This window comes from Mirounga leonina, unplaced genomic scaffold (genome assembly GCF_011800145.1).
Source record: "Mirounga leonina isolate KUSES-001 unplaced genomic scaffold, KU_Mleo_1.0 Mir_53, whole genome shotgun sequence".
Lineage (NCBI taxonomy): Eukaryota > Metazoa > Chordata > Mammalia > Carnivora > Phocidae > Mirounga > Mirounga leonina.
In genome coordinates, this window is record NW_023270807.1 from 8970930 (window position 1) to 9040881 (window position 69952).

Genomic DNA, 69952 nt, shown 5'->3' on the forward strand with positions numbered 1-69952 from the left:
TTTTTCTGTTCCCAGTTCCTCTGTGTCACGTGGAAATAATCCCACCCCACAGGGCCGTTGTAAGCCTCTTCTGCAAGCTTAGCATGGTGCCCTGAACACAGGAGATGTTGGATGGTAGATCCATCCTACTCTAGCCTTCTTTAATTCTTCCTTCAATCAAGCCCACACGCATGCACTCACTCACCATTTTACTGCACTCAAGCCTCTGTCAGCCAGGTGTTACCCTCAGAAAGGTAATTGAAGAGTGTTTAATGAGGGGAGTGTTTGCAGAGAAGGGGGTATCGCTGAGGGACTGGTGACATGCCCAGAGAGTGGCCACAGAGGGCAGCCCATTTGCTTCCAAGCCTGAGCGGTAAAGGGAGGTGGCTTTGCCACAGGAGGCCAGGGAAAGTTTTCCTAGGAGCTATGGTTGAAGGTAGAAGAAACCAATGAGGGCCCCAACTGGGACCCAGTAGGGATGGCAGGGAACAGGTACCCAGCCTTCTCTGTCCTACTCCCAGCCAGTCTCCTTCCACTGCTTCCCAGTGGATGGACCACTGGGAGCCAGAGGGCAGGGGAGCCCGAGTGATCCAGTCCGCAGGGGTCAGCCTCCTGGAGCTCAGAGCACACAGAGAAAGCTGGAGAATGAGTAGGGAGGGGGCCAACAGGATAACCAGCAACACGACCGTGTGGAATTCCCGGTACTGGGTACAGTTTGGGTACAAGAGGTGAATAACACAGTGGCCTCTACCCTGAGTTCCCAAGGACAGGCTGACAATACACAGCTGCTTATAATGCAAGAAAAAAATGAACATTATGTATGTTATCATAGAAGTGTGGACGTTGTCATAGATGTGAAGGTGATCCCCGGGACTTCCATCTCCTGCTGTTCCTGCCTTGGCACAATCCTCTTCCTCTGAGGCTCAGGGAGACCCGTGACTCGCACCTCACTCACAGAACGTGGCAAAGGTAACGGGATGGCATATTGCCTTGGTTAGTGACCCTATAAACTTCCATTGTAGCAGATTGGAGAGAGATTCTCCTTGCTGGCTTGATGAAATAAGCAGCCACATTGAGGAGCCCCTGTAACAAGGAAATTTGGACAGCTTCTAGAAACTGTGGGCAGCCTCTAGGACCTGAGAGTGGCCTCCAGACAGTATCTAGCAAGAAGCCAGGGCCCTCAATCCGATAGCCAGGAAATGAATTCTCCCAACCACCTAAAGGAGGTGGATGTGGATTCTTCCCCAGTCAAGCCTCCAGATGCACACACGGCCCAGATGACACCTTGATCACAGCCCTTTGAGACGCGGGGCAGAGGACCCAGGGAAGCTATGCCCAGACTCCTGGCCCACAGCAACCGCGGGATAATGAAGGTGTAGAGTTGGCAGCTACTGACTTTGTGGTAATAGTTAAGCAGTGTAGGAAGCTAATATAACACGTAAGCAAACAGTGTGCTGAGGCAAGAAAAATGAATTCTGCCGAGATCGGAAGGGCTCACGGGGGAGGGTGTGTCTGTGCTCACACAGGAAGGGTGGGGGAGGATGTAAACTGGGAGCGATGGAAAGATGAGCTGTTACCTCATCCTCGAGCCCTTCAGCCCAAACCCCAAAGCCGAGAGGACTCCAAGGACAAGGATGTTAGCCTGGAGGAGAGCCCCCCACCCGGGTTCACTGGAGGAGTGCTGCCCTGCCCCGGCCCCAGACCCAAGACACTCACCAGACAGCTCGATGGAAGCAGGCAGGCCCCGGCTCCCTCCCACCCTGGCCCAGTGTGCCCCGTGTTCATCACTTTAGGCAGAGGAGAAGCAAAGCAGTCTTATTTGGTATCTTTTTCAAAAACAGCTGTCCTCTGTTCTTGTGAGCCATATGTGTTCATTATAAACCACTTAAAAAATACAGGTAGTTTTTCAAAAGCCAAGATTAAAATTTCACTGATGATGTCATGACCCAGATTTGAGCCTTGTTAACATTTTGGCTGCTTCCTTCTAGTTACAGGTCTCATGAACACAACAGTGTTGTGTGGGAGGGACAACCCTCATCCTAGGCGGGCCCCTAGGCGGGCCCCTAGGCTTAGCCTGGGAACATTCCAGGACGAGAAGTAGCAGCTCACCATGCACCTGTGTGCTGGTGCCCTCATTCACACGCGCACACACACACACACACACACGTTCCCCAGGCCACTAGGCACACACTCAATGTCCCCCATCCCCATGGCCCTGGGCGGGGATGGTATCAAGTGTGGATCAAATGGAAGGTTGAATTCAGGCCTCCTGGGATGAGTCTCGGGGAATGTAAGAGTGTGGTCAGAAGAGGACCAGTGAGTGTGCGTGCCCATGCCTGTGAGTACCTGTATAGTGTTATGTAGGAGATTTCCCCTAGCTGCTCGGGACTCGTCTTGGAAGTCCACAAACTCTGCATCAGTCAGGTGCTCTCATATATTAACTATCCGTGGTGTGACCAGAACCCCTTAGTTGTGCTGGCCAGGTGCAGAGTGCACAGCCTGGATAACTGGACACAGCAGCCCTGTCAGGAGTCCACACCTGGCCCACCTGTGGAAAAGGAACCAGCTCTATCTCATATGTACCTCAATTCCATGTCTGAGGGCAGGAACCAAAAACATTGAGAACCCACTCAAAGCAGGAGAGGGGAGTGGAGGTAACGGGATCAGAACAGTCACTGGCTGACTGGCTGGCCACCCATTCCGTCCTGGTAAGAAGGAATAAGGAGATTGCAAAATGGGTAAGAAAATCCTCTCACCTATCAGCTCAAGGCCATAATCCTGGGCCTCTGCTTCCCTAAGCTTTGTTCTATTTTCACTCCTCTTTCCTAGGAGCAGTCCCCATTGGCTGCAAGGGTTTAGTGGGGACTTAACGCCGGTTCTCCGACATCTCCTGGATTTGGCCGTGGGCTTGCGCAGCCCCCCATTACCTTCGTCCCTCTGCTCACCACTTCCTGACATTTCCCTGCGCTGTCTGATTCATCAGACCCTCTTTGCTCAGCTTGGGAGGACTCTGGCCTGTGAGCGAGGAGGGCCCAGGGTTAGAAAGCCAAGCCGCCCTGGGGCAGGGGCCGCGGGGAGCAGGATCCATCCACCTCGGGCGCCGGCCCCGCGCAGGCCTGGGAGATGGGCAATGTGATGGACGGGAAGTCGGTGGAGGAGCTGAGCAGCACCGAGTGCCACCAGTGGTACAAGAAGTTCATGACCGAGTGCCCCTCTGGCCAGCTCACCCTCTACGAGTTCCGTCAGTTCTTCGGCCTCAAGAACCTGAGCCCGTCCGCCAGCCAGTATGTGGAGCAGATGTTTGAGACTTTTGACTTCAACAAAGTGAGCGGAGGCCTGGGTGGGGGGCGCTGGAGGCCTGGGCAGTGCAGGGCTGGGGGGCGCCAGGTGCCGGAACATGGCGTCTGCCACAGGAGGGGGGTGTGCTTCTCTGTGTATCCGGGGCTACGTTAGGGAGTCAACTGATCTCATGTTCATTGAGCACCTACTGTGAGTCAGGCACCGGGGGTTCAGAAACAAACCAGGCCCCATCTGTGCCCTCACCTTCCGGGGGAAGACAGAGGGGTCCATAGGTTAGTATACATAGCCCACAGACCCAATCTAATGGCTTCCTCTGCCTCGTCCACACACACGTCTCGGTTTACTCCAAGAACAAGTGTGAACACTTAGAAGACAGTCGTTGAGCACCTACTAAGTGCTGGGTGCTATGCCTGGAGCTTTTGCCCAGGCCCTTAGAGGCTCACAGGGTACAGGAGGAGAGGGAGTGGAGAGGAGAGAGCAGGGTGATAAGCCTCTGGCCCCGGCTGGCCTGGCTCAGGCAGGCCCATGTTACGTGGGTCGTCCCTGATGCTCTGTGGTCACCCGTGATGCTCTGGGGACAGGCCAGGCTGCCTGGTTGCTGGGACCTCCGGGCTACTCCCGACTCCAAAGTGCCCAGTGACCTCAGCTCACCTTCTCTCAAGTGGGTCTGAATGAAGGTCTGCACGGTGGTCAAATGGTACTCTCCCTGAGTCATCACTGGGACACGGGCTGAGGACTTCCTGATCAGCTAGAGGGGTACGGGGGCAGGGGCTGGGCACAGTGAGTTAGGGCCCTTAGTTTTCATCAGCTGGGTGGCCGTTCACCCAGCATTTCCCCCCCCACCATCCTCAGCTCAGTACCCGCATCTGCCATGGATGTTGAGAGCATGAGTCAAGATGTTTGTTGGTTTTAAGAGCAAATCTTCCATTTATTTGGAGCAATTCAGTCAAGATGCAGTGGCAGAAGGACCCAAATCTACACACCTGTCTCCCCACCCCACTGGGCCCCACTCAGGATGTGATGATGCTCTACCATGCATCCACTTCAAGCTGGGGACAGGCTGCCCAGAGCTTTCTCGGCCCCCTTCACTGCCCAGAGGGTCCAAACACCACTGTGGGCAGGGCTTCTAAGGACAGCTGGGGCTCAGAGGCTATTTAAAACTCACTAATATTTAGGGCCAAGGGGCCAAAGCAGATTATGGGCTTTGAATCCCAACCTCAAGGGCAGCATTCTGGTGCCCAGTGGCTTTCCTTGGGGGGGGCGTTGCTGGGGAGCAGAATACTGGCGCCCACGGCTTGGAGACCAGAAGGGTTGGCATCAGCATGCTGGGCCCTCCAAGTGCTCCACAAGAAGGAATAATTCCTGAACAGCAGGGAGGAAAGTAATGGTTGAGCCTCAATGCCTTATACCCAAACACGCAGCTTCTCACCTGCTAAGGAAACTCTTGGGATCAAGACACATCTCCAGAAGGACCCCCTAAAATCACATGTATGACAGCAGGGAGGGACAACCCAAAACCCTGTATTTGCAAGCATCACCTCCACTGCCCCAAAGTTCCTTGATGACACCATGCACACCTTCACCTTATGGCCTTTGTGATGCTTGGGACCCTCTTCCTCCAGAATTCTGCTTGGCTCACACCTTCCCCCGCTACAAGTCTCTGCCCCAAATTCTCCTTCCCGCTGACACCTGCCGTGATTTCCTGGTTGAAACCTTGTTTAACTGGGGCTAGCCCCTGCCCCTGCATTTCCTGTCCTACCTTCCCCCAACCAGAGCACGTCTCATCTTCCAAGACGTGCTGAATTACACTTAGCCACTATGTTTGTTGTCTGTCTCCCCCGCTGGAATGTGAGCTCCACGAGGACAGAGATTTTTGTCTGTCTGGTTCAGTGCTGTATCCCCAGGACCTAGAACGATGCCTGGACCACGGTAGGTGCTTAACAAGTATTTGTTATATGAGAAATCATGAGTTGTTCTATGGGCGAATTCTGTGTTTTATAATGCACATTAATTTAAATACATAATTATTAAAATGAAGAGTGTCTTTGTAACTCTAAAAGGCCTCACATACACCAACGGTGTCAATCCCCTTTGGGCAATATTGCCTTCTACCCATTGTCCCGAGCAGAGAGCAGCGCGGCAGATCGGCAGAGAGATGGGACACCGGAGCGGGAAGTTAAGCGGGGCTGTGCAAACGATGGCCCGTGGGCCCATTTTTGTGAATGAAGCTTTATTAGAACACACCACGCGCACTTGTTTGCACATCACCCAAACGGAAATATTTGCTATCTGGCCCTTTTCAGAAGACGTTGGCCAGCCTGCCCCTGAGTTAGCGGAACAGTTGCATCCCGGTGGACTGTGCCAGGAGGGCAAGGTTGGGGGGTGCAGCAGCGTGATCGGGGAGTGTGCCCCAGGGGATAAGCACGTACTTTGCTTACTTCAAGGTTTTGCCTGGGCTTGGCCGTGCCCGGCACTCACACAGGTGCACACAAATCGATGTAAACCTTAGCCCTGCCTCTGAGCGCCGGGTAGGATTTGGGCCACCTAGTTTCTAGCCAAGGCTTGCTCATTCATTGGTTACGGCGTCTAACTCCTCTCAGCTTCAGCTTTCATCTGAAAATGAGGATGAAAAATCCCCCCTCCCGGGGGGTCGTGAGATTAAATGAGGAAAGCAAATAACACACTCAGCAGGAGGCACTAGAAAGAAGTGAGTATCGCTGTGTATCCTTACTGAATTTCACCCAAACGACAGTCTTGAAAAGCGGGCACTATCATTCCCAGTGTCCAGCTGAGGGAGCGAGGCTCAGAGAGGCTGACTTGTTCAAGGCCATATTCTCCTAAGATGTCAGTTAGCTCTTTCTGGCACAAAAGCCCATACTTTTCCATTGCCCCCTTTTAGCCATTTAAAAAAAAAAAATCATGAAAGTAATTTTGTACAGCTCACTGTAAACATTTCCCACAATAGAGAGAAAAAATGAAAAACAAAAGTGTCCTCGCTCTGTGTCCTCTTGCCCAGGAGAAACCTCCTTGCTGTTTTTCTTGCTTCTCTGAGCATTGTGGCACGGGGGGCTTTGCTCTGTTCTGAGGACAACCCCGGGCAGGGGTCGGGCAAGGATCGAATGAGCTAAGGTGTATGTGAAAGCCTATGAGCACAGGGAAGCACCACACAAATGTTCAGTATGATACGACACCCAGTGTGGGGTTCCAGCTCATCGAGGCCTCACCTGAGGCCTAGGGCGGGCACAGAGCCAGATCTCAGAGGCTATCCTGCCCAGCCTCTGCCACATCTTTAATGACAGTGCTCCAGCCTCTGCTTGTATGCTTTCAGTGACAGGCAGCTCATTACTGCACGAGCCTGGCCCATCCACCAGCGGCAAATCTGCCCGTTAGAGGTCTTCCTTCTGACCCCAAATGTGCCTCTGGGTAACTTCCCAGTTCCGGAGCCGGGGTTGTAAGTGGAGGAACAGGGGCTGGACTCCAAGTTCACACGCTCTGAGTGCAGGGCTCCTTTAGAGTGCTCAGCTTTTCTGCAAAACACAGGCTTCCCTCCTCCAGCCTCACTCAGCTTGGGGGCGAGATGGGCAGAGGCAGGCCTATGTTCCCCACTTCCCTGACCCCACTGGTGGGGCTGGCAGGGGCGGACAGCGGGTCAGCCTGTGAAATTTGGGGGACCCTGGAGAAATACCCCCTAAGCATGTCTTGTGCCACCCTCTCGCATGGTCAATCCCTCCCAGACTCAAGAGGCCATCACCGTTCCCAGGAAGCCTCCCTGAGCCTCTCCTCTGGCCTCTGTCCTGGCAGAGTTGTGCGATCTTGTTCTGTGATTCCATAATGTCCTGTCCAGACGTGCTGTCACTGCATTACATCGTGAAGGCATACTGATCTCGCTCTCTCTCTTTTTTTTAAGATTTTTATTTTATTTATTTGACAGAGAGAGACAGAGCCCAAGTAGGCAGAGCTGCAGGCAGAGGGAGAGGGAAAAGCAGGCTCCCCGCTGAGCAGGGAGTCCGATGCAGGGCTCAGTCCCAGGACCCCAGGATCATGATCTGAACTGAAGGCAGATGCTTAACTGACTGAGCCACCCAGGCGCCTTAGTGATCTCTTTATAGAAACGATCATAGTAAGTGTAGTAACAATAAGAGTTAACATTTCCTCAGTGTTTACTAGATGTCAGGCAGTGTTGAGTACTTCAGATACATAAACTCGCTTAATCCCACCACAGTCCCACAGAGGTAGGTACTACTATGACTGTTACAGATGAGGAAATCGAGGGCCAGAGACATTGAGTCCTTTGTCCCAGATCCCACAGCTTTGAGAGGGTGAAGGCAGGATTCAACCCTGCATCCCAGCAGGGTGCATCAGGACGGGGCTCATATCTTACTGAGTTCTGAAGCCTCTGTCTATCCCCGACCGAACAAGGTGCTCAGTAAAGTTTGAAGAATAACGGGAAGAATAAGACAGGTGTTCCTTCCTCCCTTTCTACCCCCTGCCCTCTCCCCAGCTCGAAAAACCACGCCTTTCCCCAGGGGTTCCGTTCCTCTTCCTCCACCTACACACACCTTCTTGCAACTGGAAGGGCTCCAGCTGGAGGCTCACATGGGAGAAGCCAGTGACCCTTAGCACCAAAATGCCAGTGAAGAGAGAGCACACCCTGGGGGCGGGGTTTACCAGAGATGCTGGCAGCCTCTGGGGCAGGCCAGGCGGGCTGCCTGGAGGCGGGGACAGAAGCGGAGGGACCCCGGCAGGAAGAGCGCGGGGCGCGGCTCAGCCTCTCCTGGGGCCTCTGGGGAGCGGGCTCAAGGCGGCTGCGCCTCTCGCCCAGGACGGCTACATCGATTTCATGGAGTACGTGGCTGCGCTCAGCCTGGTCCTCAAAGGGAAGGTGGAACAGAAACTGCGCTGGTATTTCAAGCTCTACGACGTCGATGGCAATGGATGTATCGACCGCGACGAGCTGCTCACCATCATCCGGGTAACTCCAGGTGCCGAGGGCCGGGCCGGGGCGGGGGCAGCGGCCCGGGCGGACCCGGAGCTGACAGCCCGAGGGCGGCCGGGCGGGGCGGCTCTTCAGCCGGCAGAATTGCAGTGTCAGAAGGGGACACGATTGGGACTGAGGGCCGGGCGCGGGGTGGGGGTGGGGGGCAGCTACGTGACCCAGGCCACGGGCCGTCCACTCTCTGGGCCTCTGTTGTTCCATCTGTACCGAGACAAGCTCTTAAACCTCAGCGCGGCCTCTAGTGCCCAGTCTGTTGTTTGGGCACCACTGAGGCCGAGCTAGGATGGGTCCTTCCCTTCTTCTCCCCAGGCCATCCGGGCCATTAACCCCTGCAGCGACTCGACCATGAGTGCCGAAGAGTTCACCAATACAGTGTTCTCCAAGATTGATGTCAATGGGGACGGTGAGGAGGGCGGGATGGGGGCCGCCAGGGGAGAGGGGCGGGGGCGGGGGGGGGGGGGGCAGGTAAAGAGGGGCCTCTGCTGGCCACATTCTCCATCTGCCCCTGCCCCAGCCACAAGAGTTGGATTTTAGGGACCCCTGGACCAGACTTTGGGCTCTGGCTCCTTTGCCTGCTCCCCCCACAGCCTCACTTTCCCCAGCGCTGGCTCTGTCCCCTTTGCAAGACTCTGGCTCTGGGCCCCAGTACAGTGCTCCCGGGGAGACGGGGGCACCCTCCTCCCCCTGACTCCCTTTCTCTCTGTCCCAGGGGAACTCTCCCTGGAGGAGTTCATCGAGGGCGTCCAGAAGGACCAGATGCTCCTGGACACACTGACACGGAGCCTGGACCTCACCCGCATCGTTCGCAGGCTCCAGAGCAGCGAGCAAGAGGAGGAGGGCGGAGAGGGGGCCAGCGGCAGGGAGACTGAGGCAGCCAGCTGAGCCCACCCGGGCTGCTTCTGCATTGGGGAGGGGATGTGTGTTGGTGCCTGGGGTCCTCATTGTAATACTAGATGCAGTCTACTGAACTCAAAGGCTCAGCTCGCCTCTTTGGGGTGCAGGGCCGGGTCAGAAGGGCAGGGGTGGGAGTACAGAGGATGGTTCCTGAACCCTGTGCATGACTCAGCACGTGGTGACTGCCTCCAGCTGGGGGGCCCTCAGGGCCCTCCCCGAGCTTTTCCCACTGAACTGCTCCAGTCCCCCTCTTTCCCAGTCCAGGGAGCTCCGCCGCAGGGCTGGGCTTTCCCGGACGCCGATGGAATCCTACAGCTCAGGTGCTGCCATCACGCACCCAACCTGCACCCCAGCATGACGAGCCTACTTGTGTGGTGCGTTGATTTGTTCCTCCCTCCCAGAAGCATTTATTGCACACCTCCTTCGTATGAACGCAGGATATTGGACATGCCGAGAAGAGGATAGATCTCATCCCTAAGGAACTAACCGGCTAAGCATCATTATAATAAAATATGGGAAGAGAAGCTATGGTACTGTAGAAAGTCCTCATTTATCCCGAGGAAATCCGTCTTCAGTTAGAAGTGACGGCAAAGCACGCTGACTTTCCCTGCTGGCCCTGCAGTGGCCTGGGGTGCCCTGGGGTTTCCCACAGCTCTGCGACTCATTGCCTGTGGCAAGTGTCCGGACTATCCATCCCTGGTCTAACCTAAATCCCTCTTGCTGCAGTGACACCTGACACCAGTTGGGAAGTGGGCCAGGCTGTTACAGGTGGGCCCCATTCCCATTCTTTGCACACGCCAGCTTTAGGAAGACCTGTCTGAGAACCTGGGGAGAGACACAGGCTGGAGCAGTTGTGATCATTTTTGCAAAGATGCTTCTTCTTCTGGGCTTTGAGTCTTCACTTCAGCTGGGTGTGGGGAAAGGACAAGGAGTGAATAAAAATATAAGGCGAGGAGAGAGAAAACAAGGGGCAAGAGGAATGAAGCCCCCACCCCGGGGGGGGGTGGGGAAGAGAGGGTCCTACAGATCACCGGGACCACCCCAGCCTGGGAAGTCAGCCAGGGCCTGTGCACAGACCTGGCAGGAAGGTGGAGATCAATGCCAGGGGCAGCCTGGGACAAAATGCAATTGACATTTCTGCGCCTTCTCTTGGTGGCTGCCTCTTGGGAAATCCTGAAGGTGGGAGGTGGGAGGGTATTTGAACGGAGTTAGGACATTTCCCCATTGTCAAGCACACACCACCTTCCTGACTCGGGGGCGGATCTGTGTCTCACCTGGATTACTAGTCTTTTTAAATCGACCGTTTTTTACCTAAAATTTATTTCTAAAGGAAACTTTGTATGAATATCATGCCTGTGAAATTGCAGTTCAGTAGGTGAGTTTTATTTTTCATCCATCAACGTAAAGACATCTCTTCAAACAACTCCCTTTATTTAAATCTAGTTTGTACACTGGGGCTGCACATAGAGTTTGTACGACAAAATAATTCCACATCTAAAAAAATAATAATCAGAAAACCCCCTGCTTTCTCCAACTTGCTCAGTGCGCAGGGAAGATACCTGAGGTTAGGAAGAGAGAAATGGCCACCTTGGGTCACTTGGCAGCTGGAGGCAAAGCCGGGCCTCGAACCAATTCTCCCCAGAGACAGAGGTTTCCCCATCCTTCAAGGAGACTCCTCCGGCTTGTGGTTGGGAATCGGGCAGGTCCATGGGGGGCGGGGGGGGGGCGGTGGAGAGGCCGGTGTGGGATGAGGGGTAGGGAGGGGGAGAGGAGGGTTGTGTGGGGATGTGGGTTGGCAGCAGGGGCTGGGGGAGCAGCACCAGGGCAGAGCTGAAACAGCTCCTTTAAGCACAGCTGAGGGCCGGAAGACCAGAGCTTTACTGGCTGCAATTTTCCCTTGCGGACACCCCTGGTGAAGACAAGTTGGGGAGGGGGAGGCAAGACTCCTCCCCATGAACTCTTCAGGATCCTGGGAGGATGTAATTATGATCACATTCACCCCCCAACTTCTATTTTTTCTTCAGTCTCGACACCTTCCAGCCCCTGGCCTTCACAGTGTGTGTGCAGTCTCATTGCTAATTTGGTCTATGGGACCCCCCAATCCCTCAGTATTCCCCTGCTTCCAGCTAAGAACCAGGTAGGAAACTGTGGGCGCCCCACACCCACCCAGCCAAAGCATACTTTTCTCAGAAGCAGCTGAAAGGAGAGAGGAAGCCAGTTCCCTTCACCACCCCAGTAAATCCTCCCAGTGGACTGTGTCCTGTTGGCCACTCAAGACCGACAGCCCCGATCCACCCCCCTCAGCCCCAACCCCTTTCATAGGGGGTGCCAGAGAAGAGTGGGCACAAGCAGGCTGGGCCAGGGACCCTCTCACTATTCTGGAAACCTGGAGAGCCTGGAGTCTTGGAGGGGCCTGTGGACTCGAACTGGGCTCCCAGGACCCCAGACCCCTCAGAACATGGCACTTTTCCGCCTCTGCTGAGAGATCCAGCTACCGGGATTCCCGTCCATCTGCAGCATCTTCATCACCCACTTGTCACGGCGGGCACCTTCGATGAGCTCATTCAGAGACAGCTGGCCTGAGCAAGGGGTGGGAGTGATGGTCGCATGGGAGCATGAAGACATGGGGCTGGGGGCAAGAGGAGAGGCCTCCTCTCCCAGGGGACATCCTCTTAGACAAGCCTACACCTCTTACACAAAGGAATCTGCAGTCCCGGGGCCCAAGCCTGGGGGCTGGTCAATTCTCCCCATTCTCCAGGAGTCTCCTGGAAGCTTCAAGAGTTTCTTAAAGGCACTTGCAAATGAATTTAAGTTTACTTTGGCCCATGGTACCTTCAAAATGTTCCTGAGGGCTCTTCTGGGTGTGTTCCCAGCCAGCTCCCTCCCTCCGCAGCCTTGGGGCTGCTGTGCTAAGCTACAGGGCAGGAGGCCTCAGTAGCCTGAATGGGGGCCTACCCTATGCCCGTCTCTCCAATACCCCACCCCATTGATTCCTCGGAATTACTCTCATCCCTTTTTCCAGATGAGGAAACTGAGTCCGGGCAGAGCGGTGAAACGGTCTGCCTGACTCTAACGCTCCTACTCTTTCACTGCGCTTGCCCTCGGCAGCTCCAGTGGGAGCTTAATTCGCTCTGGCCAACATCACGTGCCAGCGACACCCCGGTTAGGTTATGTCCTCCTCTCCGCCCCCAGCACCCAGCTGAGGGGAACAGTGGCTGGGAGATGGAGGGCCTGGGGGTGCTGTGGAGTGGGCCACCCCCCATCGCTGGCCCCCATTACCATCTCCATTCTCATCCACCAGAAGGAAGATCCTGTCCACCACCTCCTCGGGTGTGAGCAGCTGTCCGTGCTGCTCAGACTCCATCTCCATCCTGCAGGCTTTCTTCAGCCTGTAGATCGCCTACGGGATAAAACCCGAGCGAGGGCCCTCAGCGAGAGCTTGCGCGCTCCCTCCCTCCTCCCGCTGGCAGGACCCCAGGCCCTCAGCCCTGCGTCCCCAGCACTGCCCCCCCCACCCAAGCTGGTGCGTCTTAGGACCACAGGACCCAGACCCTAATAAAAAGTGACCCGTCCTAAGGCTGTTCTCTCAGGGTCCAACTGCATGTCAGGCCTCACAGGCCACATCACCCTGATGCTAGCTAGTGGCTTTTCCCCTGTGAGCTTCAGAGTGAGCCCCAAACCCTTCAGTGAGGGAGGTACCCGGCTCTGTGGTGGTCTCAGCTCCACTTTACGCAGGGAGAGATGGAGATCCAGAGAGGAGAGCATGAAGTGTACTTATGGGCGTATGTGTAACATTGGATGATGGGAGATACTGGGGTTTGGACTGGAGGGAAAAACAGGTTTCTCCTTTGCCCTGTGTCCCCTCCCTGTGAGGCACTGTTGGTGAAGGGCAGTGGGGAAGAGACAGAGAACTGTGAGGGTTTTCCTTAGTTTCTCGACGGGGCGCTCTGAGGACAGAGGCCTCTCTTGTCGATCCCGGGGCCTGACGGCCTAGCGCGGTGCCTGGGACACAGTGGGCCCCGCTGACAGGGTCTGGGAGCCCTGGAGCTACAGCCCTGGCACCTCCTGGGATGGATAAACTTGGGCAGACCACAGAACTGCCCCAAGGCGACTTCTTGATCTGTGACCTGGGTGGACAACCCCCACTTGGAAGTACAGGTCTGGGGAGGAACAGGCTGACGCGGGTCAGGGGTCAGTCCGAGCTATACTAGGGACGTTTGCCTCCTTGCTCATTCTTGCTAATCGTCTATCAGCGTGGTCAGTCCTGCAAAGAACCAGCTTTCAGTTTTGTTGACTTTTCTTCTCTGTGTGCTTCTTTTCTACTTCATTAATTTCTGCTCTTTAGTATTTCCCTTCTTCTATTCTCTGGGTTTAATTTACTCTTCTTTTTTTTTTTAGATTTTATTTATTCATTTGTCAGAGAGAGAGAGAGCACAAGCAGGGGGAGGGGCGGGGAGGGGGGAGAAGCAGACCCCCCACTGAGCAGGGAGCCAGACTCAGGGCTGGATCCCAGGATCCCGCCATCATGACCTGAGCCGAAGGCAGGCGCTTAACCGCTTAACGACTCAGCCCCCAGGCGCCCCTGTTTTTTTCTAATTTCTTGAGATGACTTGTAAGGTCATTGATCTTCAGTCTCTCATTTTCTAGCATATACATTTTAGGGCTAAAAAGCCTCTGCCAGCCCAGCGTTGGCTACATTCCCCCATTTTGTTATGTTACGCATGCATTAATATCCAGTTCAAAATACTTGGTGCGCCTATGTGTGTGGTATAATTTCTATGATGTCTGGAATATTTAGGAGTGTGTTGCCTTATTTCCAAACTGATGGGAATTTTTTAGGTAACTTTTTGTGATCACTTTCTAGCCTAATTCTGACTGGGGTCGGAAAGCACCCTCTGAATGATTCCAATGCCGCCCCCAGCCGCAGGGGGCCCCCGGCAGCCGCTCACCCCCACGATGTCCAACAGCTCCACGCGGTCGATGCAGCCGTTGCGGTCCTTGTCGTAGATCTTGAAGGTCCACTTGAGCTTGTGCTCCAGGGTGCCCCTCAGCACGAGGTTCAGAGCTGCCACATACTCCAGGAAGTCGATGGTGTTGTCCTGCGGTGAGGACGCGAGCTGTGAGGCCCGCCCCGGCTTCCCCGGGGCGCAGAGGCGGGCGGATTCTGGCCCATCCATCCCCGCACGCCCCGGGGCTTCCCCTCCGGCCATCCTCGTGGCCTCTACAGCTTCTCTCATGGCTGGGCTTCAGCCCAGCATCCTTACCCAGTCTGGGATCACCCCATCCTACCTGCCCTTCCAGGCCCAGCTCAAGGATCGCCTCCTCCAGGAAGCCTTCCTTCTCCAACCACTTCAGCTTACGGTGGTCTCTCTCGCTCCCTCTCCTAGCATTCAGGGCCCCTATACTCTGTTCCGCGCAGTTTGGGTCTTACTCTGGCGGCCTCACTTAGCCGTTCCGTGCCTATGTCTCATTCTTTACCTGTATCACATGCTCCCCGAGAAACGAGGGGCTTCCACTGCCTTTGTCTCTCCTTTGTGCTTCGCACAGCGCTGCTGCTGTGTGTCAGGTCTCATAAATATGTATGAATCTATGGATCCGTGATTGACTTCATTTGAATCTGGCACTAAGGCAGTTCTGGAAGATTGGAAAGCTGCGCTCACACTAAAAATGTCCTTTGCCCTCTCATTCACTCTGAGCCCGAGGGAAGGCAGACAGGCCGTGGCTCCAGCCCGGCTCACGGCTCACATCTAGGCTCAGGTGGGCATCACCTTCCCCGCAGGACAGGCCTCCTCCACCCCCACCCAGGAAGGGGCTGGGGAGACCGAACTCGGGGGCTAACCGCCCAGGGGGAGGAGGGAGGTGCAGTCCTCCTCCGTGGTGACTCTGACCAAGTAACCAGAATGTGACAGCAATGATCAAAAGCAGTACACGAGAGGCAGAGGGAGCCCTTGCTTCTTGTCCTTCCACACCAGTTGAGTTGGAGGTGAGAGGCTGCTGGTGGTGTCTGCAGTGGGCTGGTCAGGCTGAGCCTCACAAGGAGCTCCCACTTCTAGGAGCTCCTGCTTCTGAGGGCGGGGACCTCAGCTCTCCAAAGCCAGAACCCGAGTCATCACTCTCCCCAGAGTGGCTGTCATGCATGGGGCTTTGTAACCGGAAATGACATTGCAGGCCCAGAGCATCTCTGGCCCGTTGGGTCATGCTGCTCGGGAGTCCCACCCCCAGATCAAGGGCTGGTGAGCAAGGTGTGAGCCACGGAACAGGACAGACAATGAAGCAAATAGCAAAAAGCCTATGGACAAACCAAGAAGGACACAAAACAAGCCCACCTCAACACCCAAAGTGTCTTATTCAACACCTTTTATGTGATTACTTCTGGTCCTCCACACCCCCCACCATGAATTCATCTAATTGAGGCCAGACTGTAGCTATGGTTTTATCTCCTGGATTTTTATCTTAGAATGCCCCATGTCTTTAAAATTATTTGAAATCATTTTATTTTTTTGAGGGGGTACTCTGCAGTCCTTCTTGCTGAACATGGTTTTAATATTTTACGTTACACAGGGAACATCTTTATGTATAGATATGTTTTCTTATATCTCTGGTAATTTTTTTAGGGTAGGTTCTTAGCAATGGTTGTTTTTTTCCTCTCTCTTTTTTCCCTAGTCTTTACTGCACTGTGTAAGTCTACCGTTCTGAGAAATTTTGTCACATGTGTAGATGGGAGTAAATCTCAATGCAAGGACATTCTCTTGTGTTAATAGTCACATCCCTCTTCTGACCATAACCCTCGGCAGCCACTGATCTGTTCTCCAGGACTATAGTATATCCACTTGGAGAATGGTATACACATGGGATCACACAGTGTGTCGCTTTAAGATAGGCTGGTTTCACTCAGCATGATGCCCTGGAGACCCATCCAAGCTGCTGAGTGTATCAACACTTCCTTCCTTGCTTTTGCTGAGTGGTCCTCCACTGCACGAATAGCCCCTCGCTGTTCTCCTCACTCACTGAAGTTTATCTGGCTTGTTTCCAACCACCCTCCCCGAGCTTTACTGAGATATAATTGCAGACTAGCCTTTTAAAGAACACTGTGTGAGTTTAAGGTGTACAATGTGATGATTGGTTGGTTGTTCTTTAAAAGGCTATTTTCATTAGTAATTGTTTATTAAGCTTACTAAAAATCAATCTTATGTTTCTTTTTTAACAAGAGTAGAAAAATGTATGCTAAATGGTTGGTAGGAACCATCTATGTCACATATGCCATCTCCCTCGGGTTTGTTATACCCACTTTATGGATGAGGAAGCTGAGGCTCAGAGGTTAAATAAGTTGCCCAAGGAAAACCCACCCAGGAAGTGGCAGAGCCTTTCAAGCTACATGTCTTCTCTAGTTCAAGTTGGAGAACTTTCCTTCTCCTCTCAAGGTCTATTACTGTCTGAAAAATGAGCCTCGTATCTAGCACCACAGAGAGAAAAACAAAAAAAAACAAAACCACTGACAAATCCTTACTCTCCAGACCTATAGATTCTCCCACATTCTTTGTCTAGAACATTCTGTTCTCACAACATCCTCCCTCAGCATGATACGGTCACCAATGAGCCCTTGCCTCCCAAGAGGCACACTGTAGAGTAGCCCTTCCTGAGGAGTGACCTCACCTGTAAGGTTGTTCAACCCCAGGACGAATCCTGGAAGCTCCCAGCTGAGACTAATCTCATCCTCTGTTCCTGGCCCTCATCAGCTTCAATTACCCACGGGGGCAACAGGAAGATGATGGAAATGCGTCTGTCGACTCAAGAGCAGGAGTGGAAGTGACAGGCGTGGGATTTGCTCTGTTGGATTATCTGCCCCATTTCTCTCTGAATTGGCTGCGTTTCTGCACCAGCCCTGACCCTACCTCAGGTTACATAAGGATCCCAGACAACATTTGATTTCACCCTCCCTTTTCTTCCATCCCAGTGCATCACAGGGCAACCGCTGGAGAGCAGAGTGTTAGAAGGGAGAGGAGCGGCAGAGACGGGCACTCCGACCTCCTCGCCTCCTCCAAACCCCCATTCCTATCCCCCCAGAATTGACGTGTGAACTAGATCTATGACGTCTTGATCTTATTTGCCTCAGAAAGTTCAGACCAATTGCCCAGAAATGAGATTCACTAATGTAAGGATTGTGCCGACGTGGGGAGTGGAGATGGGTGTGGGTTTGGAGAGAGAAACTAAGTGGGCAAAGGAAAGGAGGAGGGGCTCAGTCCCCAAAAGAGGAACTTAACACACCTCTAGGAAAGCTCTTCCTTTGTAGTAGAATTCCAATTAATAAACAAAGAAGGGATGGTAGAATTAGAAAATTATCAATGGATGTCAAACCTAGCAAATGAAAATCTGAGGAGCAAGAGGATATTTACTTAGTCTCAAAGTATCTCCCCATAAGATGCTTGTTAATTACAAAGGAAAAATGGTAACTTTACAGTAAGTGGAGGAAACCGGCAAACACCATGGAACCAAGTGATGGAAGTTAACCACTCAGCAATGGGACAGACCAACATGATGTGCCCCCGACAGGAGGCCCTGAGAAGGACATGACATCACCTCTGGGGCATGTGTGTCAGAAACGGAAAACCTGAAAACTAATCACAAAGCTACACTGAACAAACCCAAACTGTGAGACGTTCTACAAAATTAACTGGCCTGCAATCTTCAAAAATGTCAGGGTCAAATAAGACAAAGAAAAGCTGAGATTAAAGATTCCGAATTAAAGGCTAAAAAGACAGGACAAGTAAATGCAATGTGTGATCAGACCAAAAAAAGAAAGAAAGGAAAGCAAGCAAGCAAGCTATAAAGAACACATTACATGTCAATTTGACAAAACTTGAATATGGATTAGGTAATGGAATTGGGTCAGTGTTGAATTTCCTGATTTTTTTTAAAAAAAGGTTTATTTATTTATTTGAGAGAGAGAGCATGAGCAGAGGGAGAGGGAGAGAGAAACTGAAGCAGCTCTCAGCATGGAGCCTGACACAGGGCTCGATCTCATAACCCTGAGATCACAACCTGAGCAGAAACCAAGAGTTGGATGCTTAACTGACTGCACCACCCAGGTGCCCCTGAATTTCCTGACTTTGATCTTTGTATTAGGTTATTTAAGAGAACCTCCTTGTTCTTAGGAAAAACACACTGAAATACATGGTGGTAAAAGGGCATGACGTCTCCAACTTTCTCCAAAAGAGAGGGACACACACACACACACACACAGAGCAAATGAGGGAAAATGTAAACAGCTGGATAAAGTGTACATGGGAGTCACTTATTCTTTCAACTTGGTATAGGTTTGAAATCCTATCAAAATAAAAGTTATAGGGGCACCTGCGTGGCTCAGTCAGTTAAGTGTCTGCCTTCGGCTCAGGTCATGATCTCAGGGTCCTGGGATCGAGCCCCAAGTCGGGCTGCCAGCTCCGCTGTGAGTCTGCTTCTCCCTCTGCCTGCCCCTCCCCCTGCTTGTGCTCTCTCTCTGTCTCTAAGATAAATCAATAAAATCTTTTTAAAAAGTTATGAAGAGGGGCGCCTGGGTGGCTCAGTTGGTTAAGCAACTGCCTTCGGCTCAGGTCATGATCCTGGAGTCCCAGGATCGAGTCCCGCATCGGGCTCCCTGCTCGGCAGGGAGTCTGCTTCTCCCTCTGACCCTCCTCCCTCTCATGCTCTCTGTCTCTCATTCTCTCTGTCTCAAATAAATAAATAAAATCTTAAAAAAAAAAAAAGTTATGAAGAAAGGAAGAAAGCAGTCGATGCCTATCACATGCTAATTTGTAAGAAGAGATGAGGGAGGTATAAGGGCTTCAGCTATATTATGCCCAGTAGCTTGACAATCCCTTTGGGATCTTGAGTTGTTATACTGAATTTTTAGACGAATATGGAGAAGACTGACATATTTATGATAGTAAGCCTTGTGTGATGTAGGACATGTTTTGTTAAAAATCATTTTCTCTTTCTCAAAAACAAAACAAAACAACAAAACCAGAAACAAACTGCCTTCCCAGCAGGCACACTTGACTGGGAGTCAGGACCCTTCAGTATATGATCTTGGCCAATTAGTTCACTTCCTTTTGTCCTGGTTGTTTCGTCATTTCATTTGGGTAATGAAGTGGGCTGCGGTGGGCTTGGAGAAGGAGCTTGGAGAAGTCTGAAGCTCAGTCTGTGCCCTTTGAGGGAGTTCATACGGTTCATCTCCAGGGAGGTTTCTGCTGCCCTGAGGACGCTGACCCCACCCTCTCATCCCCCCTGACAGGTGCTGAGGAGATGTGCACTGACTGGTACTCAGGCCAAGGTCAGCCCTGAAGGGCATTCCCAGTGATTCAGCCTAGAGAGTGAAGCTCTCCACGCATGGAGAAGTGGGGTATGGAGGCTTTCTCCAGATCAGTTATCTAGGCCCAACACCCTCCCCTCAATTTGGGGGGCGGAAATAGTACTTGAGGCAAATCTAATGATCTGAAGGATCATGGAGGCACTGGATGGATGACCTTAAAGAATGAAGGGGTTTCCATTTCTAAAATCAATCTCCAGGTTCGCACTTAACAAAATATAGCATCTTCTCAGCTGCAGGTACCATTGGAGGGCTTAAAGAAATCCTGTGGTTGAATGATTTCATGGAATCTTCCATGACTAGGAGACTTGAAAGGGACGTTTGCATCATCCGTCCAGTTGCCCCATCAGCACAGGAGGCCCCTCCAGCATGTGGGTGGGAAGACTGGTCTCAACTCCAAGGACCCCAACGAGGGGGAGCTCAGCCCTTTGGGGCAGCTCTTTAGCTCCTTATCTTTAGAGTGACAGGGGCTCTGGTGGGTGTGAAAAACCAAGCCCTTAGGTTGTAGAGCCTTGGCCCAAAATACACAGACTGCGGACTGACCTGTGTGCCCTTCTGCCCAGCCTACCTTCAGCTCTCAACAGGAGGAGAGGCAGAGTCAGGAAGAGCAGAGAGACGGAGGGAGAGAAGGTGAGACAGAGAGGAGGGAAGGAAAGATGGGAAGGGACAGGATGATGGGAAGAGAGAAGAGTGTGGGCGAAAGAGAGAGACAGAAAAGGGGAGCAGGGAATGGAGAGAAGAAAGCAGGAGGACTGGGGATGGGGAGCTCCCTCCCACCAGGGATGCTCCCTTGGCTCAACGGATGTGAGCCAGGCGGGCTGGCCGCCGTCCTCCCTTCGGTGCCTACTTACCCCATTCTTGTCGAAGGCTTGGAACATGCCCTCTACATACTGGGTGGCCTCCTCGTTGCCTGTGACCTTGAAGAAGCGCTTAAACTCGTGCAGGAAGAGAGAGCCGCTGGGGCACTCCACCACGAACTTCTTGTACCACTCCTGGAGCTCGGCCAAGTCCATTTCGCCGGCCGCCTCCGCCTCCTCCCAGCTGAACTGCTGCCCCATCCTGGCCTGGGGGGGATGTCAGGGAGCCAGGGTGTGTGCCGCCTCGGGGGCTGCTGCGGATCCGTGCCTTAGGCGAGGGCCCTCTTCCTGCCTCTCCTCCGCTCAGCCAGCCTCTTCATCATCTCCTGGCGACTGAACACGATGGGCCGTGTAGGGGCAGGTGGCAAGGGGGGTGGCACCAGCCCAGCTCAGCACCCTAAGATCATTAGAAGATTCCTCTGGGAGGTCTGACCTCCAGGCAGCTGAGCTCCCCCAGCCTCACCCCTCCCTTCAGTCTCACCAACCACGCAACTCAGCCTCCCCGGCAGATTGGGAAGGGGGAGAAAGGCAGGACACTGACACCCCACCATCTCACACACGCTCCCCGTTCCTTTAGTTGGGCACCGCACTGCTCCAGAGAGGCCCGACTTGGAGACACAGGAGACTCTGAAGTCCAGAGAGGGGCGCAAGACCAACTCCTAGCCCACGAAATAGAACCCGCTGGCGAGCTGGGGCTCACTCCTCCCCACAGCCCAGTGAGAAGCAGCAGAATCGGTGACGCGAAGGTCCCCAAGCTCAGTCTCAGCAAGTCACGCCCTTGAGTCTTGGAAATTTTCCATTTTCCAATTTAAAGGACAAATGCTTCCTTCCAACACCCTTCACGCAAGACCTAGGGACAGGCTTCTCCTACTTTCTCTCCCAAGTGTGAGTGAGTACATGAGAAGAATCTGGGAGCATGGCTTAAAATACCTCTAAGCCTCTTGCTTTTATATTAAATGACCTGCAAATTTGTTTTTGAATCAATTATATATTTGTGCTTATTTTTTTTTTTAAAGATTTTATTTATTTATTCATGAGAGACACAGAGAGAGAGGCAGAGGGAGAAGCAGGCTCCCAAGGAGCAGAGAGCCCGATGCGGGACTCGATCCCAGGACCCTGGGATCATGTCCTGAGCCGAAGGCAGACGCTTAACCATCTGAGCCACCCAGCCGCCCTGTGCTTATTTTAATGTAATATTAAAATGATACCTTCAAGAAACCAGAAGATCTGATGCACTTTTCTAGATTCTAGGAGCAGCTGTTCCAGTGAGTCTTCTAATCTCAGGGGTAACACTGCCTGTCTCCCACTGGCTGTCCGTTCCTGAATCGTTCTGTACACCTCCAGGCCTGACCCCCTCTCTCACATAACGCCCCACCTCCATATGTCCCTAATCTCTTGACGTTCTTCTAAGTTCTTGCCCTTCCTGGGGTTGGAACCCCACTTGCGGTCATCCTTGCAAGCGCTCATGGATTTTTCTCCCACGTCCCATCCACATCCCTTGGGGTCAGGAGAGTAGGGCTCGCTTCCCCGCTCCTACTTGTTGCCTCCACTTTTTCTCTTTTCTGCCTCAAAAACACTAGTCCCTTTAAAGCCACGTCCGACTCAACCCACTTGCCATCACTCACCGGCGACTTCACCACTTTGTCTCAAGGCACCAGCTTGGTGACTCCCACGTCCAGGTGGAGAGCGGATCCATCCCCCACTCCGGCCTCACGGGTCCCCGATCTCCTTCGTTCCAAAGAGCTTTTCTTCCACCCCGCCTTGGCCTCCCATTTGCTGTGGTCCCTTGGACCAGCAGCTGCAGCATCTGGGAGCTCGTTAGAAATGCTGATTCTCAGGCCCCACCTCTCCTACTGAATCCAGAACCCTGCGGATGGGCGCAGTGATCTGTGTTTGAACAAGCCCTCCGCATGCTTCCAAAGCACACTGAAGTTCGGGCCCCACTACTGTAGGCCTTGCAATCACACATTTCTGAACCCCCTCTGAGACATTCACTTCCAGCTCACTCTCTAACACCTTCACCCAATAAGGCACCAGCCTGACCTGCTGCAACCTGCTGATCTCGTTTTGTAACACCCATCACCTCGTTCATACCCTGGCTTTCCTCTTTATCCTTATCCACAGCCCAACACTCTTGCCATTTCCTTGCCATGACCCTGACCTTCGTGACCCTCTCTCCCTCTAACTACTCAGTTGGCAGAACCTGACCCCGGCTAAAGCCACTAACCGTTGGCTAACACCTCACCTGCGCCCACGAGGCACTAGTACATGCTCTTCCCTGCTGATGTCACTCTCCCCCTCCTGAGGTGACTTCTCCACAAGCTGCCTGCCCTCAGACCTTCCACTCACTCCCATGTCCAGCTGATGACCTTGTCACAAACTTCACTGCAGAGAGGAGTAGATGCATCACCACATGAGCACGTCAACTTCCCACGAGACTTCTCTGCATCTGTGCCCATGCTCTCGCCCTCTTCCTGGGTCCCTGGAGGTGGTGATCCTTCCCTTCTCCACCTGTCGGCTCCTCTGCTAGGTCTCATCTCTCCGGCTACCCAAGCACTTCACTCCCAAAATTATTCCCTTTCTCTGCTGCATCCTCAGCTTATCCTTCTCTAATGGATCATTCCTGTCTGCGAACTGCCGTAATATCACCTTTATTAAAACAAAACCAAACAAAAATCCTTCTTTGACTCCACATTCAGGGTCCCATTATGGGACTTGCAATGGGTCCATACGCTTTTGCCTTCATGCGTCATAAGATAAATATTGGGTAAATAAATATTAAATAAATGTTGAAAATATTTTATCACTCATTGGTATAAAGATGAACACAATCCAGTCCAGACTATACTTCTTTCTCATTCTTTCTTCTGATTTTGAAAGAAATGAAACATTTAAAAGAAATTAAAAATCCTGGGGGCCCCAGGCACTGTGCCTACTGCATCCCCTTGGCCCTCCAGCTACTGTCTTAATTTTAGCTCCTCTTCTAACAAAACCCCTTGTGGAAGATGCTATTTTCCAAAAATTGCACAGCAACAGATCTGGTCTCACTCATTCCTCCCATCAAGGGAAGAGTCTATTTCTCCTTCTCTTCAACCTGGATGGGACTTTGTGGCTACTCATTGGAGAGAAGAGGCAAAAGGGACACTGGGTGACTTCCATCAAAGGCGATAAGGCTTCTGCCTGGCTCTCCCTCAGGACTCACCCTTGGAGCTCAGCCCCGTATTGTGGGAAGCCCAGAGCACCTGCGGGGGTTCCAGCTGGCAGCCTGCCTCAACCACCAGGAGTGTCGGGTGAGTGACTCTGCAGATGACTCCAGCCCCTGTCTTCCAGCCATTGCAGCTGATACCAAATGAGGCATTGTCCCCACAGAGCCGTGATCAAGCTGTAATTCATGCGCGAAGTAAGTGTCACTGAAGCTACTAGGGGTTGGGTGTTTTTCAGGTAGCAATAGATAACCGAACATTCTCAAAACTGTTTTGCATCCTCTTCTTTCTTATTCACTCAGCTTACTCCAGTTGGATGCTCTCATCCTTGTTGCTCCATGGAGAAGTGGTCACCAATGACCTACTTTTCTTACTCAATCTGCCAACAGATTCATCCCGGTTCAACCAATGAATTCTTTCCTCAAACACTCCAGGTTTCAAGAACCCACACTCCTCTGATTTCACTCCAACCTCACTGACCACTCATCTCCTTTGCTTGCACTTCCTCCTGCTTAACAAATCTCTTCCTGCTTGGGGCTCCCAGGCTCCTGGTCGGTACCCTTCTCACCTCCCCACAGCGCCCCCCAGGTGAGCTCATTCACCCCCACATACTACTGGTAGGCTGAGTCCTTCTTCAATCTTTTCTTTCTCTTAGATCTCAATCTACCAGTAGGCCGTTCCGTCCACTCTGCCTCCAAACCATATTCTGAATCCAACCACTTCTCATCACCTCCATTACTGCATCTCTCATCCAGGCCATGTCCTCACACCTGGTCCCCTACAGTAGGTCCTAACCCCTAAAGGGTGTTTCTGCCCCCTTTCACAGTCCCTACCCAGCAGCCAGAATAATGTGTTCTAGAGCATCAACCTCATCTGTCATTCTCCTGCTGCCAACCTTCCAATGGCTTCCCATTCACGCTCAGAACTAAATCCATGCTCCTTCCTACAGCCATGACGCCTGACACAATCTAGCCCTTGCCTACTTGGTCTTCATGTTCCTCGGCCCTTGTCCCCAGACACACTAAACTCATGGGGCCTTACCATTGATTGCTCCTGCTGCCCAGACTGCTCTTCCCCTCTGGCTTCCCATGGCTGTCTTCTTGACACTCTTCCCTCCTCAGAGAGAGATTTCCCAAGCCCACCTCAAGTAGCCACTCAAGTCACTCTGACACTATCCTATTTTATTTGCTTCATCATGCTTAACTGAATCTTATTCTTTTTCCCCCCTTATTATGTCTTCTCCACCAAGTCCAAGATCCTTGAGGAGAGGACTTCATTGTATACACAGAATTCCCAGTGTCCAGAACAGTGCTTGGCACATACAAGAAACTCAAATACTTATTTAGTCACTGAGCAAAGTGCTCAGCACACAGGCGGTGCTCTTACTCCTTAATTTGATAGAACTCCCTTGATTCCTTTGAGAGTGGCTGGGTTCGCAGGTAGCTGCTGATGTGAAAAGGCAGTGGTATTTTGGAACTGGAAGAGGCCTTGAAGATCATATGGCCCAGTGATTTCTAACCTTTTCCCCATCTCCTCACACCTGAAGACATGTGCCCAGCAGCTGCTGAGGCTCTGCACCAACAGCACCTGAACTGGCTGGGTGTGAAGGGGTGTCACCCCGTCTCTTTGTGTTTATCGATATTCAAGCAACATTGAGGAGTGACTAAAGCACAGGAGCCATGCTCAAGTTAAGAAACTATATGAGCAAGGGTCGCCTGGGTGGCTCAGTCGGTTAAGCATCTGCCTTCAGCTCAGGTCATGATCTCAGGATCCTGGGATCGAGCTCCACATGGGGCTCCCTGCTTGGGGAGCCTGATTCTCCCTCTCCTCCCTGCTTGTGCTCTCTTTCTCAAATAAATAAATAAAATCTTAAAAAAAAATAAAAAACTATGAATGAAATTAACTTGATTTAGCCTCTGGTCAAGGAATCTAAAATTCATTTGGCTTCTTTTGTTTGGGTCAGTCGTCCATGACCTGCCCTTAAATACTGCTGAGCTGTTGAGGTATAAATATACCATTTTAAAGAGGATTAGGAGCCATACAGAGAAATGATAGCTGGAAGTGAGTAACAATAGCAACGATTTAAGGAGGGCAGGGTTAGGAATTGAGCAGGGATTTGCAGAGAACCCTGGGGACCGCAGACGGTCAGCCGTAAGCCTGGTTCCAGGAGTAATGTTTGAGAGCTACAAGCCAGAGTCCGCCGAGCCCTGGACAGGCCTGGCCTGAAGGCCTACTGTAAATCATCTCAATGCCGATTGTTCTTGTGACCCAGTGGGACTCCCTTGCTGAAGCCTCAACTCTCCTGTTGCACCCTTGGACACTTAGGACCAGTGTCAGCCCTGAGACCACAGGGTTTGCACTGTATATTATGCTTCTTGCCTTTATTCATACAGATTTACACGTTTTATTTTATTTTTTAGGTATTTTCCCCCTAGTCAACCTTTTTTTTTTTTTAAGTCAGCTCCACACTCAGTGTGGAACCCAATGTAGGGCTTGAACTCACGACCCTGAGATCAAGACCTGAGCTGAGATCAAGAGTCGGATGTTTAACTGGCTGAGCCACCCAGGTGCCCCCAATCTCTTTACTTCTAAGCCTTAGGGAAATGAGTAGGTTTTGCTCATGTACAAGGGGAAATGAATTTGGATTTTAGGTTTGAATATTCTGCATTTAATATGTGGACATCTGAGTACTTCCTAGCCTTTCTAGGCTGTCCCTGTCTTTAACTGGAACTCACACCAGTCAGTTGCACTTTTGGTCTCGGCTTCATCTGTGAACTGGAAGGGTGATTGAGTGGGCTAGTCATAACTTGGTTTTCTCTCCTGCAAAATGGAGGTAATAGGGGCGCCTGGGTGGCTCAGTCGTTAAGCGTCTGCCTTCAGCTCGGGTCATGAGCCCAGGGTCCTGGGATTGCACCCGACATCGGGCTCCTGCTTGGCGGGAAGCCTGCTTCTCCCTCTCCCACTCCCCCTTCTGTGTTCCCTCTCTCACTGGGTCTCTGTCAAATAAATAAAATCTTAAAAGAAAAAAAAAATGGAGGTAATTGTAACCACTTTATTGGGTTGTTAGGAAGATTAAATAAGATAGCATCTATAATGACTATGTAAAATGCTTGGCATAATGGGTGGTGGTGGTGATTATAATAAGCATGTTATGTGTTTTCTCATCTAAATTAAACTTCGCATCAACTTGAGCAAGTAAATAAGACTTTGCAGCCACTCTAAGTGTTGTCCTCGCCTTGGAGATACTGAGGTCCTTTCCAGCTAGTTTTTAAACAGTGCCTACAGCGCGCAAACACCTGGCGCCTCACCGGCTGTATACGGCCAGCCAGTAACAGCTCTTTTTTTTTTTTTTAATTTATTTTTAATTTATTTTTTGACAGAGAGAGACATAGCGAGAGAGGGAACACAAGCAGGGGGAGTGGGAGAGGGAGAAGCAGGCTCCCCGCCGAGCAGGGAGAGCCCGATGTGGGGCTCGATCCCAGGACCCTGGGATCATGACCTGAGCCGAAGGCAGACGCTTAACGACTGAGCCACCCAGGCGCCCCAGAAACAGCTCTTATATAGTGGAGGTCTATTATCCGCCCGGTGTGATGTGAGGCGCTTCTAAGCGATCTAATTTAACACTCCTAACCTTAATAAGTAGGTACTGTTTCCTACATTTTACTAATGAGGAAACTGAGGCTCTGCCAGGGTTAAGTATCCCGCCCAAGTTTAAAGCAGTTAGGGGGTTGAACTCTTACCTGACTCAGGCCTGACTCCAAAGTCTGTTGTCTCTACTCTGCTACTCATTCGGGTTGTGGTAAAACTAAATAATACAATGTAGGAAAGGAGCAATGGTAGCTTTAACAAGTAGAAATGTTCGGAAATTAGACTACTGGCTGAAAACAATTGCTGTATGTATTTACTGTGGCGTGTAAAAATGGCCAAAAGAACCTGTCAGGGATTTGCTTTGAAAGCATCAAAACCAGGCCCTGGGTGAGTCTAATCTGTGCAAGTTGCAATCACTTTAAACAGACGATAACATTATTTTATTTAATATAAAAAGAAAATATATTTCAGATCAGAGAAAACAACAATGAACCCAGGGTTACACCTCAGTAACAAAAAATAACCTCACTTCCTACCTGCCTTGTGGTTCATTCCATCAGGTAATTTTCTCTCACGACCTCCCTTCCCCACATGGACAAAACACGCTACTTGGGTATTAATTCTGATTTTCAGAATAGGCATTTTTCTCAGGAGACCTAATTAAAAAAAGGTCCTGTCAGGACGAAGAAATGATCTTGTTTATATCAGGAAGTAGGCCTCAAATATGCCAAATACTTTTGTCAAAAAAATACCGCTAGTTTTTGTTAGGTTTGTAGTTTATTTGTACATTCACCTTAAAACAAGATTTTAATATGTATTTTGAAGTGCTAAGTAATCTGGTTTATAGACTGATTTAGTCTGAAAACAGCTCGAAGTGGATGCACACCTTGAAAGGAGCTCACAGAGAGTCACTGGAGGTGAGTTTGCATAAATCATCTTATGATACAGTGATTAATATTGTTTATAAAACAAAGATTTAAGTGATCTATATTTAAGAAATTATTTCTTTTAAAGTAAAAATGGGTCACAGATTGCTGCTTTGCTAGATACAGTTCCGTTATATTGCTCTTGTTTTATCGACTAGTTCTTAATCCCGATGCTTACCGTCAACAACTGAGCTGGGAACTGAATGAGGTCACGGGGCATGAGGCTGTAACTCTTTTCATGTTAATGACAGTACTGTAAGTCTGATACAGAAGCAGCATGCATTCAAAACGTTGATCCCTGATAGTAGATTGGGGAAAAGAGAACCCGGACGCCGGTTTAAGGGGGGAAAAACTGAGAAGTCATAACGACCCCAAAGACGTGAAGGAAACTGCAAAAAGACATGGACCCAATTGTGCTGTAAATAGGAAACGAATCACTCCCTTGGGGCTGATACACCCGCAGTTTCAGCACATTGTAGTCTTGCCTTTTTCAGGCCTTTAACTCTGATTTAATTTCATGGAAAAGTAGACCTCTCCAAACAGAAAGAATGCCATTTACAAAAAGAAAGAGGCCTTATCACCGTGGGGTTTAATAAGGAAAAACATTTGTGCCCTGCTCAGTTTTCAAAAGCCATTATTTCCATTCAATGTTCGCTATTTTCTACAGTGCTGGTTACAGAGCTAACAAAATAAAAGCCTGCTGAGTGAATCACAGGATGAAAAAAGTGATACAGTAATTTCTCGAGAGCTCAAATTCCTTAACAGTGATCCTTCTACGCAGTCTGGTAAGGGTTTGGGCAACGAGAGTTGTTCAGTGCATGCCACAAATGTGCGTGAGATGCTGCACAGTATATTCATGTTCAAGAATGTCACGCGTAAATGAGGTAAAATTTGGAGGATACCATCCCCAAACTAGCATTTGCCAGCTTGCACTGAGGTAAATATGAAGAACTTTAACTGTTCGGTGTTAAATTAACCAAATCAACTGAAGGTTCCTTCTAGGGGGCTCAAAAGGGAAAATGTACATAAGGAATATTTCCAAAGATTCACTTTCAGATGAAATGATACACATTAAAATCAGTGCGAACTCATCATTGAACAGTAAGAGAGGAACAAGCTATAAACTCGATTCTCTTGGCACACAGTAGTCAGTCAGAGCGCTTTGCTCACATTTGTCAAAATCAGAACTGAAATGATGATGTGTACAGAAGAACAGGTCAAGTGGTTTTTCACTCTAGTCCAGTGTGTCATTAAAGTTCTGCCCCTTGCTGTGAGCTGCTCAGGGCATGTGGGCTCATGTGGGCTCAACGGAGTGGTCAGGTGGACTGGAAGCCTCTCTATCTCCCGACTGGAAGCCTCTCTATCTCAACATATGTGTCTGACCCCCTCTCGGGTCAAATGCCGGCACCAGTGGACTCGCTGAGACTTTAGGACTTGCCTTCTTTTTCTTCTGGTACCGTTTCCCAGATTGGCTCCTTGATGTGTCCTGGTAACTGTTCTAATTTGGTCTAAAAAGAGAAAAATAAAACTATAACATAATGTGGACTTAATTGAACTCTTGAGCCACAAATTGGATTTACTCGTTTTGTTCCCTTAAATCCTCTCGTCTTTTTTCCTTTCACCCCTCCCCCCGCATCTTTGTGCGGGGCTCTAAAATAAGGAGGAGGAACCTGGATGGTATATAAAACACTCTCACATAGTTCACTCAGTGATTTCCAGGGACTGCCCATGAATGCGGACCCCATGTCTTCAACTACTAAGAGGGAGGGAGACTCAGGGGCAGCTTGGGGAGGATGTGGGCTGCACTGGCAGGATCTGCTGGGCTGCAGTGCCTATACGGGAGGCAGAGACCCCAGCCACTGTGGCAACTCTGCCTCTAGTCCGCCCAGGCCCTACCCTCCACTCAGTGGGCCGGGACAGGGCTGCAAAGTAGCAAAACAACAATACACATCTCTCTCCATCAGAGCTAAAAATTCAAGTCATACCTTTGTCACTTCCATGGCAACTCCTTCAGGTAAGTTACGCTGAATATATTCCAAGTAGACATCTGCTGTACTTCCAGTTAGATGTTCTAACTAAAATTTCAAACATGAAATTGGTTCATGATATGCTGTTAAAGCAGAAATTTTAAGTTTCTTTTTTTAGTAAAAGCAGTATAGCTTTTTTTTTTTTTTTTTTAATTTTTATTTATTTATTTGACAGAGAGAGACACAGCGAGAGAAGGAACACAAGCAGGGGGAGTGGGAGAGGGAGAAGCAGGCTTCCCGCCGAGCAGGGAGCCCGATGCAGGGCTTGATCCCAGGACCCTGGAACCATGACCTGAGCCGAAGGCAGACGCTTAACGACTGAGCCACCCAGGCGCCCCAGTATAGCTTTTCTTTCTCTATGAAATCTTACACAGAATTCCAACTTTTTTTTTTTTTTTTTTTAGAGAGAGAGAAATCGTGAGCACCAGGTGGGGGTGGAAGGGGCAGAAGGAGAGGGAAAGACAGAATCCCAAGCAGGCTCCACACCCAGTGCACAGCCCAATTCGGGCTTGATCTCATGACCCTGAGACCATGACCTGAGCTGAAATCAAGAGTCAGACGCTTAACCGACTGAGCCACCCAGGTGCCCCCAGAATTCCAGTTTAAAAGGAAAAAAGTATTGGGATGCCTGGGTGGCTCAGTTGGTTAAGAATCTGCTCTTGGCTCAGGTCATGACCCGGGGTCCTGGAATCGAGGCCCCCATCAGGATCCCTGCTCAGACGGGGAGTCTGCTTGTCCCTCTGCAATTCCACCCCCACCCCGCTCATGCATACACTCTCTCGGATAGATAAAATAATAAATAAATAAATAAATAAATAAAAGGAAAAAAGTATAGATCTTCTGGTTGGCTGGAAGGGGGGAGCACAGCCCAGAACACCTTAAAACCAGGGCTCTATGGAACCCAGCTGGCAAGTGTGATATTAAAGCGATACAACATTTACTAATCATTCACTATGTAATGGGAGCATTCTAAGTGCTTTCGATAAATATCTCATTTAATCCTCACACTAACCTTACGAGATGCGTACCGTTATTACTCTCATTCCACAGATGAAGGAACTGAGGTGCAGATCACACAGCTGGTACATGCCAGTACTTGGACCTGTCTGACTCCAGAACCCTTGCTCTCCTTAACCACAAGACTACGCTGACCCTACTGGATGCACAAATGAATAACTGATGAATGAAAAACCTTAATGTTTCCCATTGTGGACATGGAAAACCCTTTAGTGTGTGCAAAGAATCACTAGAACTATGTAAAAACTTAACTAGAATTTATGAAATATAAGCCAAATTCTTCCAAGGCTTTATATTGTATGAAAATAAGCATAATCTGAAAAAAAAAAAGAAAATTAGCATAATCTGTATTGTTGAGTTAAAGTATGAACTACTCTAAAGGATGGCTTTGAGTCTGATTTTCTATCATTTACCTTCTCTACAGCTATCAGTCACAGGCTGACTGACAGGAAGTCCACCCAGTCAACCTTAAAGGACAGTTGCAATGTGCTAGTGTGAACTTCTGGGCATTTCAAAAATGCTTGAATGTCTGAAATAAACTCACCTCTAAACATCTGTAAAGTGTTCTCATTTCATACTGAACTCTGTGCTTCTTGAAAATATGCACTGATTTGAGAAGAGTAAATCGCTCTATTTTCCTTGGAGGTTCATGTCTGAAAAATCAATGGGCAAAACAACATACTTAAGCTAAGTGATGTTAAAACCCGAGTCACTGATAGAAAAGCATGATTCCACAGTTCTGTAGGTGAGGCTCATACTCAATTATAGGCATTAGCTACCGTTTACAGACTCCCAGCTGTCCAGGCTGTCAGGTTTAACAACCGCTGTCCTAAAGCTCGGGCCAAAATAAACACAGCAGACAGCAATGGAACAAATATCCCACAGATCCAAACCGAGCCATGGCATGCAAGGGCACGCGAGTATGCCTCCGGCTTTTACCTTCCACCCTCCACACCGAAGTCCAGTTTTGACCAAATGTATGAATTGTGAAGCGTTGAACCAGTGTGTTGCTGTGTGTGTTGTTTTAGGGAAATCTGCACATTAATCAATAACCACAAAACTAAAAAGTCTGTTATGGGAAAGGTGTGGGTTCCTTCTGTTTTCTTGTAAGGCAAGCCTGGCAAAGCCCTAAATGGGCCTTGTTCGGCATCAGAAGGAGCAGGTGACAAGACAAAAGAGGTGCAGCAGTCCCCCACCCTTATCCATGGTTTTGCTTTCAGTGGTTTCAGTTGCCCATGGTCAACCACGGTCCAGAAGCAGACGATAACTTGGAGTGAGTCAGAAGGTTAATAGATGCCTAAGTGACATCACAGTGCCTACAGCATTCACCTCACTTAATCTCATCACCTGGGCATTTTATCATTTCACATCATCCCAGGGGTGAGTACAGCACAAGAAGGTATTCTGAGAGAGGGAGAGAGATAAGAGAGCACATTCACATAACTTTTATCGCAGTATACTGTTGCGATTGTTCTATTCCATGGCTAGTTATTGTTAATTTCTTACTGTGCCTAATTTATAAATCACTTCATCATAGGCATATAGGTATAGGAGAAAAAAGGACATGTAGGACTGAGTACCATTCACGGTTCCAGGCATTTGCTGGGGGTCTTGCGTATTCTCCACGGATAAGGGGGAGACTACTATAGTTATACTTGACCCAGCAGTGATTTCAAGGCCATATGAAGCTTGCCTTGATCCTGTAGGAAATGACTGGGTGAGTGATGTTTCTGAAGGCAGTTGTGAAACAATAGCTATATTAGACAAAGATCATCAGAGTCTAAAAGGATTGCTTATTCACCTAATTCACCTCCCCGCCCCATGGAGCGTCCAGACATGAGGGCTTCGTGGGTCTCCTTATGTCTGTGCAATTGCTTAAGAAAGGATTTCCTTTATTTTCCTTGTTCACTCAGTCTAGTATTTAAAAATTCTAATAGGAATCCTGATTAGGATAATGTGACAAGCCTAAACTCTACCCACCATGAGTTTCTATGCTATTTTAAGGGTTCAGACCTAGCTGGGATCAGCACCATTCTCCTGGTTGATCACGTTATAGCAGCTAACAGGTCAGATTAGGAAAGATCATACTTATACTTTATTTATTTATTTATTTATTTTTAAAAAAATTTTATTTATTTATTTGAGAGAGAGAGAATGAGAGAGAGCACATGAGAGGGGTTAGGGTCAGAGGGAGAAGCAGACTCTCCGCCGAGCAGGGAGCCCGATGCGGGACTCGATCCAGGGACTCCAGGATCATGACCTGAGCCGAAGGCAGTCCAACCAACTGAGCCACCCAGGCGCCCTATTTATTTATTTTTTAAAAGATTTTATTTATTTGAGAGTGAGAGAGAGATCACGAACAGGGGAGAGGGGTAGAGCAAGAAGCAGATTCTCCACTAAGCAGGGAGCCTGATGTGGGGCTCGATCCCAGGACCCTGGGATCATGAACAGAGCCGAAGGCAGACGCTTAACCAACTGAGCCACCCAGGCGCCCCATACTTACACTTTAATAGAGATACCAAGTTCCTTTGCAGCAAGCACGGCAAAATATTCATAACTGTCCAATACAGCCTTATCATGGCCTTTTACTAAAACTGACAGGCGCTTATATAATGTATCTGGTTCATCAGAAATGGTTATCTACAATTTTAAAATCAAAAAGAAAAGTTTCAGTTACGGTTCCTCTAATATTTACAATTGGAAAATTTCATGTATTATCCTCAATTGAACAATTTCAGAGTTTACTAATAAATGGGGAGAAAAATGCTGAGTAACATCTTAATACTATTAGCTTAATTACCTAGCTACTATCACATTCAGATCTCCACAATGACTCTTACAATCTGTTAAAATATAGTTTAAATCAAAAGGACTTTCAAGCAACCTACAAAATCACTAATGGAGCCTTCTAACTTCATAGTTATTAAGCCCCAAATATATAATGGGAAAGGATTTGGGCGGCGGGGGGCGTCTATTAACAAAGTAACCTGGTCAGAAGGTCAGAAGACTTGGACTGGGAATTAAACTGCCTCTTCCAGCTGAATGATAACAGGCAAGTCCCATAATTTCACTGCACTGCAGTTTGCTCATATATAAAATAGGATCATACCTATGCTAGAGATCACAACATCACTCACAGCATTTCTGTAGGGAACTAATAAGCAAACACAGATAACGTGCTTATAAATTATAAAACGTTGTTTTACAAAGGCAAGCTATCACTAATTCATATTTTTATTTTTTTTCTTTCTTTTTTTAGATTTTATTTATTTATTTGCCAGAGAGAGACAGAGAGTGCACAAAGCAGGGGGAGCGGCAGGCAGAGGGAAAGGCAGGTCTCCGCTGAGCAGGGAGCCCGATGCGGGACTCGATCCCAAGATCCTGGGATCACGACCTGAGCCGAAGGCAGACATTTAACCAACTGAGCCACCCAGGCATCCCTTATTGGTTTTATTCGTGTATGTTTTGCTTGCCCTAATAGAAAAATTACTCATTTCTAATTAAAATGTTATGGCACTGACTGTACATTTAACTTCTCCCTCTTCCACTCTAATACTTAAAGATCTTAGGAATAATGGGTCTGACGTTTCTTTCTTCCAAGAGATGAATTACATTCACCTTCATTCATCCATTAGACCAGTAATTTATCTTACTAATCCAATGATTCAGGGTTAAATTATTTCACTCCTGAAAGGAGATCTACTTATTAACCGGGAAGCTAGCTAGACAGTTACTCTCAATTACCCCAAATAGTGCTGGAAGAAGAGAATACACTGATATTCTAAATCATAACGTGGGGGACAAGGGAAAGGGAACAGAGCTCCAAGATGTGTTTTGATTGGTCCCTACAGGGCTTTAAAGATAGTCTGAATCTGTCGTGATAGGTAAAAGCAAGAGATTTTGAATAAAAGTTTGGATTTCAGGTTAGCTTGGAAAATTTAAGACCATGTGACATCACTAGGTCTAACTTCCCACACAGCAACATGGGGCTGGAGTAAGTGGTAGCTGTCTCGCTTATAAAGGGCACAGCCTGCCAACTGTGCCCACCCCACCCCCTTTCCTTAGAGGCCTGCCCATGCAAACACCTGACATGGAGACCCAGGGTTCATATGTTCTGTCATGGAAACATATCCAATATCCACTCAGTGAAAAAAATCAATAGAGCAGTACATTACATATAACACAATTCCATTTTGGTGAGCATGTGCATAGATAAGATGATTACACACAGACAAATGTCTAGAAGGAGTCATACCAAACGGTTAACATGGATTATTTCTGAGGGGTGGAACTGAAAAGATTCAAAATTTGTAAGGATTGTTTAAACCACAATTTACACAAAAACTGGGTTGATAAATCATGGTTTTTACTTAAGGGAAACGAGGTTACACAGCTACTTCTAGATTTTCTTTGCTTGTGGTAATGCTCTTCCTCACTGTGAACAATAAAGGATTGTCCAGGCCCAGGCTCAATGCCTTAAAACGGAAACAAAGACTTGATGCCTCCAAGAAAAGCATTTTCTATAACATAGGATCAAGTATTCTGCATCATTAATTATGACAACTCTTCACATTGTGCTGAGCTAAAGCACAAGTCTGCTTATTCCTACAGTAATTAGTTATTTGGTGTAAATAACTGATTCCTTGACTCTCTGAAAGGCAGTATGAGCACACAGGGACATTCGAGTCCTTCACTCAGGCACACCGTGTATCTGCCAGTATTCCAGAACAAAACATTCTTATTCATTAAGTGTTTGGGAACCAGCCTCAAATGAAATAATGAGAAAAATTTATTGCTAATACAGCGCCTTACCAAGAAATAGGGAGTACATACCGTAGGCTTGGTCAAATCCTTGGGAATATCAACGTGTAGGTTTGAAAACCGTACCCATTTCATACTGGTACTGCTGTGTGTGGAAACAAAGAAAAACCTAAGTGAAACAGCACAAAAGCCCATTTCCTTATTAAATTTAGCACATCCAATTACATACTTACAGGAGAAAGCCACCATTTCTGGCTGTACTGCTCCTAGAACTGTTTATAGAAAAATTCCTTGAACCCTAAAAAGGGGGGGGGGAGCATGTGTTAGAATTAAAGTCAGTCCTCAAACATTCATAGTTTCCACTAAAAAAAAAAAAAATCAAAAGATGTACAATGCTTTAAAGTAAGGGCTATCCATTATTTCAGATGAAGATACTAGGGTAACTAAAATGCCAGATTAGATTTCATTTAAAAATAAGAGGACAATGATAGAGTTGATAATCAAAACAGATTCTCAAAATACTAGAGAATCTGTATCTCTTAAAGCTTCAGAGTAAGAACTTTTTTAAAAAGCAATTTACACAGATGCACACAAGCAATTCTCACACTGAAAGACCATCTATGATTTAAATATGTGGACATCAAGGAAAAAGTGACTTCATTTTCCCATTATTTTTTATAGATTAAATGTACTTGAATATAATACTTATCTTGCCTATTTCTGAGCAGTAAAGTCTCTTTTTAATTTATTTATAAGAGCTGAAATAAGAATTCTAAAGTACCCTTTTTATGAAGCTTTCATACATCTTTTCTACTGTATGTTTCTTGGCTTGGCTGGGAGATTTATAAATAAATTGAAATACAGTGAGATGGACATCCATCTTACACCACTGCTGTACCTCATATTCCCAACAATCCAGCCTTTCCAAATCCTTTATTGTCAGCTCCCCCTGGTGGACAAAACTTCTAGCTGGGAGAACCTATGGTACTACATATAATAATGTAATTTGCCTCTGTTTTCCCCTTGAGCTTTCCTGAGATTTAAAAATGTAACCTGAGAGGGGTGCCTGGGTGGTGCAGTCAGTGAAGCATCTGACTCTTGGTTTTGGCTCAGGTTGTGATCTCAGGGTCCTGATCTCAGGGTTATGAGATCCCAGCCCTGTGTGGGGCTCTGTATTCAGCAGGGAGTCAGCTTAAAACTTTCTCTCCCTCTCCCCGTCCCCTTCCACCCCACCCTCGCTCCATCTTTCTCTAAAATAAATAAACAAAATTTTTATTTTTTTTAAAGATTTTATTTATTTATTTGACACAAAGAGAGACAGCAAGAGAGGGAACACAAGCAGGGGGAGTGGGAAAGGGAAAAGCAGGCCTCCCGCTGAGCAGGAAGCCCCATACAGGGCTCAATCTCAGGACCCTGGGATCATGACCTGAGGCAAAGGCAGACGCTTAAAGACTGAGCCACCCAGGCGCCCCAAGATTTTATTTATTTGAAAGTGAGAAAGTGAGACAGATCACAGAGGGGGAGGGAGAAGCCGACTCCCCGCTGAGTGGAGAGCCTAATGTGGGACTCCATCCCAGGACCCTGAGATCATGTCCTGAGCCGAAGGCAGACGCCTTACCAACTGAACCACCTAGATGCCCCAATAAATAAATCTTAAAAAAAAAAAAAAAAAAGTAACCTGAGAAAGTATAGTAAGATCCTCAAAAATACTTAGAAGATGAAAATAACACTTTAGTACAAGTAAAACTTAAAACAACTGAGGGTCACCTAACCTATTTATTCTTAGCTTATTGTCCTGTCCGAACTCTGTACCCAATGATGGATGCAAACCAAAACTTTCATATTTTCCCTTGGATGAAGGGAGAAAAACAAAAAGATAGGATATTAGGCACAATACAAAGTAGTAGGAGGTGAGTGCCATTTCCCCACACACAATCACATTTTCTCTGCCTCCCTCCCTGCATGTGCACCAGCGATCCCACGACCCAGCGTGCAAAAGGACCACAGGTCTGGGAACCTGGGTGGCTCAGGCAGTTAAATATCTGACTCTTGATTTCAGCTTTCCCGCTCTTAAAAAAAAAGAAAAAAAAGGCTACAGATCTAAGCAATAGGACACTCTGCCAGTCATATTCTCCCAGTATAAACCTCTGCTTTTAGAAGTTGGAGCCTAGGGACACCTGGGTGGCTCAGTCGGTTAAGTGTCTGTCTACCTTTGGCTCAGGTCATGATGCCAGGGTCCTGGGATCAAGCCCCATATCGGGCTCCCGGCTCAGTGAGGAGCCTGCTTCTCCCTCTGCCTGCCACTCCCTCTCTCTGACAAATAAATAAATAAAATCCTTAAAAAAAAAAAAGAAAAGTTGGAGCCTGAAGTGCTGTGATAACCACAAATCAACCTTAAGAAGTTTTTTTTAGGGGTGCCTGGGTGGCTCAGTCGTTAAGCATCTGCCTTAGGCTCAGGTCATGATCCCGGGGTCCTGGGATTGAGCCCCGCATCGGGCTCCCTGCTCAGCGGGAAGCCTGCTTCTCCCTCTCCCACTCCTCCTGCTGTTCCCTCTCTTGCTGTCTCTCTTTCTCTTTCTGTCAATTAAATAAATAAACTTTTTTTAAAAAAAGATTTTATTTATTTATGGGGGAGGCAGAAGGAGAGGGAAAGAGAATCTCAAGCAGACTGCACTGAGTGTGGAGCCTGACATAGGGCTTGATCTTGTGACCCTGAGATCCTGACCTGAGCAGAAACCAAAAGTTGGATACTTAACCGATTGTGCCACCCAGGTGCCCCCAACAGGAAAAGATGTTCACTGAATCTTCTACAAGAAACTGATTACCCTTGCAATTCAGCCAATGAAAAACCATCACTCTGAACTCCTGCTTTTCTCCACTGGACTTTCATTCAAAACCCCTCCCAACTTCTTCCTTTTTCTCCATAAAATAATGTTTCTCTTCTTTGTTTATAGGACTTGCCTATGGTTTTGCAATAGCTTGCATGTCCCAAACTGCAACTCTCTGTCATTCCCAAATAAACCAATTTTTACTGGTGAAATAACTTTCATTTTTAAGGTTAACATTATTTGGTGATCAGAAGTGGGATCCAGAAATGATCAACAACTTCGAGGCTGGTGAGCGAACAGTGCCAGGGCCCACAGAGCCAATGAAGCTCACTGCTTTCTTACCAACGTTGGAGTTGGGGACCAAGTTTCTCCTGGACCTCGAGCTCTACTCTCTTAGTGTTTTGAGCATTCCAGGATCTGTTTTAAGGCTTTGTCCTTTCAGAGAGTACTTGTCTGACCTTTGGTCTGACTCCTTTTTGGAACCAAACGGTTCCTGTTGGAACTGTGCCTGCTTGGAAGTGTGTTAGTTTTGGTCTACCTTCTTTCCAGAGCTGGGCTATTCCTACTGGTTCTGTGTTGGCCTTTGGTCTGATTCCTTTGGAACCAGGATGTTCCTGTTGAAACTGTGCTGTTTAGGAATTTTTCTTTTTTTACTCTAGAGAAAAACCTCTAAGAATCAGGATCCTGGTCATTCAAATGCTTTGAGGGCAGCTCCCCTTCTGGAACACTGGTGGTTTTATGTTTAAAAGCTGTGGTTCTTCCTCATGTCTAACTTTAGTTACTGACTTAATCAAAAGTAATTTAGAACCTCAATGGTCATTACAGGGAACTTTTGATTTCCTCAAAACTAAACCAGGCAGCCATGTCTCTAAAACCGTCGAAACTGAATGGGATGCCTATTTTGACTGGTATCTTAAAGCTTCCAAACATTATCAAGGAATCTAAAATTGCCTCTCTGCAAAATACAATTTCTAGACTAACTGAGGCAAAGACAAAAAGGCTCCTGAAGTCTGAGGGACACCCCCCTGCCCCAATTCCCAGGAGGGTGGCAGCCACTTTATGCGCAGGCCCCAGCGGTGGTGCCATCACCCTCTGGCGCCTCCACCTCCTCTACACCCTCAACCTCCCTATTCTAATTCTCTTGCCCAACTTCCCTTTGCATCCAAACCTCACCCTGCTCCCCGCTCTACTGAACCTATCAAAACCTGCCCCTTTACAGTTAAATCTTTTGAAGATTTTTTTTTTTTAAGATTTTATTTATTTATTTGACAGAGAGAGAGAGACAGCGAGAGAGGGAACACAGGCAGGGGGAGTGGGAGAGGGAGAAGCAGGCTTCCTGCCAAGCAGGGAGCCCGATGCGGGGCTCGATCCCAGGACCCTGGGATCATGACCTGAGCCGAAGGCAGATGCCCAACAACTGAGCCACCCAGGTGCCCCTCTTTTTAAGATTTAAAAAAAATTTTTTTGAGAGAGAGAACGTGTGTGTGCCCAAGAGGGGGGAGGGGCAGAGGGAGCGAGAATCCCAAGCAGACTCCCCACTGAGCATGGAGCCTGACACGGGGCTCGATCTCATAACCCTGAGAGCACGACCCGAGCTGAAATCAAGAGTCAGACACTTAACCGACTGAGCCATCCAGGCACCCCTAAAGTTAAATCTTCTGAGGATCCAAATAACCCCCAAAGTTCTTATGTTCCCTGGAATGATGCTGAATTGAGAGCCATAGTTAAAGTTTCTTACAGTGACTGAAAACCCCCATAGGTTTGTGGAAGCATTTCATACAGTTATTCAAACTTACCAACCTGGTTTCTCAGATTTTTTAGCAATTAGTCCACATGCATGTTGGTGAGGGCCAGGCCAAATACTGGCTGTAGCTAGCCCGATGGGAATACCTTGAAAGGAGTTTAGAGAAACAGACCCCTAACTTTTGGTAAGACGCTAGAACATATGCTAGAAATCTCCACCAAGCAATTACAGAAGCTTTTCCTAAGCCTGTTGACTCAAACAAAATTCAGTCTTTCATACAAAAGCCTGATGAACCTGTTCAGGACTATTATAATTGATTTCAGATTGTTTTCAAAGAAAATTCTGGTCTTCCTTTTGATGTTGAATCCATCAGGGTAGCATTTAACTATGTTTTTTAATGGGCTGAACTGGGCTAACTCTTTTAGTTAAAAAAAACCAAGACGGAATGGGAAACTGTGTCCACTCCAGATTTAGTTAATTTGGCAAGCCAGCCTGCTAGTACCCGAGGGCAGTCACCTAAAAGAAAGACCACTAAAATTCTTAATTTTCTTTTCATCATCTTCTTCTTCTTCTTTTTTTAAAAGTAGGCTCCATGTTCAGCATGGAGCCTAATGCAGGGCCTGAACTCATGACCCCAAGATCAAGACCTGAGCGGAGATCAAGAGTTGGACACTTAACTGACTGAGCCACTCAGGCACCCCCAAATTCTTAATTTTCAACCCTAAACAAAAACAAAAACTTCCTAGTTTCTGCTATTATTGCAAAGAGCCAGAACACTGGAAAGAAGATTGTTACCATCTTAAGTGCTCCAGGTGCCTTCAGCCCTCTACAGCCAGCCTTTCCAATGTCCCCATTCCTAAGACAGGGCTGCAAGGAACTACAGGGGCTCTTCCCAAAACTCCCTCTCACTTGGCTCAGAGAAACCACTGTTCAGATCAGGAATAAAATCTTTGTCCTTACTGACACCAGAACTACACTCTTGGTACTCGACCCCAGTGCTATAAAGCAGTCCCTGACTTGGGAGTTTTAAAACAGTTCAAATGGATCTCTAATAAACTTCACAGTTTCCTGTCTCTGAACCTGTTCCCTTTGGTCTAGGTCCTTTGGGAGATACACACCCTTTTGTCCATAGTTCCTCTGCTCCTATTCATTTATTGGGCCAAGACTTTTTTTTTTTTTTAAAGATTTTATTTATTCATTTGAGACAGAGAGATACAGAGACAGAACATGAGCAGGGGGAGAGGGAGAAGCAGAGCCAGGAGCCCGACTTGGGACTCGATCCCAGGACCTAGAGATCATGACCTGAGCCAAAGGCAGATGCTTAACCATCTGAGCCACCCAGGAGTCCCTGGGCAAAGATTTTTTTAATAAATATATCGTGCTGGAATTTCTTTCTCCCAAAAGAGGGAAATAATTCTAGAATTTGACAGTAGTAATCAAAATGGCCAACCAGGGGGATTAAATGACCTTCTGACATCTTTTATTTGCTCCAAGTCTGATAGCACTATAGCTGCGTGTGGGGACACTGTTTGTTCCTATTGGGACAAATCCTCTTTCTGGGCAAAATCTTCAAGTGATCTGCAGAATCCACAGCGCACTTCCTATCAAGATACAAATAGATCCCTCAAAACCTCTCCCCACAATTAATGAATACCCTATAAATAAAGAAGCTCTGCAAGGCATCAAGCCTGTAACAGATGATTACAAAGCTCAGGGCCTCATTATCCCCTGTACTAGTCCTAGTAAGTAATACCCCTATTTTACCAGTGCGAAAACTCAACGGCCAAGGGTAGAGGTTTGTCCAAGGCCTCTGAACAATACATTGTTATCCCTTGGCACCCTATTGTTCCTAACCTGCATATGTTGCTGACATCCATCCCCACTGAAAGCAAATTTTCACTGTAATTGAAATACACAGTGTGTTTTTTAGTATTCCAGTTGGTAAGGATAGCCAGTATCTTTTTGCTTCCACTTGGGAAGGATGGAAAGACACCTGGACAGTAAAGCCTCAGAGTTGCACAGAGTCCTTACTTTTCACCAACTTTAAAAACGGATTTGGATGACAAAGTTTTCTGCAGGCTCTACTTTGTTAAAGTATGTAGGTGATTTGCTTTTCCGCTGCCCTTCTCAAATCTCTTCTCAGTAAGATACCATCTACCTATTAAAGCTTTCGGCCTTGGCCTTAAAAGAACACAAAGTCTCCAAAGAAAAAACTGCAGTTTGCTCAAACTCAGGTTTGATACTTAAGAGCACCTGATCTCAGAACAAAGCCTACATTTGGATCCAGGGAGGCCTCATACCATCCTGAACTTCCCCAAACCTAAAAAGAAGTGCCAATTATGAGGTTTTCTTGGACTGGCTGGCCGCTGTTGAAATTGGATTTGAAACTTCTTTTATGGCTCAATCTCTATATGCTTTACTGAAAAAAGAAAAATGACAAACCCAATCCTATTATTTGGAAAAATCGGTAAGACAAAGCTTTTGGGACTTTAATAAAGCCCCCTGCCCTCAGACACCCTAACTACCAACTTCCCTTTTTACTCTTTGTATGTGGAGGGGAAAGGAACACCCTTGGGAGTACTCACCCCAAAACATGGGGACCGTGATGGACCCGTTGGGTATTGTAGCCAACAACCAGACCCTGTAGCAGGGGGATATTCCCCTAACTTCTGAGCCATTCCTGCCACTGCACTTAGTTAAGGCCACTGAAGAAATAAGCTTGGGATCCCCTTTAACTATCCTTGAATTTTGGCTAAAGGTAAAGCTGCAAATTTATACCAACAGCCAGTATGTCTTTGGGATAGTTCATAACTTTGGAATGTTAGGAAGCAGTCAAGAAGTTTCCTAAGCTCCAATGGGGATAAAATTAACAACATCTCCTATATCCAAAATTTATTTGATACCATACTTTGGCTGGCGCTCTGTTATTAAGGTTCCCAGGCATTCCAGACTCAACTCCCTGGGCACCAAAGGAAACCACCTCATTCCCACTTTCAACAAAATGCTGCTTTCAAAGAAATCAACAGCCAAACCTCCGTCACGGTCCAAAGGGATGTTTCCCAAAACGATAATTTGGAAAAATTAACCAGAGATACCCAACAACTGGTCCCAGAGAGGGAAAAACAGTATCAGAAAGAGAGTAATGATTGGCTCAATAAAAAGAGAATTGTGGTCTGGACCAAATACCAATCTGACCTTGCCAGAAATTCTAACATTCCCACTACTTACCACTGTACATGTATTAAACCATTGGTCTACTGAAAAAATGACAGCATCACCAATCAATATTCATGGGGAAATATTAATAAGGCTGCAAAAAGTATCTACCTCACTTATCCCATCTGTCCAAAGTACGATGTAAAGAAACCTTTGCAGGAATTTCATACAACTCCCCCATCTCACGGATATAAATATGTTTTAGTCATGGTTTGTATGTTTCTCACTGAACTAAAGCTTTCCCTTATAGACAGGCCACTGCTTCTTCTGTGGCTAAAGTTCTGCTAGGATTATTCCTACCGGGAGAACCCCTCTTGAACTTCACAGTGATTGGGGAACCCATGTGACCAGTCAGGTGCTTTGACAAGTCTGTGCTGTTTGGCTGGTTTTACAACACTTTTATTGTATATATACCATTTTCAGTCCTCAGGGTTAGTTAAACTCACTAACGGTACTATTAAGACTTAATTGGCAAAATTTGTAGAGACTCTCCCAATACCTTGGCCAAAAGCAATGCCGCTGGGTCCTTCTGAATCTCAGATCCACCCACTTTGGAACTCAGACTCTCACTCTCTGAGCTAGTCATAGGACGCCCAATGCACCTGGTACCTGCCTCCTTGACCCACAACTGATAAAAGGATATATACTTCATTGTGAAGGCCTAATTACTTCTATTAAAAACAACCATGCTTTGGTCAAGCAATCTCTTCACAGTGCACTCCTGGGAGACAGACCTTAATCATCACACTATGCAACCTGGAGATTTTATCTATTGGAAAAGATACGTCCAGAAAGACTCTCTTTAACCTTGCTGGAAGGGACCTCATCAGCTACTGCTAAACCAACCCCTGTGCTGCCAAACTCCAAGGGATAGACTGCTGGGTTCACATGACACATCTAAAGAAAGCATCAAACCCTGAATGGACCTGTATACCATCTGATGACCTAAAAGTAAAGATTTCCCAGAACTGAGCAGATGACATCTGAAGAGACAGCTTTCCCAAGGTGTCCAGGCCAGGTGTGTATACCTTTTCCTCACTATTTACTTCTACTGTCTCTTTTGTGGAAAGAAAATGCCCTTGTCTGCATTTCCCAAACCCTTGTGAAAGGGGGAAACCTCTTCCTTTGATTATGGCCTTTTGAAAACAGCCTCATCATGATCCTGTGACAAATTAACCTTTCACATGCTTTTTCTGAAGGGTGAGAGGGTTCAGCATTCACAAGTCTCTTTGTTCATCTGGACTATTAACTGACTCTGGCATCTTATCCAAATTCATGATCTCTGAATTTGCAACCTTACGTGCTGTATTATTGGATTACATTTGGTTCCAAACAGTTCTTTTGAGATAACAATACTGTTTTCATACACCTTTGAAGTTTTGCTATTTTTGCAGAAAACTCATTAGCTATTAGCTTCATGTTTATGACTACATTATATTTTCCCAAATGCACTCAGTTAATTTTCACCGTGTTCTTGCAGTATTCACTATTTTGTCTTCATGGCTATGTTAAACAGGGACTTCCAGGAGGCATACATGACCCCAGGTCTGCCTTTGTAGGGGGAACTTTCCTCCCCTAAGTTTGGAGTAAGTGCCAATAAATATTTCAGCTGGCTACCTTCAGAGTTAGGGTCCTGGTTTAGAACCATCATACAATTTGGAATTGTTACATTACTTCTTTTGTTTTGTTTTGTATAATTATTTAAGTTTTGTACTTAGCCTGTCCAACTTTAGTAAAAACGATGTAACCAATAAGGAGATGATCTCCAATGCTTACAAGCCTGATAATGTCTTGACAGATGGAAGTGCCTGAGCATTCTCCCTGCCACCCCTCCTTGTTACTTGAATGTGACCTCAGTAGGTTTCCAATCTGTACTTTCCCTCAGACGTAAGACATGGCAACGAAGAAAAGTCCTTCCTGGCACTGAGGGACACAACCACTGAACATGGAAACCTGACTCCCAATCAGCAATGCTTTTAAAGAAAGATCTTAATCAAAAGGAGATGTAAAAATAAAGGAAAACCTCACTCAAGTAGAGCTGGAGGCTAAAAGGGGGACCCACACTACTTAAAATCAGTTACAAGAAGAACTGCCAATTACAGGCCTCAAGGGAATAATAATCAACAGGAAAGAATGATCAATTACAGGCCCCAATAGAAAAAGATGTACACTGAATCTTCTACAAGAAACTGACTACCCTGCAATTCAGCCAAGGAGAAACCATCTTCGCCCTGAACTCTTGCTTTTCTCCAATGGACTTCCATTCAAAACAGCCCCTCCTAACTTCCTCGTTGTTTCTAAAATAATGTGCCTCTCCTTTATTTGGGGACTTGCCTATAGTTTTGCCACAGCTTGCATGTCCCAAACTGCAATTCTGTTATTCCTAAATAAACTCATTTTTGCTGGTAAAGTAATTTTTATTTTTAAGGTTAATAGGAGATTTACAAAAACATAAAAACTGCCACTCTTATACCTCTGAAAAATTTATCGTTCCATAAAAAAGTTAATTAACATGAGTTAATTTTATTTTTAAATGAACAAGCATTTGTAAGATTCTCGGTTTTATTTTCTAATAAGCTAAACATCCATTGCTAAAACCCACCAAAACAAAAGTTCTTTGGAGTCCTCAACCAGTTTTAGAGTGTTAATGGGATACTGAGGCCAAATAATTTGAGAATCACTGCTTTAAGTTTTGCTTTGTCTCTAAAGAACGGCACAGAGAATCCTTAACCCATTCCTACGACTTCAGCGACTCTCATCTAATCTCACAACATCCGGATATCAGAAAAGTATCCCAATTTGGTTCCATGAGAGGGGTCTAAGATCTTCTATCAGTTCAGCCCCTAATTTTACCGAGGCAATCCTCTGAGCTTCAGTGTATTTTGCAAATCTGAAAGAGGGGTTTGGAACATATATTGGTCAATATTCTTTCCAGCTCTGACATGCTACGATTCTTCTTGTCCCCGTCTTTGCCCTCTTATGTTTTATCCCATGAGAGAATGCGAAATAAAACCAGCCCCTTCCTCGCCGCCTTCCGGCAAACAAAACGCCAGGATGCGGAGTAAACACCGGAGAAAATTCCAGATGGCCAGAACGACATCTGGCAATCAGATTTTGTGGCTACTGTCCTGTCAGCCGGCTTAGCACCCCCAGCCCGTCAAGTACCTGCCAGAGACGCCGGCACATGGAGCCCAGCGCTGCCCGCGCCGCCATCTTGCCGTCCAGGCCTCCCAGGACCGCTTCCGGGATCACAGCGGGGTCCTCAGACCATAGAGTTCCGCAAAAGGAGAGAGTGTAGCCTTGCGTTCCGGCACAGAAACAACCATAGAGACACGATTCCACACATTTTTGAGGGCAAGTCTGAGAGTACAGGCGGCTTTCCTAGCGTTGGCTCAGTGGCCAACGCTCGGTCTTGGTACCGTTGCATCTTCCCGTATCTAGATAGTTACCAAGTTCCTTCAGTGTTTCCTCTTCAAATCCTGTTTTGTTGGAGGCAACATGATACATGCTTTGAAAAAAATATATGTATAGTTAATATATTAGCAGCAGTTACTTCTCGGTAGTGGATTGTCAATGGGTGATTGATTTTCCCATTTCTGTGTTTTTAAAAATTTTAACAAAATTTGTATTTCATTAAAAGGAAAAGTACCAGGGGTGCCTGGCTGGCTCAGTCAGTGGAGCATGTGATTCTTGATCTCAGGGGTGTCAGTTTGAACCCCATGTTGGGTGTAGAGGTTACTTAAAAATAAAATCCTAAAAAAAAAAAAAGGAGAAGTACTACTGCAATGAGTCTAGGTCCCATCCCTTTACTTCATTTCAATGAAATGAAAACATTTCTATGTTCCTTAATCCTATATTCCTTCCCCACACCATTTGACATTTTTGTGCCCCCCCCACCATCCTGTACACCACTGTCCTACAGATCTTCCTAAGTCTTCATTTCCTTATGTTACTCTAGTCTTTCAGAATTTACAATTGCTGACATTACCAACTACCACAAGGCAAAAAGTTTTATAACCAAAAAAATATCTGGTTATTAATGTCCACCATAATTTAGCTCCAACTAAAAAGGCTTTTATTTATTTATTTTTTAAAGATTTTATTTATTCATTCGACAGAGAGACACAGAGAGAGAGGGAACACAAGCGGGGAAGTGGGAGAGGGAGAAGCAGGCTTCCCACAGAGCAGGGAGCCCAATGCGGGGCTCGATCCCAGGACCCTGGGATCATGACCTGAGCCGAAGGCAGATGCTTAACCGACTGAGCCACTCAGGCGCCCCAGTAGTTCCCATTTCAAATAGTTGCTGTGCAGGATAAATGAGATGGGGATGTGTGACGGTTTGGTATAATGCCCAGCACATAATGATGCAAGGTGAGTATCATCCACTATTTGTAACATAAAGTTGCTTCTGGGGCACCTGTGTGGTGCAGTCGGTTGAATGTCCAACTCTTGGTTTCTGCTTGGGTTGGGATCTAGGATTCGTGGGGTCGAGCCCTGCATTGGGCTCCACATTTGGCCAGGACTTGGCTGGAGATTCTCTCCCCCTCTACCACTCCCCACCTCCCCCTCCCCCGCCCAAATCAATCAATCAATCAATCTTCAAAAAAAATTGCTTCTACCTCACCTGCCTTGCAAGATTGTTGAGCAGATTAAAAATAAAAATAAAAAATAAAAAGATCAGGTTTATGAGAACATTTTGTACCATCTAACTAAAGTATTATGCAAATATATTCTCCCCCACCCAAGTAGGTATCACTCACCCTACTTTGTAGGCAAGAGAACCAAGGAAGAAGTAGCATGATTTTCCCAACATCACACAAATTGATGAAGATAGGAACAGAAACTAGTTTTGGGGTCCCTCAGACTAGCCTCTTTTCACTAGAACTCTGTCCATGTGGAGGCGTGGCAGAGAAATGCAGTCTGTTTCTACACCAGAGTGTGTAAACACCACACCTTACGCCCACACCTCTACTATCCTTGACTGTGCCCAACGTTGGCAGGCTGCCCAGTGCCCTTTTCAGAGCTAGGTTCCCTCTCTGAATTATGACATTCAAAGTTGGCTGGTCTCTCCCAGCCAATGGGGTTCTCCAGTAGCTCACCAACTCTGGTGTTACTTCTGAAGTTTGCATCCGTTTCTGTTATGGCACTTCCGCGACAGCTTTGCAGTCTGCCTCCTGCCCGCTTTGAGTAGTCTCTGCTGGGTGAGTGTTCTGCAGCCACAATGATGGTGACATTCACCTAATTTGATCCTCACAGGAAGACACAAATTTTATCCTAATTTTATAGGCGAGGACACTGAGGCTCAGAGATGAAATGACTCAAAGTCATATGAATTAGTTACAGCTGAACCAATAACCCTCTTCAAAATCCTAGCTCGTACATTTCTACCTCTGCAGTGGGTTACTCTGTGATGAGGTATAGTTCTGTGTAAGTCCCTGTGGATTCGAGGAATAGAGATCCCTACTCCCCTACCTCCCTGGAAGAGGAAAGGGCTTATTTTTATTTTTATTTTTTTTTTAAGATTTTATTTATTTATTTGAGAGAGAGAGAATGAAAGACAGAGAGCATGAGAGGGAGGAGGGTCAGAGGGAGAAGCAGACTCCCTGCCGAGCAGGGAGCCCGATGCGGGACTCGATCCCGGGACTCCAGGATCACGACCTGAGCCGAAGGCAGTCGCTTAACCAACTGAGCCACCCAGATGCCCGGCTTATTTTTATTTTTAAAGACACACGGCCTGAAGTGTTCCTAGAACTGGAAAAGTGGGTTCAAAGCAACTTAGGGACTCGATACCCTCTCCATTTTTGAGGCCATACATGGTCCCTCTAATGGTGGGCTTTCCCTGCTTACAAACAGCTTCTGCTCCCCCAGAGCTCTGCCTGGCATGTGGCCATTGCTGGTTGCCTCTGGCTCACTGAGTTTCTCTATTCAGACCCTCAAATTTGGAGATTTGATTTGGTTCCCGCATTTTCCTGGGCCAAGCCATATTGGGTGTCACCAAGCAGCCTATGGGCCTAATAGAGTGGGGTCAGGTGCCAGCCCAGGTCCAGTTAACTGGGGGCAAAGGGGAGAGTCATTGTGAGGGGCAAAGCCAGGTCTTGCCAGCAGTGGGGCCGTAGGGGTGTGTTCTCTGCCATGGTGTGTAGGCAAGGACAGCGCTCTGCAGCTTGATCCAGCCATTATGGGCCTCTTCCCTACTACCTAAACTTTCAAACATCTGACTTACTGTAAGATGAGTAAGAGGCCAAACAATCCTAGGCAGTTGAGGCAAGTACAACTTGCTTTATATGCAGGAAGAATAAAAGTATGTGAGTCATATATTTCTAACATATTTTGATTGCACCAGCTGTTCTATTTTAAAAGACAGCCCTGGGCGCCTGGGTGGCTCAGTCGGTTGAGCGACTGCCTTCGGCTCAGGTCATGATCCTGGAGTCCTGGGATCGAGTCCCACATCAGGCTCCCTGCTCTGCGGGGAGTCTGCTTCTCCCTCTGACCCTCCTCCCTCTCATGCTCTCTGTCTCTCATTCTCTCTCTCTCAAATAAATAAAATCTTAAAAAAAAAATAAAAAAATAAAAAAATAAAAGACAGCCCTTTTCCCTTGATTGTGACGGCTTCACAGGTATATACTTATCTCCAAAGATACACCTCATCAAGTTGTATATGTTAAATATGTATAGCTTTTCATATGTCAATCATTTATCAATGAAGGGATTTTTAACAATGCCAATTACGGCTAAAAATGAAGTTACACAAGCAGAGGAAGTAATGACCTAAAACAGCCCAAAGCAAGCAAAACAAGCATGTATGGCTGTTCTGGCCTTTACAACTCAAACAGATGCATTAAACACTTACCTTGGGGCAGGGGGGTGGGGTGGGGAGGACAGCCCTTTTCAAAGATCATCTCTCTTATATAAAAGAAGTAATCAGCACTTTGGCTCTTTTATATGGGGATGTCTGTGATCCAAAGATCATCTATGGTTCAGTTAGGAACATATTATTCAATTTCTTAACATGTTTTCTTAGTTGTGTTTTGCTTGTGTCAACATTAAAACTCATCCTCATTCCTAGAGCACTCCTCAGCCGGCTGGCTATGGCTGAGGAAGGTAGACTGGGAGTCTGTGAAAGTCAGAATTGACTTTAGGTAAACTCAAGAGGCTTTATTTACACACGCACACACGCATGCACGCACGCACGCATGGATAAGCATACCTGGAAGAGGAAATTAATCAATTTATTTATTTATATTATTATTATTTATAATTAATCAATTTAACAAATCATTGCTGAGCACCTGATATACATTGCTGAGGGAGGCAGTGGTGTTAAGGGAGTTCAGATTATTAATAAAACATGACCTTTGCTCTTCCCAATGGAGGAATTTTTTTTTTATTAAAGATTTTATTTCTTTATTTAAAAGAGAGAGCACAAGCTGGGGGCAGAGGCAGAAGCAGACTCCCTGCTGAGCAGGGAGCCCAATGTGGGGCTCGATCCCAGGACCCTGGGACCATGACCTGAGCAGAAGGCAGATGCTTAACCGACTGAGCCACCCAGGCGCCCCTGCAATGGAGGAATTAAATCAAGTCCTAGGCCCTGTATGTTCTAAGTATTAAATTGGCAGAAAGGAATGTTGGTCATCTTTATATACTCTCTTCCCCCTTGTATAATAGTGTGGAATAGTGTCTTCTACATGGAGCTCATGAGTACTGAATGAATAAATATAAACATAGGAAAACGTCTTCGGATTGGACACGTGAACCTCTGCAAGCAGAATTTAAATTTATAACACTGGCTACATGCACACTGCTTCTAGAGGAATAGCTATTTTATGTATACAGAACTGTCTAAAACTGATAGCTAAATATGAAAGTAGGGCGCCTGGGTGGCTCAGTTGGTTAAGCGTCTGCCTTCAGCTCAGGTCATGATCCCAGGGTCCTGGGATCGAGTCCCTACATCGGGCTCCCTGCTCAGCGGGGAGCCTGCTTCTCCCTCTCCCACTCGCCCTGCTTGTGCTCTCTCTCTCTCAAATGAATAAAGTATTTAAAAATAAATAAATAGGGGCGCCTGGGTGGCTCAGTCGTTATGCATCTGCCTTCAGCTCAGGCCATGATCCCAGGGTCCTGGGATCGAGCCCCGCATTCGGCTCCCTGCTCGGCGGGAAGCCTGCTTCTCCCTCTCCCACTCCCCCTGCTTGTGTTCCCTCTCTCGCTGTCTCTCTATCAAATAAATAAATAAAACCTTAAAAAAAATAAGTATTAAAGTAAAAAAACCCCAAAGAACCTAGATCAAGGTCTTGAACAGGTATGCCCCACTTAAAGCAAATTCTGTAGAAAACACAGAATGGAAATTCTTATTTTTCTGTTGAATAAATAAATTCAAAAGATTTATTTATTGGGGCACCTGGGTGGCACCCCAGGTTTGTTTTTAATCATAAAAAAGTAAACATACTCTAGGATTTGGAAATCCAGACTAGCAATGCATATATACCAGGGTGGACGGGATTTTGTGGCAAGTTCACCGTGAGCTACCCGTGTGTGATACTGAGCCCCCTAAGCTGCAGCCTGGGCAGTATGGTGTAGAGACCACCAACCCGTCAAGGGGCTCATGACCTGGCCTCTAGCATGTGTGTAGGGGGCACTTGAATGAGCCATTATATTTAATCAGCAGACCTCTAAACTGGTCTACAGAAACCAACGAACAGGTAAATTAGTATTTATCCAGCATTGAGAAGTCACTTCAGTGGCTAGAAAGAAGGAATGTTTAAGCCAAATGAAACTCAAAAAGATAACATTTTATTTTCAGAGCAGCTGATGCAGTATCGAATCAGGTTTTCACAAATAAATAGGACAGTGTCTATTTGGTTACAACTCTGTTTGATGAATGCCTATCTATAGGAACTGTAATAAATTTCTGAGAAGGTTAATGACTGGAACCTTTTAAGTAAAATTCTTCTGGCTCTCTTTCTGAAAAAAGGATTGTGAGAACTTAAAAAAAAAAGCTTTTCACTCTGGGGGAAAAAAACCAACCTAGAATGCCTCAGTTTTGTTTTGAAGGAATGCACCTTTTTAGGACAAGTCTATAAAACATCTTTATTTGTTTGTTACATATGATGTTTAAATATAACTTTGCTTTCAAGCTTCAAACTTTTTTTTTTTTTAAGCCCCTGGTAAAATAAGACTTTTGGTTCACCTTAACAAAAACTGACCTAGGAAGAAACATTTTTAGCAAAATGTATTATAAAATTCACTAGAAAATACTGCCCTCTTTTTGCCAAAATGTTACATAAAATCCTTATTAAAAATACACACGTTACAAAAGAAAAAATTATGAAGATGCTAATACATAGTGCTTTGGATACGGACCAAGGGACCTGCATTCCGGGGAAAATACAGTTAAGTACACTAAATATTATGATGTCAACTTATAATAGTGCAAACCTGAATAAATTACATCCTGAAATGGGAAGGCATGCAAGTCATTTGCTGAGAATAGAACATAACGAAGCCAGAACAGGAAGCAATCACAACACTATTTAAAAATGTTTTCGTTTTTATTACATTAGTTTTTTTTCAAAAATACTTTTCTTTACAATAGAACTCCTAGAAAATATTTACAACCTTCCTCTAATAAAATATAACAGCAGTTAAATATATTTGAAAATAAGATGGGTTTTTCCATAAAATATATCTGTTAACTTTTTATATACAAGCTTTCTCAAAGAGGTCTAAATTCACTAATGAAAAACCATCTGATAGTAAACAGTAACGGTGTTGAAGACATTAATCTTTAGGAAGAGAAGTTCTTTGGGGCAGGGAGGGTGAGAAGCAAAAACAGAACACATACATGCAGGCAGAATCATTGCAGAAGGAAAATAAGTGCAATATTTTACCATGAAGTCAATTCTTTAAGTTGATATTGTCAAGAAATACTTCTTCAGGAATTTGAACTGTCTCGTTAAGGAGGAGTTCTTTGGTTATTTCAAGTCAAAGATGCTTACATTATACTGCATGAAAAATCAAAATTAAATTGTGCATTGCATTTTTTGCCTTGGCAACTCAGTTTATTTTTAATGTTTGAAACTGGAACGGCTGGGCAAGTCTCCAAACACAGCAAGTACATTTGCTTTATAAACATGTTTCTGGGTGTTTGCTCCTTTGATAGATAAGCTTTCAAAGACCCGATAGCGGAACCATTCCAGAATCACTCTCAGACGCCGGCACACGCAGGGGGAAGCAGTCACCGGGACAGACGCAATCAAATCAGCTGATCTTACGGAATGGTTCTGGAACAATTCTGCCACAAAGTTGATGCAAACTGCCTAGGCAGTTCTAACTCGAAACAGACGAGAGAATAACCTGTCTAAAATGGCAGCAACAAAACCTTTCTTTTTGCCTTATAAGAAAGGATGAATGAAACTGCCAAGACCTTTTTTTCTGAAAACAGAATGATGGAAACGGAAAGAACCTTTATATTTATCTTCCGTCCGTGGCTTTCCTGAGATTCAGAGAACACTGCCTAGGCGGGGCCGCGGTGGGCCGCCAAGCGTGTGCCAAAATGCTTCTGCCAGAGTCAAACTTAGAAGATGCTCAGGTCCTGTCCTCATACTTCTGCTGACATTCTCTCTAATGTCAAGCTCTTAATTAATGTGCCAGCAAAGTAGCCTGGCACGATGGGCCACACCTACACAAGCTGGGGGAACCAGCCTACCTGGGGTGGGGCAAGGCCTGAAAGCCCTCCTTCCGGGAGTCAGGCCGGAGTCAGGCCGCAGGCCGCATTAATGCTCGAGGGGAGGCCGCCAGGGGCGGTCCTCTCTGCTGGGCTGCGTCCCAGGCTGAAGACACGTGCTCATTTGCCCCAACGGGGGAGGGGCAGTCTGACTCAGCTCAAAAGCCTGAGCTAAATGCCATTTTTGAAGGATTACAGGCTTATTACCTTCAAGTACAAACAGCAACCCTGCTACAGGGACAGGAGGAAGCAGAGCAGAGTTCTGTGGCTTGGGGAATTCTAGAAGTGCTTTGGTAAATGACTTGAATGAATACATTCCTTGTTTGAATGCAAATATTGGTAGCTAACGTGGTATCTGAAACCATTATTGTTGGTCTTTAATGCTATTTCACTTGTATTTGCTATTAAATTGGTTAGGAAACAGTCCATTAAAGGTGAATGACAGCAAAATCCCAGCGAATGAGGTTTCACAGTACTTCCGAGTGGCACAAAGTAATTCCAGAACTCCACGGACCATTAACAGTGTTGCAAAAAAGAAGGGGCTCTTCCAATCTGTAGTTTTTGGGCAAAAGAACACTTCTTGGTGTTCCAGAACGTGTGCCCCTCAACCACTCTCCCTAAACAGCCCTGGCAACTTCCTGGTTGGGGTTATTTTCCTCTAGACGGCTCAAGCCGGGACATGACTCTGCCAATCCACGATTCGGAACCAACTAGTTCCCCGGGGAGCAGGCAAGAGGACGCACTTGCTCTAGGAACCAGGTCCTCGGTAAAGCTCGGCCTTGGAGTGAAAGCCTGAAATTGTACAGTACTCCTGGAAACAGGCCAACGGTGAGAGGCGAGGCAGGGAGAAAACGTATTTTCACATTTGGTCAACTTTCCAAATGGTCTATGTGCTAGAGGAAAGCCGTGTCGCACGAGGGCTTGCTTTGCTCACTGGAAAGTTACCCCTTTGCACAGAATCTCCTGGCAGAGACTCCGGGTTCACTGCAAACTACAGAATGAGGTCAGAACAGAACAAAAATAACTCTTAGTGGGAAAGGACGGCCCAAGGCCCCAACACGAAGAGGGTAGCCTGCTTCACACACGCACACGCATCCACACACTCACGGCAAGCTTTGGGATCAAAGGCAGCAAGGATGGTTGACATCTGAAAGCAAAAGAACATTGAAGGTCAGGTTTATTCCCTGCCAGGAATGAGTTCGTAGGAATGTAGCCCAGATGAAACACCTCTTAAATAGAGTTGTGCCAATTATTTATTCCCTCCAACCTCCCACAGAAACATTGATTTTTTTTTTTTAAATAAAAGGAAAACAAACTGAAAAAAAAAATTTTTTTTTTCCTAAACCTGAATGAAATGACCACTTTTTTAAACAGGTAGTTTAAAACGGTTACAAAGCGAGCAGGGAGTCCGGGTTTCCTGATGAACGAAGACGGAGGCCGTGGGTGCTGGCTGTCTCTGCGTGACAAGCGGGGCTTTATAGTTCCGCGTCCGCCTGAAGCAAAACCGAATCTTGGTCATCCAAGAGGAGATCCGTGTCCACGACCTCGGCCTCTTCCATGACGCCTCCCAACTGCTGGACCACGTCGCCATCGAGGAGGTCCACGTCCTTGATGGGTTTGATCAGGCTCAGCTGGTCCAGGGGCAGCAGCCCCGGCGCCCCCGCGGTCCTCTCGATAGTGGCGGCCATTTCGGCGGCAAAAGCTGCCTTCTGAGCCTTTTGCCTCTGCTGTTCCTCCTGCTGCCTGTGTGTTTTCATGTGTGCATTTCGGCTTTTGATCTTGAAGAAGACTCTGAAGATGAAGAAAAAGAAGCATGTGAAACTGAGGAGATTGGAGTTCTTGGAAATCCGGGCTCCCTACAGGGAACAGGGGCTGCGTGGTCTAATATCTGGTCTGGGTGGCTTTGTCAGGAGTCCCCGGGCCACCTAGGACCTCCTGCCCCTGTTGCCTGTCCTCTCCAAGCATTACAAGGGAGAGGGGATGGGGACGGGAGCACACATGCAGTGTGACAATGGAGGGTGAGGTCTCAAAGGTCTTCCCGTCCATCTGTGGTCTGCAGCACATGCCTTTCTCCTCCTTTAGCTTCCCCCTTTCTCGCCTCATCCCAACAGAATCCCAACACAATCTGAGAATCCCTCAAGCATGCTGCTGAGCTCTCATAGTTCCCATAATAAAACCCATCATCTGCCTTTGGCTTCTGTCCCTGTTCTTCCACAAATTTCTTGAAGGCTCCACCTGATTCTTCACCCTTGGTATATTCCTCTTCCCTCCACCCTCTCCAACTGGACTCTTGTCCCCTCCACTGCAGCCCCAACCCTCTGCTCAAGGCCACCCATCACTCTGTGTGGCCAAATCCAATGCCCCCCATTCCATCTTTGTTGTACCTGACTTCTGAGCTGCACCCACTACTCCTTTTCACCTAAGATCCCTTCTCATTGGCCGTCATATTACAATTTCGTCCTTTTGGCGTTAGAAGGAAATAGTAGTTCTCAGCTGTGGGTGATTTTGCCTCCCCAGGGACACTTGTTGATATCTGGAGACATTTTTGACTGTCACAACTCTAGGGGAAGGATGGTATTTCTCGAATCCAGTGGGCAGAGGCCACGGAGGTGGCTACATATCCTATAGCATGGAGGGCGGCCCCTTCTTCCACAAACAAGGACTGATCAGACCTAAATGTCACTGCTGAGGTTGAGAAACTCCAAGACAAGGGGCCCACAAACCACGGTCAGTGGACCAAATCCAGCCCACTGAATTTTTGTAAATAAAGTTTTATTGGAACACGGCCGTGTCTATTTGCTTATGGACTGTCTAGGGATGCTCTGCCCGGCAATGGTACAGCTGAATAGCTGTGACTGAATGGTTGTATGGCCTGCAAAGCCTTAAATATTTCTCCCTGAACCTTTTTCAGAAACTGTTTGCCCAGATGTGAGGCTGCCTCTTTCGGGAGAGGGGGTGGCACAAATACTCTGCATTCATTCCTGAGCTCATAAAGGGAAATGAAAAAAACCCTCTGATTTCTAAGACAAGCAGAGTTGATGAATCACAATTGCCCATATTGAAACCGTTTCATGTAATGAACGTAATTTCAGCAGCTAAAACAGGCATTCTGCAAACATTTGCCTGTTATTCCTACTCTGGAAAACCACAGAAAATATTTCTATTTTCCACAAAATCTTAACTGGAGTTATGGTATTAAAAGGTCCCAAGCAACATAAAAACAAAGACAAGAAAAACACTTAATGGATGTCACTGAGAGACAGCCAGAAAGCTCAAGATGCTAATTCTGGTTTGTTAAAATGTTCTTTGTCTCCACCTGGTGGGATAAAGAGTTGTGGCCTGTGTGTAGCCCAGTGGGTGGAGGTGTTGGCTCCCCTCGGGGGACAGGTGGGAGATAAAGGGCATCAGCCTGAAGATGGTTCCTTCAAGTCAGGAAGCCTAATGATCCATCTGGGGGCTCACTTCTCTGTGGTAAGATGAAGGTGATGCCTTGTCGTGGTTCTGAAGGGTATGAGAACACGGGGGGGGGGGGCGCACTAGCCATCTCCCCCATCTCTGTGCTTCACGGAGAGAAGACTGTTGCTAATTCCACCTCACCGTGGCGAGTGCCACCAGACGGAGTTAGGTTTACTCAGAGGCTGAGAGCGCCAGCCTGGGTCAGGCTGCAGAGCCTGAATCCCGACTCAGATGGGCACTGTGACAAAGACCTCACCCTTTCTGTGCCTCATTTTCTCTGCTCGTCAAAAAAGCAGCTACTAAAAGTGTCTACCCTGTTGCGCCAAAGATTAAGTGAAACCATACCTGTGCAAATCCTTTAAAGCCGTCTCAGGCAAATAGGACCTGATAAATGGCAGGGACTGGTAAGTTGTGTGAAATAGCCTAATGAGTATTATAAGCAGAGGTCCCAGTTGGCCTCATTCATACAACTAGGGAGGCAAAAGGAAGTCACTCATGACAACCCCTCCAAGTCAGGTGGACTCACTGAGAAGTGGAATTCTACACTGGATGCTGTGGGAGGGAACGCTGTGCATCTTATCATCAGTGATATTTTCCACCTAAAATAAACAGACCAATAGCATGGAGCAGTGGTCAGGAGCCTGGGCTCTGCCCTTCAAAAGAGATGGGTCCAAATCTCAGCTCTGCTCTCATTGGGGGTGTGATCTGAGGCAAGCCATATTTACCTAACTTTGAATCTTTATTTGTATGACAAGGATAAAAACAGCCCCTGCATCACCTGTGGTTTCTGTGTGAGGATTAAGATGAGCTCCTGCACATAAAGCATTGTCACAAAATGAGTGCCCAGCAAGCGTTAGATGTTACTATTACTGCCTACTGCCAGTTTTTCTCTCTTAGTTGTCTTAAATTATACATAAAAGGACAGGCATGACAAATAGGCTTCATCTCCTGAGTCATCCCGATCCACTGGTTATGCTTGCTTGAAGCATGCCGATGGCAAAGATTTGAGGTCCTGTCTTAAGATGACAGCGAAGAGTGCAGCAATCCGGTTAGTGATGTCTGCCCCAGACACAGGCCGGAGCCAGTGGTGGGGAGACAGCTCCTGATAGGTGTTTCAGAGCCATTCTCAAATCACTAAGCAGCAATGCAAAGAGAGCCCCACTCGTGACTACGGTTTGGGTGTGAAGGGATGGAGTGGGAATCCGAGTCCCACCCACCATTTCTGAAAAAGAGTGAAGTTTTTGTTACTAGAGGTTTGCCCTGAAGTTGTCTGTCCTTATTAGGCACGAGGATATCAGAATGACCATATTCTGAGTCAGAGACGAGGTCCACCCACCCTGAGGCTCTGTGCAGACCGCAAGGATGATATGAGGGAATATTTGGAGACACTGGGTTCTTTTTCTAGCTGAAGGAACCTCAGAGCATCTTGGCCCGGCCTCCCCAGAGCAATGATTCATCAGGAACTCAGTGCCCGGTCCAATTGCACGTACTTGCCGCACTCCTTGCAGGGGAAGATGGTGGTGGGGTCTGTCTCGCTGCTGGTGGTGCTATGAGAGGGGGAGCTCTTCACCGAGCAGTACCCGCTTTGGGTGCTGCCCGGCTTCTGCTTCCCACAGGGGGTGGCCCCCCGGGCTTTGGTCACCTGGTTGGTGCCACCGTGGATGCGGGCATGGCCGTTCAGTGCCTGTCGGGAGCTGAACACCTGGGGAAGAAAGGGAGTGACATGACACTACAGTCCTGAAAAGGAAATTAGGGTTATTAGTTACTCAGTGGTGAAACACAGGATACTTGAAACAGTGTCTAATGATGGTGTGCGGGGGTTTTATGTAAGCAAACTTTGGACATAGGCATGGAAAGGTCAAGGTCAAATACTACCACTGCGCCCCTAAAAAAAAAAAAACACATCATTGTTACAACCGGAAGACAGGAAGCACTTCGTGCGGCACGGTCTGAGGGACAGAGCTGCCGTCTAGCAGTCAGGGCACTGGGGGCGAGATCCAGCACCTCTGTCTCACAGGGAGGGCCTCTGGGCCATTTCCCCTCTGGACACCTGATTTTTTTTTTTCCATCTGTAAGGTGAGGGAGTTGGTCAGCTTTCAAACTCCTTTTTTTTTAAGTTGGAAATGACCTCCCCTTCCCTGCCCTGCCCCCCTTTTCTTTTCTCCTCCCCTTTCCTTTCTTTCTTTTACTTTAAGAAAAACAAATCAAAACAAATCAGGTCTTGCTCAAAAGCTCAAAGTTAAAAGCAGAGGTGCTCTGGCCGAAATAGAGGCAGCACCCTGGAAGTGAGCCAATTTGCTCAGCTCTATCTCCCCACCACAGAAAGCCTTAGCACCCCAAGAAACACAGTTGGAAAGACACTGATTAGCTGCTCTGATAAATTCTGTGTATTACGTCCAAGCCTCAATCAGTGGCCAATTGTCGAAGCAATGTTTCAGACTCCCAAATTTTACTGCGGGATGATAAAAAGGGGCAGGACGGACCTGGACAATCTTTTGAAACTTGCCATAAAGCAGGTTCTCCCAACCTCAGTACGACTGACATTTGGGGCTGGATAGTTTTTGTTGGAGGGGGGCCGTGTTAAGCAGGACTTTTAGCAGCATCCCTGGCCTCTGCCCAGGAGAAGCCAACAGCACCTCTCCAGATGTGACATAAATGTCTCCAGACATTGCCAGAGGGTCTTGGGGAGCAAAATCATTCCCAGTCGAGCACCGCTCCTGTCAAGAGATGCAATCCACTCCCCTGAATTCAAAGAGCCCCGACTTCCAGCTTGTTAAACACATCAGCTAACAGCCACACCCACGGAGCTGTAGGTGGTTTGCTCTGTGTGAAATTCATGAGTTCTGTTTATGGTCTTACTGGGGAAAAAAATAAATCTATGGCTGATTTAACAACCCAAACCTCCAGGCTTAGGCAAGGAATAAAACCAAGATGCTTTTTCCCTGTGAATTTTAAAAATCACTAAAAAAAAAAATCCAGCTTGCTGAGCATTTCTGATTGGGAAAAGTGAAGGATGACTTCCCACTCAGTCAAGGATTTACTGTACACCAAAACTATGAATTGACGAAACAGTGAATTTCTAAATAAATTCACCCAGAAGTATTGTCATTTAAAGTCACACCTTAACCATCCCTGAACAAAAGCGCTCTATACAAAACGGAAATGATGCAGTGACGCTTGCAGGTCATTAAACATCAAAGACAGAAACAAGCTAGCAATTTCTTAGGTTCTTTTCACAGCTAATGTAAAGTGTATGTATCTTTTTTTTCTTAATTATTCATTTTTTTTCTCACTTTTTCATTTTTTTCTCAGACGTTAATCAAGTGAATTTCTGCTTTAGGATCTAAATATTTTAAAGACTATTGCTTTCTCCATCTAAGTGACAGAATCCTCAAGCAGCACTCAATACACTCTGGAAAACAGTATTGTCCTGTATAATATACAGGCAAAGATGTATAATATATAAGCAAAGATGTATACCAGCTTGGAAAAAACGGCTTCTTGTGAAGGAGTAACGTTCTCATTTTTTTGAGTAATACCTCTAGAACTCACCTGTATAAGGTGTGCCTGGCTTTAAGAAATCTGATTCGGGAAAAGGTCATCAATTCAGACTACTGGGGGACCGGTGGGCGACTCAAAGTCTAAAGTTAACAGCTTAAAAAAATATATCCTTTAAAATAAACTGGGAGCCTTAGACCAGACCAGTATAGATTCTGTAAGGCCTTCCTTAGTGCTAAGAATGATCAAACGGTAAATTTGTTTTATTTTAGCTAAACAATATTTCCAACGTACCTGAAATGTACTATATTAAATAATTATACAGACTCCCCTTCAGCCTGTTTACATGATTAATTTACTTAGTAAAAATTTTTTTGGTTCTCCCCAAAGAGTACCAAGGTAAACTTTAAGCTAAATCTTTTTTTTTTAATTTTTAAAAAGACTTTTATTTATATGACGGAGAGAGACACAGCGAGAGAGGGAACACAAGCAGGGGGAGTGGGAGAGGGAGAAGCAAGCTTCCCGCGGAGCAGGGAGCCCGATGTGGGGCTCGATCCCAGGACCTTGGGATCATGACCTGAGCTGAAGGCAGACGCTTAACAACTGAGCCACCCAGGCGCCCCTTTAAGCTAAATCTTTGTAACAACTTTCTCAAATTTCAAATTAATGACATTTGAATGAGTAACACTTGATGGAATATGAAACTTTGCAAAACCTTCTGGACAGGTGAGATGGCCAGGAATAGCGTCAAGTTGCAATGAAAGGGCAAAACCTTCTCTGTGGGCTCCCCCACGGCATTTCAATGCATGCTTTACAGGGCAGGACCTGGTGTCACACGGCCCCGCGGGGTGGAGGGGCACCAAGAAACACGGGGTGTAAGTTCTGGAGTCCAAGGCTCACTGCAGAACCATTCACGGCGGCTCTGAAGAGCTCTGGATCATACGCTTCCCGGGGGACGGGGACCTTCTCTGTGGCCCCTGAGCGCCCAGCACAGCAACATCTGCCGGCTGAACAAATAAGGAAACGAAAAGACAGGAGACAAAACCATGGCAATGTGGAGTCCCCTCTGAAACTTTCCTTGCTGCAAGTGCACCCTTTCTAAAATGCCCTGTCCTTAAAGCCAGGCACAGCCCACCGCCCTCCTAGTCCCAGGTCCCCCGAGGACGCAGTGACACTTACAGCCCCGCAGTTGGGCATCTCACAGATGAAGGAGCCGGAGGGCTGGCCGAGGGCCTGCAGGGGCGGCCCCTCCGCGGGAGCCAGCACGGGGCCTGGCGGCGGCTCGGGAGACTTGGGCACTTCACTCTCCTCTTCTCTCGTGGATTTCCTATCTTCTTCTGGGTCCTCCTCCTCCTCCTCTAACTCTTCTTCTTCTTCACTCGTCTGGTGGTGAGGCAATAAAAGCAAAAGAGGGGACATCCCCAAATGGCATTTTTAGTGATAAACAGAGCCACCAGCCAGAAGAGGAGAGAAGGGCTGAACACGGGGATCCTGTCTGCCTAAGGAACGGCGACCGAGCCCTCTGGGGAGGGCTACGGCCTCTACCAGGCCGGTCATTGGGCGCTTGGGGCTTTGAGGTCGGGGAAGTCCCCCTGCCTCGCTTTGGGGTCCCCTCACCACTTATATAAAAATATGTTAAGGCAGGGAGGAGAGATTTCTGTGTGTAGAGTTTCTCGCCCTGGTTCAAGACCAGCAGACCTTGAAACGGATTAAAACTTGCTTGTGAGCAGCTCTCTCTCCCCAGAGCAGTGAGGAGGGCTTTCAAGCAGGAACGATACTGTGGAAACCCCTCTGGAGAGAGACTAAAGACCCATATAATGATTTGTTTCCAGGCCTTATGATACATTTCCGTACGAGACGCCCCACATGTCTGATCTGACTCAGGGCCTGTGAAAAGCATGGGACCCATGGTGCTCTGATGGGCTCCTGCTTGCTTGTGTCAAAATGGAATCCAAGAGTGAATGTCAACAACTTTGTGGAGAGGAAAGGGGAAGAGATAACCCCCCACCCCCTCACCCTGCATTTTTTTTTTTTTTTTTTTTGGACTGTCTTCATGCGCTTGGAGAAATGCCTTCCAGAGGCATTCTATGAAAAAGAACATGAAAAATATTAGTAGCCTCGCTGCTACTCTGTCCCCTCCCCCTACTTCAGAACAGCAACCAAGTGGAGAACAAAGCAGAAAGTCCAGTCTTCCTCAGAGTTTACAAGATAGTAAGTCACTGGAGCAGCCTGGCGTCCTACTGTGGGAGGGTTGGGATGGAGGCCAGGGACGCAGGAGGCCCTCATTCTACTTGTTTAACTACCTTACTCTGCTTCCTCTGTCCTCATGGAGGGATGCTGGCTCCTGCAGGGTGAGGAAGGCCTGAGGCCCAGGGAAAGGGAGATCTATGTTACATCAATCTCATTCCAACTTCTATTTCACAGCACTTCACAGTTTACAAAGCATTTTCATGTTTGCGGGCTCACCCAACAAGACAGAAACATCCTCCCATTTTACAGATGAGGACACAAAAGGCACGTCCTGCCGCCTCCACCCCTGACAGGTCAGTTGTGTCATCTGCCAGGCTCTGCTTAAAGCACATGGTTCCCAGTTTGGTTTATCCCAGAGAGGGATGTAACTCTGGGGGAGCTTACAATTCTTAGAACCCAGAAGCAAGAATTCCCGAAAAGGACAAAGATTTCTAAGAGTGGAGCAGTACCCTGGGATCCAGAAACCACAAGTTTTCTCTCTCCAATTTGGATTGGGGGCAGGGGAGAAAGACAATGCCAGTAAATATGGGGCGTTTAACATTCTGACACTGTTCCACTGTTGTCTGCAGCATTTAATACCATACACAAGCATATTTGGATGAGGTAGCGACAGGGTGTACTTAAGAAATAGCTTCAGTGTCCAGTGGGTTAATTACGATTAACTAGTAATGATGACATTTGCTGAAAGACTTCGAAGAGTACAGATGCAGGCCTACTTCATTTTACAGAGTGATCCAGGATATTTAAGTTGTAGGTCTCATAATTATGACTGTAGAACACATGGGTTGATTTTACTTAAATGGTCTGATTCCCGTGTGAATCCATCATCTTTGGATCTCAAGGGGTTTCAGGTAAAACCACGTTATGTCAAACTCCCAACGGTTCACTCCATTCCTTTCTAGAACTAGAACTCTGTGGACTCAGTATTGCTTTATTAAGCAGGCCATGGTCTATAGCTTGGCACTTAAAATAGATTACACGATAACTTTTAATGACAATGGCATCTGTTTTACAGTGCTTGTTATAATTATAATTTTCTCACAATACCTTTTTTTGGCTCAAAAACTCTTAGAAAGAGACATTCCATAGAGCCACAAATTTACAGATTAAATTACACTGTACTGGATTATATCCGTCTCTGGAATTTAGATAGGTTTTATTTCAACTGGCAATCTATACATGTTCACAACATGATTTATCGTCAAGCCATATGGCTTACCAAAGTGACTAAGAGATACAAAGATAGGAGGACAAAAACCCTAACATGTACAACTTTGTATCAACAAGTTGGCCATTTCATGATGTATTGTGAAATGAAACACTGAGTAATATTCCAAAATTGGTAGAAGGTGGGCAAATACAGGATGGGGAGGTGGTGATATATTTAACATTGGTGCTTAAAACCTTGAGTGTCTGCAGTAAGAGTTTCTTGAGGAGGATGATATTCTTATTTCTCAGTAATGCAAATGGAATTCGCATTGAGACATTTGTAAGTTAAAATACAAATGCTCGACAGCCCAAATTTACTCAGAGACATAAATCTGAGCATCACAATTACTAATGACGATGATGATGGGGATGAAAACATGTTGAATGCCTGCTATGAATTAGGCACCACACACATACACACACACGTGTACGCGTATATATATATATATATATATACATGAAATTTCTGGTGCGCACGATAACCCCGTACACATTTTTCTTTTTTAAACAAATGAGGAAATTGGCCAGAGAACGACTTTCCCCAAGGTCACATAGCTGGTAAAGAAGTTGAACTGGGACTGAAACCTAAACTATCTGATTTCAAAACCTCAGCCTTCTTCATTTATTGGCCCTGAAGCAAATGTCCACAGGAGAACATGTGTTCATCTGCATATTGTTTAGATTTTCAGCCCAGAGACCTTAGCCCCTCAAAACCACTGGCAACAGCTGCCTGTAAGTATCGAAGGGCAGCAGGAGGTTTCCCAACCCCCCATCAGTGGACCAGGTTGTAGTAACTTAGGTGCATAGACCATGGGTGAGCTTTGCCCTTGGAGTCCTGACTGCTGTCTTCCGAAGTCAGCTACTTTCCTCGTTTAGTTTCTTGAATTGTGCTGAATTTACAACCAGATCCACAGGCTGGCCTTGAGTGGGAGCATGAATGGGGGCAGCAGACAGGGAGGTGTGATCAGCACTTTCCTCCTACATCTTTAACAGAGCCCACCTTGGTCCCCTTCTTTTGCTTCCAAGGTGGAAGGACCTATCATGGCTTCAGGCCAGAAGTCTACTCAGCTGAGTAAGCTACTGTGTTCTGTTGGCCTTCTGGCTACCTCAAGAGCAGCCATTCCTCACAAACTCTCCTTTTCCCTTCTCCCCACAAAAGTCCCTGAACTATCTGAGTGTGTTCCATCATGTTCTATCTGGGACAAAACACTATGGACCTATGATCAGGAAGCCATCCCAGGTGTCCAGGCAGGCCAAGAGGACAAAGGGCAGGACCCCTAGGACTGTGCCTTCTGCACCCTCCCCATTTCTTGCATGGTCCCAATTTTTCATCTCTACTTTGCAAACTTTCCTTAGAAGGCTGACTGTGCCTTCACAGTGCCTAAGAGGGAGCTGTGAGCTACTATGCTGACCTTAAATCAAGATTTCCATCCTCCTGCCCTCCCTCCCTCCCTCTTTCTTTTTTATGGGCCTGAGTCATCTCTGCACATAGCTTTTTGCTCTCCTTAAGGTAACAAGGGTGGGGATGCTCTCCTGATCCAACTTAATACTGGCTCCTGGTGAATAAGCCCAAGAAGGTGGGCATCATCTTAACCTCTCCTCCTTAGTCTCAGTTTACATGTTGGCCTGGGCCTTTCTGTGAATCTCCAGAGCCCTGTTGGCCCACGACTGCACCTCCTTATGTGGTAACATCTTCCTCAGCAGCAATCCCTTGCTCTGAATCCCCTTGTTCACCCCATCACCCTGCAGTGAGTTCATAGAGGGACTGTTGCTATGATCCACAGTGACTCCTATCTGGGAATGATGTTCACTCAATTCATTCAACAAATATTTAGAGTATCTATATTATGCCAGGAACTCCCCTAGGCACTTGGTAACACATAGCTGGAAAGACATCAATTTGCCTTAGGAAACCATATCCTCTGATTTTGTCTTCTTCCAAAACATGACTCTGACAGAGGCCAGAACATTTCAGGACTGGAAGGGACTTTCCAAATCATCTAAGCCATCTGCCCCATTCTGTAGGTCAGTAAGCTTAGGACCCAGGTCCTAGGTCTGCAAGCCCAGGATTCTTCATGCCTCCTTGTTTGCTGTCTGGTCCACTCATCTGGAAAGTAATGCTGTGTGTGACCTTGGGCAGCCCTTCCCCTCTCTGGGCCTCAAACCCCTGCCTGGGGCACGGTGGAGGCTGGATGAGAGAGAGGACCTAAGGCCCTATCCAGGCCTTTCTGGTTCTCGTCTTATGCTGCTTGTAAACAGTCCTGGAGTTCATGCTAAAGCTTCCATTTGTGTATGCCACATCCTTCCAACTTCAGTATATGCTCCTGGTGGGGGGGCAGGAGGGCCAGAGGCTAGTTAACATCCTTAGGTCACCCACAGCACCACATACGCATTGTTGTTTACACTGTGGGAACTCAACTGAGCTGATTGAGCCAGAATAGGCCACGTTGCTTTTTTTTAAACATTAGGCCACAGGTGAGAACAACACTCTTCAGATATAAGACAGCACCTACTTCGACCACTCAAAAGCCCTGGTCACGGGAAACCACGAACATAGACCACCATCATCTCTGATGCAGATGTCGATTTTTTCCTGATATCTGGGTCCAAATATAAATTCAAGTATGTGTGTATATTTCACAGCTAAGATCATTCTTAGGTAGGAACTTGGACCTTGAGGCATTAATGAGTCCAAGAGTTTTTATACTTCTCTAAAAGAATTTGCATTTGACTGCTCTTAAGTATCACACGGGGAATCAGGCTCAGACAACATCCTCACCAGCCATTTGACCACGGCTAAGTTACCTAGGCTCTGTACCTTAATTCCCTACCTCACAGATTGGCTATGAGGATTAAATGAGTCAATATTGGTAAAAGGCCTAGCACAAGGCCCAGCACATACAAAGGGCTATGTAAGTGTCTGTTAAAGAAAATTAGCCAGTATGTGCTAACACTCACAACTGGGGCATGGTGGGGAATGAGTGTAATTACAGATATTCACAACAATCATGAATTCCAAACACCTTCCCCGATGGTGACAGCCTGGAGTTTACTAATCTGTTATAAGACATGCCATTTTTACACACCCATGCATGGCAGGTAATTCCCACAGTGCGTGGAAAGATGTCCCCTGGCTATGGATGCAGATAAAAAGAGTGAACCACAAGGACAAAAGTGATAGTAATTACCGATGCCACACATTAGGGGTTCGGAGGAGATTTCAACGTCTTTTGTTTTTGGCGTGCTATGTCTTTAGCGTATACTGAATATCCAGACAACTTTGGATCGTCTGCCACTGAAGGAAATCAGTATTGAGGATAAATGGTGATTAAGGATTAGAATAATACACACACTGCTAACTATTCCTCGATAATTGAGAGGTCCTGGCACCGTCTAGAGGCCAGAGTTCCTCCTAGGTCATGCTTCATGGATGCTGTGGGGAAACCCGAGGGTTCTGGTTCTCTGGCCAGCAGCATCTGTGATGCAGATGGATCAGAAAGGATATCCTGGGGAGTCAAGGGCACCCACTAATAAGCCATCAAGTCAAGGCTGGCAACACCCTGGCTTCACTCCCCTGGCCCTGCCTGCCTCGGAAGCCACGCCAGCCCTCACCTCCTGAACTGAGCGTTGAGCTCCGGGGCCAACCCAGGACCACCTTCCTTCTGGCACTTCTACGCCAGGGAGCGGGCCCGTCACCCGCTCCCTGCGATCACCTCAGTAAAGCTAAGCCAAACACCAGCCACTTACTAACCTGGGTGTGGGGCGGGAGCGGGGCCCGCATAAGCAGCGACTGAGCAGCTTCACTCACCACAGAATCATCGATTTCTGCGAGGCGTGTCCGGTGTTTCCGCCCCAAGCGCATTATCTTTTTCCACGTGTAGTAGTACTCCACACATTGAGCCACTGTCTTAGACTTCACCTGCCAGGAAAGCCATCTCCAGATCAGCTCAGCCGCACGCGGTGTGCCAAGCCACAAGTTTTTGTGAAAAGTTAATTTTCTAATAGCTAATAGGTGTGTGCAATTCAATTAAAAAAATGTAGATAGTGAAAACCTTCCTTCCATGCCTGATCTCCCTCCATCCAGTTCTCGCCCCCGACCCCTGCCACACAGCCAGCCCCGCTTCTTCATCTCTTGGGTCTCATTCCAGAATCTCTTTATGCATATACCAAAGAACACGAAAATATATTTCTCCTCACAGGAGGCGGCACACTGTCTATGCTGTTTTGCAACTTGATTTTTTTTTCTTTCACAATATAGCCTGGAGATCTTTTTTCATGTCGGCCCATAGAGAGCTCATTCCTTTTTTTAACCCGTAAAGCAGCATGCTTTTTCATTTAATGTGCTTGAGCATATTTGGCTCTCTAGCCGGTTGACCTTCAAAATCTATTTATGAAAAATATTCCTTAGTAATCGAACAGGAATGTAAGGCAAACGTTATGATGACAAGAGCTTAGTTTCTGCAGGAAACAAACCTTGCCCTGTCCTCCCCCAAGGGGGCAAAGGTACATGCATTCTAAAGAGAAAAAAAATGCCTCTGTGTAGTTCATAGATCTCCCAAGCTCAAGGTGGGGCTCAATAATACAGGTCTTCTGGAGGCAGATAAAAGGCTGGCCATGCTTCTGGAGGGCAGAAACCGGCCACCCCAACCATGAGATCAGAGGGGCACCACCAGAACTCCTGTCTTCCTGAAGTTGCCCCCTTCACATCACTGGATATCTTGAGTTTCTACATTAGAGCTGCACAAGGAGTGAGGACACTGGCTCGGAGAGCACTTGTTGAAAAAGCCATGTCGCCTGGCAAACACGACACATGACTCCGTCACCAGTCAACACGGTGCAGGCCTGCAAGGGGTGAGGCCTCCGACAGGTCAGTCCTGTGGGAAGGGGACTCAAAAAAGAGCATGGAAGCTGCTGAGCTTACAGGGCATCCAAGAGCATGGTGGCCTCCCAGGTAGGGAAAGGCAAGGGTGAATACAGATCTGGAGATGAGGGCAAGAGGGAGAAGAGTCTACCTGTTCTGATTCTTGTCCATCAAGGAAGGCCCTAGATTAAGGACAGGAGACAGGCACCTAGTGGGCGGCATCAGCTTGGCCCAGCCCAGAGCCAGTGGGAGCTGTTACCTGCTACTCTGTTCTCTG

General features: G+C 47.2%; 4 protein-coding genes across 6 annotated transcripts in view; 1 reads left to right on the forward strand and 3 right to left on the reverse strand.

Moving 5' to 3' along the window:
- Positions 1-3102: 3102 nt before the first annotated feature.
- GUCA1A (guanylate cyclase activator 1A) lies at positions 3103-9425 on the forward strand. Its single transcript, XM_034990773.1, has 4 exons — positions 3103-3303; positions 8102-8251; positions 8585-8678; positions 8985-9425. The coding sequence occupies exons 1-4, from the start codon at positions 3103-3105 to the stop codon at positions 9155-9157; spliced, it is 618 nt and encodes a 205-aa protein (XP_034846664.1). The 3' UTR covers positions 9158-9425.
- Positions 9426-10966: 1541 nt separating this feature from the next.
- GUCA1B (guanylate cyclase activator 1B) lies at positions 10967-21351 on the reverse strand. Its single transcript, XM_034990332.1, has 4 exons — positions 20366-21351; positions 14119-14268; positions 12449-12569; positions 10967-11748 (listed from the first exon to the last, which is right to left on the reverse strand). Exons 1-4 carry the CDS (start codon positions 20570-20572, stop codon positions 11621-11623), a joined length of 606 nt encoding a protein of 201 aa, XP_034846223.1. The 5' UTR covers positions 20573-21351; the 3' UTR covers positions 10967-11620.
- A 6241-nt stretch (positions 21352-27592) lies between these two features.
- MRPS10 (mitochondrial ribosomal protein S10) lies at positions 27593-46920 on the reverse strand. Of its 2 annotated transcripts, none has more exons than XM_034990582.1 (7): positions 46847-46920; positions 36127-36191; positions 35966-36035; positions 33636-33772; positions 31677-31785; positions 30074-30163; positions 27593-29596 (listed from the first exon to the last, which is right to left on the reverse strand). In XM_034990582.1, exons 1-7 carry the CDS (start codon positions 46892-46894, stop codon positions 29516-29518), a joined length of 600 nt encoding a protein of 199 aa, XP_034846473.1. In that variant the 5' UTR covers positions 46895-46920; the 3' UTR covers positions 27593-29515. The 2 variants fall into 2 exon arrangements, with proteins under 2 accessions (XP_034846473.1, XP_034846472.1); XM_034990581.1 differs by having other exon boundaries at positions 35966-36038.
- Positions 46921-54076: 7156 nt separating this feature from the next.
- Positions 54077-69952, reverse strand: part of TRERF1 (transcriptional regulating factor 1) — a 200554-nt gene continuing 184678 nt past the window's right edge. For both annotated transcript variants that reach the window (XM_034991501.1, XM_034991500.1), the window contains 4 exons: positions 68623-68733; positions 62535-62738; positions 59348-59559; positions 54077-56192 (listed from right to left, as the gene is read on the reverse strand). In XM_034991501.1, coding sequence (XP_034847392.1) covers positions 55877-56192; positions 59348-59559; positions 62535-62738; positions 68623-68733 — 843 coding nt within the window. In that variant the 3' untranslated portion in view covers positions 54077-55876. The remainder of the gene's footprint in view (positions 56193-59347; positions 59560-62534; positions 62739-68622; positions 68734-69952) is intronic.

What these genes read in the sequence shown, in the direction of transcription:
- MRPS10 (XM_034990581.1), bottom strand. Translation starts at nt 46,894, where the DNA reads ATGGCGGCGCGGGCAGCGCTGGGCTCCATGTGCCGGCGTCTCTGGCAG. An exon ending in TGTGCCGGCGTCTCTGGCAG is followed by an intron (nt 36,192 to 46,846) that starts GTACTTGACGGG and finishes CCCCCTTTTTAG; the next exon opens with GGTTCAAGGAATTTTTCTAT. An exon ending in TTGCCATGGAAGTGACAAAG is followed by an intron (nt 29,597 to 30,073) that starts GTATGACTTGAA and finishes TTCTCTTTTTAG; the next exon opens with ACCAAATTAGAACAGTTACC.
- GUCA1A (XM_034990773.1), top strand. Translation starts at nt 3,103, where the DNA reads ATGGGCAATGTGATGGACGGGAAGTCGGTGGAGGAGCTGAGCAGCACC. An exon ending in AGACTTTTGACTTCAACAAA is followed by an intron (nt 3,304 to 8,101) that starts GTGAGCGGAGGC and finishes CCTCTCGCCCAG; the next exon opens with GACGGCTACATCGATTTCAT. An exon ending in AGCTGCTCACCATCATCCGG is followed by an intron (nt 8,252 to 8,584) that starts GTAACTCCAGGT and finishes TCTTCTCCCCAG; the next exon opens with GCCATCCGGGCCATTAACCC.
- GUCA1B (XM_034990332.1), bottom strand. Translation starts at nt 20,572, where the DNA reads ATGGGGCAGCAGTTCAGCTGGGAGGAGGCGGAGGCGGCCGGCGAAATG. An exon ending in AGCTGTTGGACATCGTGGGG is followed by an intron (nt 12,570 to 14,118) that starts GTGAGCGGCTGC and finishes TTTATCCCGTAG; the next exon opens with GCGATCTACAGGCTGAAGAA. An exon ending in GGTGGATGAGAATGGAGATG is followed by an intron (nt 11,749 to 12,448) that starts GTAATGGGGGCC and finishes CCCCTTGCTCAG; the next exon opens with GCCAGCTGTCTCTGAATGAG.